Source organism: Ruditapes philippinarum, unplaced genomic scaffold, assembly GCF_026571515.1.
Source record: "Ruditapes philippinarum isolate M1 unplaced genomic scaffold, ASM2657151v2 ctg6533_1_1_1_1, whole genome shotgun sequence".
NCBI classification, from domain to species: Eukaryota; Metazoa; Mollusca; class Bivalvia; order Venerida; family Veneridae; genus Ruditapes; species Ruditapes philippinarum.
The window spans coordinates 1-50,792 of NW_026862088.1; the positions used below are offsets into that span (position 1 = coordinate 1).

Sequence of the window (50,792 nt, forward strand, 5' to 3'; positions counted from 1 at the left end):
TAAGTGCCACAATAGGAAAAAAAGCATTACAACCAAAGACTCATCGTCATAAAGGTGTATTATTACCCAATTCTGTTATTAATACCAATTTGTGTCTCTTCCCTATTTATAAATTCTCATGTTTATTCACTTCCAATACACAGACGAAACGATATATTAAAGAGGTATATTTGATCCAGTGGTAAAAGGTTTTGAAAAGCTGTCATATCTTGAAAAGAGAAATGTTTATATTTTTTCAAAAGACTTGTTATATCCCACTAAACAAAATTTAATTCCCAGTCTTTTTTTTTAACCATAAATACATTTCTAACAGTATTGAAAACTTTACATCAACGCATATTTTTTGTTAGTTTATTATCTGTACGAATAGAAGTAAAACAATAATATACAAATCATTTAAATATAATTTGCCAGCCCAACTATTAGTGAACGCTTATGTCTGCTAACGGGTTCGTCCGCAGGTTGAAATCTGGAACAGTCATCAGGCGGATTCATTTCATAAAAAGATGACACAGATGTCTGTCAGTATTTTGGTTGCAGCACATGTAGAAATATTGCATAATATTGTAAGAGTCTGGCTCGAAAGTTGCAAAACCACCTCCTATAAAATCCTTCTTCAAAGCGCCATAACTAAAAACAAAAATAAATAAAACTTCAAAAATCTTGAATACTAGTATCACATAATTTTAGTGGCCTCCTTGAATTCAGTACCTTTCGGCACAATAGGCTGACATAATGAAAAAGATATTTGCTATTTTTTTTATAGAACAAACGCTGAAAGCAATGGTGTTCCGGTCGGGCCAGTACATTTTTTTTTGAGAAAAAAAGGAAAGTACGATGGTGACAATACGATAATTCGATGGCGAAGCACGATGATACGATTGTGACTATGGAAGGGGGTATCCGCCATTATGGAACTTTACTTATTCTTGCTTGCGAATTAAAATCTATCTATGTAAATAACTTTTTCTTAAATTTATAAGTGAAATCCATTCATGTAAATGACTCATTTTTGCTTTTGCATGTACATATCTGTCATTGCATGGATACTATGACAATTTTAATTCTAATGTTCTTTGACCTAGTTTCCAATTTCTATGTGACATTTTCTTATATGTTTGTTTGGAATTTTAGATAATCAATAGTGTGAAACATATCATTTTGTCACACAAATCCTGAAGGCAAAATGTATTATAAATATTTTGTAAGTGCTGAACCCTTAAGTAAGGGGAGCCGTGTAATCTATTTATGTCAAATGATTGTAAAGTCCCATAACAGGCTAAATTTAAAATTTTCATCTATTAATTTCGAAAAGTTAACTTTGAAGTTTTGAAAAACATTATATTCTTTGTTTACGTAAACATTGAATTATAAACAATAAAATTTCATACAAAAAAAACCATCTACGACTTGCCACATAAATATAAGAAATGGTAAAAATAAATGTAACAAAGTCTTGCTTTTCCATAAAAGGAATTAGAAATTTGTACACAGACTATCGGAAGTTAAAACAAGTACATTTCGAGTTGTAAAATACATTTTGACAATTATTACGTTTTATACAACAAGAGTGATTTAAAAAACGTCAAAAATTTAGTTAAGAAATTGGCACATAGTATAATTCATATCGGAATTGCACAACATGATTAACAATTAAGTGTGATTTTTTTATAAACACAAATTATAAAAAGTGGCACAGAAATTAGAAATAGGGAATTTAAAATTATATCGTAAGGGTTAGTAATTTACATAGATGGACCTTTTACTTTAATACCCTTCTGAATAATAGCATGAAGTAAACTTTAGCAATGTAGAACGCTCATCACGAAATCCAAACTAGCTTTTGTTATATATATTTTTGTTCACACTATATATTTTTACGATTTCTTGTGACGTGGTTCCAGTATTCCTCACTGTGAATCACCCTTGGGATATGTGGCCTGCTTTTAAACTTGTCTTTTGGCGTCTTATCTGTGATATGCAGGCTTCATAACCGCTGATCCCTTTTCTAAATTCCATTTTATTTAGTTTCACCAATTGTTTCCTTGTTTTGGGCACACGCAGTTTTTTATTTGGGGGCCATAATACGCTTTTCTTGGAATGGCACTTACGTGTCACATTGACGGTTCCATGATGACCGCCGTATGAACACAACTGAGGATGTTTCAAAATTCTAAATTGTACCAGTTCTTGTTAAATGTTGAATTCTGCTTAAGCCGTTGCTAGGTGGCGTAGACAGTAGTTTGCACTTCAGAGTACCGTCCATGAACAGACTCAATCAAACCGAGCCTGCAACATATTCAATTTTGCCGTGTTGGGCTTTCTTTGGGATTCTTCCATGTATTTTCTCTATTTTGATACCACCAAGAACATTCACTACAATTTTTTTTTTGAAAATTTTGATGTAAAGTATTTGTCTCCTTTTTATAAGTAGAACAATCACCCCTTTACCACATGCTTCTGGGTAGATACATATTTTACAATTATTGACTAGTTAGCCATTTAATCTGATGTGATATTCACCGGCAAAATGTCATATTGGTCGAGGCAATCACTGAGTTCAATTTGACATATTGTCGGTAAATATTTCATCATATTAAATGGCCCACTAGTCAGTTACTGTTTTATTGTAAGAATAGTGTCATATTCAAAAGTTGACTTGTCAGTAATTGTTTTAATATTATGTCTAAGATTATTAAAAACACAAAACTCCTGTAAAACTGTAAATTTAATATTTGTTAAACAACATGATACAAATTACAAAAAATAAACAAAAAATAAATAAATAAAAAAACATGTAATACAATAGCCAAATGTCACAGTGATTACTAACATAAATGTACTATTACTAAAAATTAGAAATTGGATTGTGCTATTTTGCAATTTAACTATTATTTAACAAAACGGTAGCTGCATAATGTCACTTTTGATACATATCAATATTGATGTTAATAGTTGCATTTTTTCCAGCGATTGTGTGCATTATTAGCTGAAACCCTATACTATAAATACCGTGGGTGAGAAAATCTTGAATTATGTGTCATTGTTGTATTAATAATTTGCTGCAGAGGCTGCTGGATAGGGGATTGTCTGGTATGCATAAATCGTGGGTAAATAACCGTTGGAACTGATAACTGCAGTGTTTGCACAGTACTGGTGAAGCAGGGTTGTTGTTACAGTCTAAACTCCTGAGAAAGTAATCAAAATCATCATCATTAGACATTGTGTCAGATGAATCATTTTGATAACGTTACTCATCAAACAGACATTTTCTTTTTCCAAAGAAGGGATTTTCTTTGGGAACAATTGATTTATTCTTAATGGGTGGATCTTTGCATGCATCATCAATTGTGTTTGACATTCTTTTATTGTGCTGTAATCATTATATCCTGAATATGTCTTCAAGCTTGTTTCAGCTTCATGGCCAGTCACACTCATTATATGGCGAGATGGCACATGTGCCTCATCAAGCAAGTGTACTCAAGTGGCTCTTAGAGTGTGGTTAGAATATGTCACCGATAAATCCACCTTCTTACTCAAAGTCTGCATCATAGTTCCTGAAAGATTCAAAAATATATGTTAAGATATGCAAATTTATTTTGCTAAATACTAGTGATTTTGACAATTATTATAATTGAGATTTATAAATAAAACACATCAAAATTATCTAGTTAATTTAACTTTAATAAACCGAGAAAACTACTAAAATGTCATCTTGTTTTGTGGAAATATTCCATAGTTTTCTGAAATATATTATATATCCGAGTTTGTTATTGTTGAACTTCTTTACACTATTCCCACTTGTGTATACTCTCTGGAACTGGTATTGGTACCCTGAATTCAGCTGACGCTTGTACTCAACAAATGACCGTACTTGACACAGGATGCTGTCTGATATATTAACACCAGTATTTTACATAATTATTCATACATTAAACCCAAATGTAAAGTTCATGTAAATGCAAATCATAAGGACAGATAGGAGATAAAATGAAATTTGCATTGTGTAGGAAGTGTTTATCAATATAAAAATTGCATATCCATTATATCCATAATATCCATTCATGCTTTATTTTTTTATTTTTTCATATTCACATATGACCTACACAAGTACTGTTCAGTATGAGATTAGTATAATATGGTTAAAATACATGTATGCAGAGTTAAGATCATAATATCAAAAAAAATTATACTCCTATCATTACCTGTAATCTTTCTGGATTTTCCAATACGAGTACAGTTTGCTAAGGGCTGTTTCAAACGGTTGATGATGATCCGTACCCATTTTGCCTTCATCTTTCAGCTTTGCAAGCATGGATTTTAACGTCAATTATGATTTCTTGAAGTGAACGTCATTCACGATGCCCTTATGTGTATCAATGTTCTCTAAAAATCGGTTAACTCCATGTTTATTCTTTATATAGTATAAATCCCCTCTAGTTGTTCGAACTTCAAAAAAGAATTTTTAACAAATTTCCAGGATTTGCCTGGGGAATTTTTTATTGAAATTGGACTATTTACCTTTTTTTCTTTGAAATAAAACGTACAAATTAATCCATCATACCTTAAAAAATCTGCCATTTTGTCAAGACAGCATCACGTGACTTTAATCTTAATAAATTATTGGTTTAGAAGTTACGATATTATGGACGTTATTTTTATTGCAATTTTTGGACATACAGCATTGTGACCCGTTCAATATATCGCTACAGTGATGTTGTTTATACCATTAGATATAGCTAAAAATAAGGAAAACTTAATCTGGAACTATAATGTTCTGAAGCTTTTAAGGTTTTAACAAATTTCCAGGAAATGAGTGGGGAATATTTACTGAAATATGACAATTTGCTTTTTTTTCTTGGCTAAAATAATCAAATTTAACAGAACTTTTGGCTTCAATAGAGTCATTTCTACAGTTAAACATAGATGATTTATTTTCCTCTGAAGTTTAAAAAAAATTGCTAATCATAGAAATCGCTTTTACCTTTTTTTACAATAATTTTTTAACCAAAACGTTTTTCTTTCTTTTTTCTTCTTCCGTATAGAACGATTATGAAAGGTTTTACCAAAACATTGAAATGACATGTCATAAACAGTATCAGAAAAAGCTGTCATACGCTGATCAACCGTAGAATTTTGTCATTTATTTCCTTAGATTTATTAAATTCTCTATGTAGTGGGGTTTAAAACGTTTTAATTTTGAATATGCACAATGTAACGTTAATCAATTAATCATATTATCAATTATGTATCAAGTTACAGTTGATACTTGTGAATATTGAAAGTTTGTATTGAATTATCCGATTTTCATGCTATACGAATTTCATAACACAATATGGTGCTCTGAATTTAGCACAAGGATAAATAGAGAGTTATTCCTTTTTAAGGTTTGAAACAGTTCAATAAAATATAAATCTGAAGATATGAAGACACCATGCAAAGCAAAGAACTTACATGCTATCAGACAAATTAAACGTACAAAATAATTCCTCATATCTTTGATAATCTGCCATTTTGTCAAGACAGCATCATGACTGTGACTACAATTTAAATAAACTGTTGGTTTAGAACTTACGATATCATGATCGTTATCTTTTTCGCAATTTTCAGACATACAGCATTCTGTCTGTTCAATATATTGCTACAGTGATGCTGTTTATACCATAAGATAGGCTAAAAATAAGGAACATTTTGATACCACACACTCATCTTTACCAAAATTGGAGTTAAGACACTGTGGAATTAGAGCGACGATTTAGTACGCTTCAAAGTTGATATTGCGTTTTATTTTCCTTTAAGTTATTGTCATTTTTATCTAGCAATTCAAAATTAATATCTTTGTCCCGCTCGGTATATGGAAATTCACATATGAATTGAAAATCAAAAAAACATAAGATAGTTTTTTTAAAGTCATCTAAACTTGAACTGGAACTATAATTTTCTGAAGCTTTTAAGGTTTTAACAAATTTCCAGAAAATGAGTAGGGAATATTTACTGAAATAGGACAAATTGCTTTTTATTTTGCTAAAATAATCAAATTTAGCCGAACTTTTGGCTTTAATAAAGTTATTTCTAAACACAACACATATCTATATCAAAATTGAAATGAAAAACGTTTTCAATTTGTGCGATTTGTAGAGATTCTGTGTTTCTCTTTATTTTGAAGCCTGTTCCAGGGGATTGTAACTTGCTATTCCCACAACCGTCCATGAACAGGCGTAATCAAACCGAGTCGGCAACATTTTGAATTATGCCGTTTTGGCCTTTTTTAGGGATTCTATCTTTCTGTATTTTTTGCTATTCAAATATTAAACTAACTGTTGCACCTAGTGATATTATATGCATAATAAATGATCAATTTTATCTATCCATTGACAATTGGTCAACTTTTGAATGATATAAAAGGACATTTTCATTTGTCTCGTGGATAAATGATTATTATTTCGTACCAAAAATCAAATTGGGCGCACTAATGGCAAAGGTCAAGTTATTATATCTTTAACCCGCTCACGTTTTCAGCAGTTTTACTTGGATGGGAATAGTATCACTTTACAATCAAGTAAGGGGATGATCCATAGGAAGCAATAAAAACAACATAATAATATGACAAAAGAGACGGTGTGTCATGCGCAAGACCAAGACCTTTGCAACCTAGGTAAATGTTACACTTAAGGGTCAAATGTTAGCATTTGGAGAATACTTTCCGGCCCATAACGTTGACGTGCATCAAGGGATTTTGAAACAACTTCGCACAAATGTGTAGCATGGTGAGACAGTGTGTCATGCACAAGACCCAAACCCGTAGCTCCTACGTCAATGTCTTACTTCAAAGTAAAAAGTCAGCAGTTAAAATAACTCATTTATGTGTCTAAGGATTTTTTAAAAAATGGCACAAATATGGTTTATGATGAGACGGTAAGCAATACCTAGACCTGTACGATTTATATAGGAACGATATCACTTCCTTACTAATATCCATTTCCTAATGTTGAGTAAGGAGATATGCTGTCACTCTGTGTAAGAAAGCAGCACAAAATTCAAAAAGTTATCATTCATATTGATAACAGGTTTTTATTGTTTTCTTTTGTTGTTAGTTGGGATTATAACAAATACATCTTTAAATGCTGTGCAACAAAAAGAGAATCAAACAGAATCAAAAATGTTCTTTAATTGTAGACAAATCATGTTTTTAATTGTAGACAGATGAATCAAATTTACACATTTACTATAATAATTTTATTATTGATTGTATGCCCTATTTATAATTGGTTAACTAGCTAATCATCAAACAATCATTTTATTGGAGAAAACAAATTGCCAGAAATACATCGTTTACTACATGTTTCGTGTTTTGAAATATAATAAACAGATTATATGCTAATAATTATTTCTTGCATGTGTGATTTTTGCAATTATTCAAAGCTCTGAGTGGCTGAAAATTTAGATTTATCTTCTTTTTTGCTGTTTTAGTTGTCTGGTTGAGAATTACATGTCCATTTTGCAGTTTTGCATTTGTCCTTGTCAAAGTCCATTCGATACCATTGGTTAGACAACTGTAAAAATAACAAGACAAGTCAAGTTATGAAAATTTAACAAACAGTTGTTATTGATTTGATATCTGGTAATTTGCAAAAAGGAAATAGCAACAATAACAAAAGTACACAAACGCAATTACACAGACAAAACAAATGATTACAAGACATTAATTAGTAAATTTACGTACATATGGGCGGGCGTTCACAGACGTACATTCTCGACAGCGAGCAAGGTACATCGAACCATTGTCCTGCAGCGGCCATTTCAACACAGTCTTCCCCACCATCGACGTTATCTGGCTGTCCGCTTTTCCAGTTTGTAAACGTTCCTGACGCGTTATTTCCTGACGAAATCCAGACATGCACGCCTTCAGTATCTATATCATTTAATCCAATGAAAGCTGTCAGAAAAAATAAAACAATATAAGTCATTATAAGAGCATATGACTTTATTTAATATTAAATGCCCTAGCATAATTGAGATTCATGAAAAATATACAATACACAGAACATTGATAAATTGTCTCATAAAACAGACCTCATACTTTGTATTTCCCTTTTAAACAACGATACTCTTGCTTTACAAATGATAGTCAGAGACACGCGCATTGAAAATATTATTTGCAAAAATGATAAATATTTACATGCTCCTGCTCCTGCGCCAAGTGATTGTACGGTGTCTTCTTCTGAAATACTTGTTATCTCGACAAGATGTCCTCCCAAAGCGACACAATCATCCTGTCAATATTATTAAAGATCCTGTATGTTGTAATTAGGCATGTAACATACACTTAAGTGAAGTTTTATATATGTATATAATTATTCTTCTAAAACAATTTCAAAACACACAGGAACATGTTAAATACATATAATCACAATACACAATTTACAATATTTCAATTACAAATTGTAAAACAAAAAATCATAAAAGTGCCTGTTCTGATAGTGACAGGGGAGACAACTCCTCAGCCCATATTGCAAATACTTCCAATATGTACTGAAGAGTTACCTCTCTTCTCGTGGTTATATAACTTGTAACTTAAACATAATCTAAATATCAACAGTTAAAAGCTAAAATACCCTTGCTAATCTGGTAATCTACATAAAAGTCTTATAAAATCTTGACAACTCAATACTATGACAAAATTTCCTGTTATCTGCAATATAGTAAAAAATATGGGTCTAACTTTAATCAGAGTAAACTAAAATTAATTTACAAAGGTACTTTGGTCTGCCATAAAAGTTAGTTAACTGAACCATAAAAAATGTTATTGTAAGTTTCACATACAATAACACCAAGAAAGTAAAAGATGTATTACTAAGATTACAAATAATATTGCAAGATAAAAGTTATTTATATAACAATTTATTTATTTCTTTTAAAATAGCACAACAGGTTTTGGCAGTTTCCCTTACAATATCCTTGTTGGAGACAACCTGGTTATTGAGATTAACAAAGTTATAATCTATTTTCATGGATTTAGAAATTAACATCCGTATAAGATCATGGTAGGCAAAGCATTCGAACAGAACACGAATCTCATTTTCAATTGAGAGTTTACATATCGGACATAATCTAAAGTTCTCTTGGATGTTTTCATATCTCCCGGTCTCCAGTCTAATTGAAGCTACACCACATCTGAATTTAGCTAATGCTGATTTCTGACTTTTAGACATAAGTTCTTAACTTATTTCTACCTTGCCTCGAAGGGCCAACCTCACTGTAAATATGTGTGTGCCAAGAACCAATAAAAAAACTTTTATAGAAGCATTCATTACCCTATCACAGAAATTCCTTTGTAAAAATGTATCATATCTATCTGTCACTTGCATTAAGTTTAAATTTGACAAATGACACTTAAATTGGTATTGCCAATATTTACATTTGTTATTGCTTCTGCTATTACAAAACATAAAAATCTTATAGTATTCTAAAAGCATCAATTGTCGTAAGTCTATACCATTGCTGAGAAACAGACTTCCACATCCTAAAATGTGGGGGTTGTCGGGCTAATTCCCTATACACAGCATTGTTCAATGATTGTTGGGTGTATACTTTCCAGTCCCAAGATAAAAACGCATCGCTCGAGCTTGTACGGCATTGATACAAGAGAACGACTTGGTTCCCCAAACTGACGCACCGTAGGCTATTACAGGCCATACCAGGCTATCAAAAAGTTTCTTGAAAGCATCATATAGAACTCCTCCAATAGCTTTAGATTTCGCAATTAGCAACCCAAAGGCACTTTGAGCAACGCATTTTGCTGTTACATTAAAATCCAAATGTACATCCAATAATAAAAATAGATAGATACAATACTACTCTTAGTTGAATTAATAATCATAGAGTTACTTTTACACTAATCACTTAAAATATTGAGCATAAATTGAAGATCAATTTCATTTTCAGATATCAATACTATGTCATCAGCAAAGAGTAAAACACAAAGTTTCTCATTATCAATAATTATTGCTTTGTCTGCTGACTTTATAGTAATAGGTAAATCATTGATAAACAGATTAAAGAGGAGAGGTGACAAGCTACACCCCTGTCTAAGACCAAATTGAACATTAAACCAGTCAGTTTATAAACCATTTATCCTCACACTAGATGACACATTATTGTAAACAGGTTTCATCGCTAGCATTATTTTACCATTTATACCAACTTTAGATTCAATTTTTTTTGTCCATAATAAGCTTCTTTCAATTTAGTCTTTTTTAAAATCTATAAATGACAGTATGTTAACTGCCTTAATTTCTTCCTTGTATCAATGATATTTGTAAGTGACGACAAGTGGTCTACAGTACTCCTAAATCCATTCTGCTCATTGACTAGAATGTTATTTCTCTCAGACCATGAGGATAAGCTATCATGTCAGTAATTTGACTTCCATACAAAATACTAGGTCACTTTAAATGTAATACAAATGTCAACAAAGCAAAAGAAGCAAAATCTAGTCCATCTGTATGTCAAACTACTATAATAGGATACAAAAATGAAATAAAACTGATAGCATTTCGGATGCAATGTGTCTTTTCATAAAAATATTTTCGCTGTTATTTGTTCGAATCCGCTTTTAGGAAATTTTATTACGTTTTGTTCTCCAATTGATGCATAGAGGGAAACAAGATGTTTTACACGGCAAGTTTTCCTGGAATTTAAAGTCTTCTCACGACTTTTATAGCGTCAGTTTTACTCCAGGCTTAAGCCGGTGCTAGGGTGTGTGGACGGTAGCTGGTACTTTCCAGAACCGTCCATGATCAGACTCAATCAAACCGAGTTTACAACATTTCCGATCTTGTGGTTTTGTGCTTGTTTTTTCCCCTCCTATTTAAAACCAAACCCCCTCGAATAGCAACATCAACAACGTGTTGTTATGGCTTATTGTACTTATATAAATACCAGTTTTGAACATTCAAATTTAATTCGTCTTCAGGTATATATAATTCTGTATGACAGACTCAAAACAGCCAAGTTGCTTTGCATAAAGTCGCTTAAACAGCTTAATTAGTGATGTAAAGGTTATTATATCAATTAGAATGCTAAAGGATTGTGAGGATTTAAGTCAATGATCATTAACATATTCTGCTTTGGAACAAATTCATTAATGAAAAAACAATAAGTGGTAAATTAGATAGAAAGTTAGACAAATGAATAAATGAATGAATAAATAAATAAAATTAATAAATAAAATAAGTGAAGGATAAATGAATATATAAAAAAAATAAAAAATGAACAATGAATGAATAAATAATGAATAAATAAATGAAATAAATTGGATAAATGACATAATAAATATTACAAGTATAAATTGATAGATAAATAAATAAATAAAATAGATAAGATGAAAAAAGAAATAAGTTTCAAAAATAAAAAATATATTTTCTCCAGTCATCTCATACAATTCAATTATATTTTGAAATTAGTAATGTTATGGAGATGAGGTCCAATATAACTCTTACCTCCGCCGCAGTCCAATTAAGAGCACTTGAACTGCGCCAATAACAGCTACTTTTAAACAACTGCCAATCGCCTTCGCATGTCTCCACTAACACACTTTCACAGTCACGACCAGAGTATCCTTCTGGACACGTGCATGTGTAGTTATTGATGGCATCTGTACACGTGCCATCATTTTGGCATGGATTTGGCTGACAGTCGTCAATGTCTGTTAAGGGCAAGTAATGTGCGATAAAAGTGTGTTTTGTTTTTAATAACAATAATGATAAATTACTGCTTAAAAGGAAAGTTATAATGAAGAAAGAAAGATATTAACACAAGCTGATGCTTTCAAATTTTTGTTTAATTTGGATTTATATCGATTAATATGGAATGTTTGTAACCTTCTGAGGTGCATTAGATAATAAGATAATAACCAACGTCAAACTGATATTTGATACTTACTTCTTTGGCAGTGACATCCTGTGAACCCGGAATTTGTACAATTACAGGCAACAAACCTCCTACTTTTGAAGTAACACTGTTCTTGTTCCATGCAAAAGCCTATAATTATTAAGGGTTTGAATGCCTTTGAATATAATAAAAATAAAAATGCACAAATACAACATTTATTTGAGTACGGTATCAATGGTAGTTTAAAGTAAATGTAACTCTAAACACAAAAAATATTGACTAAACTTATAAAGATTCTTTGTAGACGAATCAAGTGTAATAAAAATTCAGGAATTATTACAACAATCAAATAGAACCATGTGTTCTCTCATGCGGTTCTCTTGTTCTCATATTTGCCTGCAATGTTCTTTTCAATGATTAAACTTATCTAATTGCTTAGTGGCGGCGTGGCCGAGTGGTTAACGCGTCGGACTTGTAATCTAAGGATTGCACCGGTAATCTATGGATTGCTGACCGCGTGGGTTCAAACCCTGTCATCAGGGGCAAGCCGTTGTTTTCTTGAGCAAGAAACTTTACATTTATTGCCTAGTACTGGTTAGTTCCAAGAACGAATTTGAGAGTGTTTCAATAAGTTTATTGCTTCCAACACAATCGAACTAAAATAAATTTGTATAAACTAAACTATTAATACTTATTATCATTTGATGTAATAAATAAACGTAGTTCACACACATCGGTAACATTTCTTCTGTGCCGAAGTATCAGCGCTGCCAAAGCCTGGCCTCAAACAGGCAGTATCATTAGGGCACTGTTTAAATAACAAGATTCATAAATCTAAATTGTTTCAAAATTAAATTACATTGACCCGTTAGCATTTTGTTATAATGTTTTCAACACAATCTAAGTACAAAAGTAACAAAACGACATATATCTCAAAACAGTTGAATAATTTAATTTATTTACAGCACTTAAGATCTGTCACTTAACTGTGTGTGCTCTCGAGCAAGTTTAAGCTACATCGAATGTTATCAAACTATCTTTATCATTCTAGCTGCAAAGTATTGAATTTACCTCGGCATGCGAATCACAATTTCCATAATACGGTGTTCCGTTGGCCCACCATATACCATATGCTAATGGTAAAATAGTCTAAAAAGAACATAACAATAGACTGCATCGGGTAAGTGTACAAAGTCCTTTTGAGAGATTTTTTTTCATTTAATTTATTTTTTTTATTTCATTATTTTCTTTTTTAATTTTTGTGAGTAATATCTGGTCAAGCTTTTAGCATTTGTGAATAATCTTGTAAAATCGGTGTCAATTCTTTTATGGTTATCTGTATATCAAGATTACTTAATGACTGTTCTCTCATAAATGAATGTTTTAAATACGTTAAAAGTATGTCACTTTAAATCATTAAATCTTCATGATAAATACATTTAGTATGACCTTTGCAGAGCGGCCATCTGAGGAGTAATTCCCTCTAAAACAACAATTTCTCCTCAAATTAAAGGTTTCCACTACATGTTACCTCTTAGAGCAACCCCTCTAAGCAACAACCGAAATATTTATCTCTCAAAGGGTTTTGCTCAGCAGAGTTTATACTGCATAATGTTGGTAAGCAGTAACGGTACTTGACCTTAAAGGCTCATTATGACCCAGAAATACTTTTGTTTTCATTTCTCAAAAGCTTTTTGTGCACTATTATATATTCCAAAAAAAATACTCATTGGTCAAATACCTGAACCGTCTTGTGCATCTGTTACATTTCGGCAAATAAGTAAAGGTTAATGTTTTAATACTTTAAATGGAAGTCAAAATACTACTATGTTTACCTTTTGCTAGTTTATTTCACATTCAGCGCTACTCTGTTAAGGAGATATGCCTCTAAAATGATCTAAAACCATATTTTAACATTATAAAACTCATGTTAATCTATTTTAAAGAATGAAAAAGTATTTATTTCTGAGGCATAATGTGCCTTTTACGGTTAAACTTAATTACATGAAAACTTACCGTAAATAATATAAATCCTTTGAACATGTTTTGACTCTCAGCAATAACCAAATGTTATTTGAATGCTAAAAAAATGAAAAGATTATCCATAATTACAATCGAATATTGTCACATAACAATTGTTGGTTCACAGATTAAAGGGAGACGCCTTCAATAGGTCGATTATAATAAATTGAAAAAAAAACAACAATAAATATATACAATAATGTAGAAGACATTTAAAAGTATTCACGGTCCAAACCTCGAGGTTATAAACCATTTATGAGATTTGTCTTAAATCCAAAACTTTTCATTGGTTAGTGCACAATCTGTAGTTGTTCTGACAAATCAAATACCTGAGATCTAAGTTTGAGATAAGAATATTTATCTATAACCTCGGTGCCAAGTCTTATGCAAAATACAATGTATATTTAAAAAATATATACACTACTTTTATCATAAGAATTTTATCACGCCATTGCTTAAAGGATAAGACGGGAGAACTGCATGCTTTCAACCAGTTTCATCTACCACATTAGTTTTTACATGTAGTTTCTTTATATAGTAAATGCTCTAGTCTGCAATATCAAATCTTGACAAGTTTTGTTCTTATTAAATCAATGTTCATGTTTTAATAAAAAAATGAATATTTTACAAGCTATTACCAATCTGTGTTGCACTTAATAATATACTATTTTATAGCAATTTTAATACTCTATCCGACAATGTTTGTATTATTGAAGCATTTCTTTTTTACTAAATATCCTAGGCATTTTTTTGAAACTTCATATATCAAAGTTGAATTAATTTTACAATACATGTACTTCATTTTGTATAGTCGACAATGTTTTGCAAAATCATTTAATATTCCTTAAACTAAGGTTTAGGTTTATAATATAAGTATTGCTCTGAAACTGTGTTTTTATTTCTTTAAATATATCTCTTTTTTATATATCTTTATTATAAACTTGTATCCTAATCTGCTTATTGATATAATGAAAATATGAACAATATTTTGAAATTTTAACATTATTTGAATATAAAGATGTCTTTAAGTAATGACGTTAATAAAATATGATTATATTTTAGCTTAAATTTTAATAATCGCAATGCTATGTCGCGTTTCCTCTTGTATGTACAAAATAAGTACAGTGTTCAAAAATAATCTTCCAAAAAATACAAAGTATCCAATTGCTCGATATCATTATGATTACAGCACAATACACCTGTCAGTAAATCTGAACAAAAAGATTATATAAACAAAATTACTGTAAATAAAGTATTTTCCTCAATACATCTTAGGCATTTTTTTGACATTTCATTAATTTTACAATACTTCATTTTGTACATTCGACAATGTTTGCAAAATCATTTAATTTTCTTTAAACTAAGGTTTAAGTTAATAATAGAAGTATTGTCTTGAAACTGTGTTTTCATTTCTTTTAATATATATCTTTTTTATATATTTTAAATTGTCAAAAATGACAGATCAATGTTGCTTGATGCTTTGGATACATTAGTTGAAGATTAAACCATCTGTTAACTTTATTATAAACTTGTATCCTAAATTTGCTTATTGATAAAATGAAAATATGAACAATATTTTGAGATTTTAACATTATTTGAATATAAAAATGTCTTAAGGTGATGACAGTAATAAAATATGATTATATTTTAGCTTCAATCTTAATAATCGCAATGCTATGTCGCGTTTCCTCTTGCATGTACAAAATAAGTACGATGTTCATACTCGACACAAAATAGTTCCATGTAACCGTTTAAAAGGTAAATAAGAGCAAAATATATTTCAAATATTTCAAAATAATGAAAATATCCAATTGCTCGATATCATTATGATAACAGCACAATATACCAGTCAGTAAATCTGAAAACAAAATTACTGTTGAATAATATCAAAGTACTTACATTCACTGATGCAGGTTATCCTCTATCCTAATCTTAATCCAACGTGTAATGATAAGAAGCATCGTTTAACATGGAGAATTTATACAAAAAAAACGAATAAAGAACGTAGAAACTTAATAACGAAACAAATGTTTCAAAACGCTATCATAAAACTAATGAATTTTATAAGCAAATTGAAGTAACACATGTTGTTATTGTCGGATGAATGATATAAGTATTTTGCGTTTAATGTCATGTCAACTTTTCTGAATATATAAAAAATTAATAGACACAACTATCCCCGTTCATCCGCACTTGATTGAATTCATGATTTTTGTACAATTCTTGTCATGTTGCAAGTATGAAGGATCTTAATACAAAGAAAGCTTTCATTTTATTTGCTTATGTGTGTGCGTGCGTGCGAGTGTGCGTGCGAGTGTGTGTGTGTGTGTGTGCGTGCGTGCGTGCGTGCGTGCGTGCGTGTGTGCGTGTGTGTGTGTGTGTGTGTGACAAAATCAAGAGGAATCTTAGAATTAACTTTTGAATTAATTGGTGTTTGGAAAAAAATATATTTGATTTAATACATGTAGTCATTATATATAGTAAGTTTGGAATAGCTTTTTGCTAAGCATGCATGATGCACTATATAATATTAACATTGATGCTTTTAAATGGTAAGTTTCGATGTGACTTTTATTGACGACTTTTAAAAGCTTCCTGTTCATGTGAAAATTTGAAATTTCATTAAAGGAAAAGTAGGAAAAATTCGTTCTACAATAGCCAAGGCGAGAAATACTATCTATACTAAAGTCTATTGCGAATTTTACCGTTACTATGGCTATAATTAATATCCAAAAGAAGACGCTAAACAGGCCGATTTCGCACACCTTGGGCAATTTCTTTCGCAAGTATTAATGGCTGCGCTCAAATGGTCATCAGTATTTTACTGTAATGAAGCAAATCTCTTTACATTCTTCCGTACCACTTCAAGTGCAGTACAACTCAAATGTTGGTTATGCCAGACTAATGCTAGCTTTAGGTTTCCGTTTCATTAAATAGGTCCATTAACTATTTTACTATATTTGTATCACTTATTCAAAATTTCTCAACTTACAAGTCAAGTGTTTGTCAAAGTTCTCATTAATTTTCATCAATAATTTAACATTAAATAAAAACGCTTGAACAAAATGTGTCAGAATTATTAATACCATTGATATTTAACGTAAGTCAATCAATTCGTAAAGTCTTGGGATTGCAGGTAATAAACGATTAGTTTTTGTATTTTACTCTAAAAAGTCTTTCATTTTCAGGAACAAAATATATATTTATATATACGGTTTTGTTATGTTTAACAAAGCTGTAAAATATGCATTGTCTTTCTATCTAATCGTCAAAAGAAGCTCCCTGATTGCTATTTTGATTAGTTCAGTAGTTGAGCGTAGTTTAAAAGGCATTCTGGTTGAACAAATGTTAAATCTTAATCACGGCATTTCCTGCTTCTATCTTTTGCAAAATTGTCTAGCTTCTATTGCAGGATGCTTTTAGATTCAATCGGGCCTCCTTTTTATTTCAACTGCATGATACGATTAAATAACAACTTTTCCCTGTAAAATCAATTTTTATTTTGTCATTAAACAATGCATGAAGGTAAAAAAGCTCATGAAACTCGGGGCTATTTTTTAATATGAGCAGTAGATTTTAACCTTGACACCAGGAAAAAAATTCTCATTTCATTGCAAATCTATAAAATTGTTATTTTTAAAGTAAAAACTGATAATATAATGTAGTCAGAGTTAGTTTTTAGTATTTTTTTATTGATTTAACAAAACATTATCTTATAATTTGATTTTTGAATGCCATATCATGTTCGGTAGATAACCCTTTCACGTAACTCAACCGAGACAGCATTTTTCGTAAAATTGGTCTGTCTCCAGACCATTCTATTTGAAAGACCCTGGTGGCAGGAAAAAGTATTTCAATTCATTTCAGCCTGGGATTCACTTTTTTAAGAATCCAAGATGGCTGCCAAAATCCAAGATGGCCGCCAAAATGTACAATGTACATAGGACATGACAAAATGGGGCTACATATGCATTAAAATGATATAAATTGACATTGTAGGCCAATAAAAGTAATAACTTGGAAAATGCTGTAGTAGCATGGGAAATAAAATTCAATATGGCTTCAAAATCCAAGATGGCCGCCACTTAATGTCAATTTGTGGACAAATTTCTATAAGAAAGATGATTCATATGATTAACACTCTTCATAACACAATAATAAACTGGCATTTCTTGCATAAATCTGCACATACAGGTTTCATTCACACAGAAAAATACTTGCACTTATGGATAAAACCATGCGGGTACATCATTTATCTGATGTTTTGAAGAATTGGGACGATATTATACACAAATGGCGTCAGCTTTACAGTTTGGCTAAGGTTTTGCATGCAAGTGTGTTTTGTAAAAATTACATAATGGAATAGGTTGAAAACTAATTCACTCATTTGTGAACATAAAAGGTCACTGTCATAGACCAAAAACTCTATCACCGACTTGACAGAATTATGGCCCTTTTAGATATACAGAATTTTTAGATATCAAGCGCTGAGAACAGTCGAGCACTCTATGATGTCCTACCAATAGCTGTGATATGCCTGATTTTGACACCATGCAAAACTGCTGATTGCAAAGACGGCCCCAGTTGTCTTAATATCAAAAAATACAACACAAGTGCGTCAAAATCAAAACGAAACCGTTTCGTTATGCGAAAAACATTACATTTAGTATTACATTTATATAAACATTTAAAGCACCAATTGGAATATGCGCAGTACTTGAGTATTTTATGTATAAAAAAATATAGATCTATTGTTACCACGTTTAGGATATCTGCACATTGCTTAATGATTGGAACTAGACGATATGGTCAGAATAGAATAGAAAGGTAGAAAAGCACTTTTAATATATGTCAATCTAGAGACATTGAGCACGAGTTCCATATGATATGTATGTCCCTACTACCAACCTTCTTTTGTTATATATACAACAGTTACTGTTATTGTCAATATTATATAATATCATTATATCATTGACTTTGACACAATAATGAACAATCATGTTATGGAAGAGGGGTGAATTGCTCAAATCTTATAAATAAAATTCATGCTCTGTTCTGTTCTGAAAATATTGAAATATCAATATTTCTTACATTTTCTGCACATTACTCGCTTAGTACCCAGAAACAATTTTCTAAGAACTGGCTCCTTTTGACTCAGAACATAAACTAGTTCCAGTAGTTTTTGGTAACGTTATACTTTTCATTCTAATCAAAATACAAATTAATAGCTTTGAATCTTTGAAATTATTAAGTTTTTTTAGGGAAAATTGATTATCTGTTGGTAAGAATATGCAAAAGGTCCTATACTATTCCTTTATATTTTGCAGAATGACCCAAAATGAGGTCAGCTACATATTAAACGAATGAAATAGCTACCTATTAAATAATTGGAATAAGGCACTGCTTAGTTTGATTGCAAGTTACTTGCTGTTGTTGCAAAGAAAGTCTTATTCAGGGGCAGGTAGTAAAATAATAAGATGGTTTAACCACAAATTTATGGTTTTAAGCGTTCTTTTGTTTCTTTTATTTTGTTCTAAAACCAAGTAAATAAATAAACCTTAGACAATTTAATTATGGGCATGCTTCAATATGAAAAATAAAACGGATGCTTTTCAACCGTTTCATAATTATACGATTAGGTTTTGCGGGCATATTTAACTTTGGCAGCCATGTTGATATTTTAAATAGGTTATCCTCGTGGTGATATATTCAACAGGCATTTAATATAATGTTTTTTATGTTATTTCATACTAATCTGAAAATGATTACATCTTACAACTTATATAATCTGAAAATTTTAATGCGGCGGCCATGTTGGATTTTTGCGACCATGTTGGATTAGTAAAACCTAGATCAGAGGCTTGAATACAAATACAGGTGTGATAAAATAATCATAAATCGGTTTTATTTCATTCTGTTGTTAAATGGCGACAACAGCTGAAAAAACTATAGCATTCTAACAATTTTGATATGGTTGCCTGAATATAAATAAATATGCGATATAATAAAGTGGTGTTATTTCATACTGATCTGTTTTGACTACAGCTGAGAAACTTAAATATTCCAAAAAAAATTATATATGACGGCCATCTTGGATTTTTGGTGGCAATTTCGGATTTGCACTGCCGGCATCCGAGGCGTGAATATTATTTAATGTGAAATACATACAAGGATTGGTACTATTTCATACTGTTCTAGTTATGACTACAGCTTAATCACTAAAATATTCTGAAAATTTTAACATAAGGCGGCCATCTTGGATTTTGGGGGCCATATTGGATTCTCACAATCCGGATCCCAGGCTTCATTCAAAAGGATTGTATCAAACAACAACTGTGCAAAGTTTCATTCTTTTCACAAGAGGTGCACAATTCACCCTATTTTATGCACGAATTTCTTAGACTTTAATGGCATACTCATTTTTCATATCAATATATGGTATATTCAAAGTCGACATGCATGATACGTTTTAGAGATGGATTTGACTGAATGTTAAGACACACTCTTATAGATGTGTGGAGTTGGCGGCCTAGCGGCCACGCGGCATAAAGTTGGCGACAGCGGCCCAGCGGCTGGCGGCGTGAAGTTGGCGGCCGGGCGGCCCGCGGTGTGAAGTTAGCTGCCGGGCAGCCCAGCGGCCAGTGGCCTCAAATTTTAATGTTGCAGAAATGTTATTTAAACAATGATACGGCATTTAATGAAGTTCTAAAGACATTTCTTATTATTTAAAGGATATATAAAAAGAAAATAATGACTTTGAGAATTTTTTTTATTTTAGATTTTTTTGTGAAGTCAGCGGCCAGAGGCCAAAACTTTTAATGTTAATGAAATGTTATTCAAACAATAAAAAGGCATTTAATGCGACATTAAATGTTTTGACCGCTGACCGCTGACTTCACAAAAAAATGATTAAATAAAAAAAATCTAAAAGTGATTTTATTCTTTTTATTTATTCTTTAAAATAATAAAAAATGTCTTAAGAACGTCATTAAATGACCTTTTTATTGTTTGAATAACATTTTGCAACATTAAATTTTTTAACCGCTGGCCGCTGACTTCACAAAAAATGATTAAATAAAAAAATATCTCAAAAGTGATTATTTTCTTTTTATATATCTTTTTTATAATAAGAAAAGTCTTTAAAACTTCATTAAATGCGTTTTATTGTTTGAATATCATTTCTGCAACATCAAATTTTTTTACCGCTGGCCGCTGACTTCACAAAAAATGATAAAATAAAAAAATCTCAAAGTAATTTTTTTCTTTTTATATATCATTTTAATAAAAGAAATGTCTTAAGAACTTTATTAAAGCCGTTTTATTGTTTAAATAACATTTCTGCAAAATTAAATTTTTGGCCGCTGGCCGCTGGGCCCATATGCCATTAACTTCACGCCGCCAGCCGCTGGGCCACCAACTAAACGCCACCATCCGCTGGGCCACTGGCCGCCAACTTCACACCGCTATTCCACTGGGCGCCAATTTCACACATCTCACTCTTACTTGGCGTTCAGTATGCATTTTTTCATACATTTTAAGTGATCAAGTTGCAAGTATATTCTTGTCAAAGTGTATAATTTTCTTGCCAACCATTCTTTTAGAAATTGCACATGGATTAATTGTCAGCTATAGGCTATATCAAAATAAGAATTAGGGCGTTAATCACGAAATCAAGATGACGAAACACAGCCGGCCGAAATACGCCAGTTATGAAATGTAAAAATCCGTTACAACCAAAACATTCCAGATAACAAATAAGAGATATCGCTAAGACAGGACTGCATTGATATTTGAACTAACACGAACAGAAAAGAGCCTTGTTAAATGCATCAATGTTAGATCTATATCAATACATTTACAATGTCGTATAAGGGCGATAAATGGTCGTTTACTTATGAAGAGGCGGGGGGGGTACCGTTACTTTAGCAGTGTGCAAATGTGGTTTATTCAAATTATGAACAAATTATGAAACAGGCATATCTTTTCAACCCATATAAGCATTGCAAGCCTGTGTGACCATTAAAATACTCCATATGTTTTGTGTAAAAATACTTTCTTTAACAATAGACATGTTTCAACAAGGCAAGCATGAACTTAGCAGGACTTACAATGGACTTGTCGGAAGAAAAATACACCACTTAATGTATAACTTTAGTCTCGGGTCAATCATTAAAAACCGACATTAATTAGATTGATAAGACAATTATAGACCAATGCAATGTAGTAGTTATAGTTATAAAATACTTAGGCACAAAACTAAGTCAAAAACAAGGAAAGTCTGTTGTTAAGTTATTCAAGGATATTTCAGAAATCGTATGATCTATTGATATACATGTATAACTGATCAGTTCATTTTGTTTCATATGCTTGTCTAGTGATTGGTAACAGATGCTGTTGTGAACGGGAACTCGTTATAATGTGTTAAGCAAATATACGTTTATTTACCTTGTACATTTTCTGTGCCATTTTACAATCATATTATTTGTTAAAGTTAATTTACCGATAATATATTGTCAAAACGGTCTTAAATCAAGCAGAAATTATTTGAACTGACTGTACCCAGTGTATCCTGTTGTCTTAAATCAGGAACAAGCTATTTAAAATAATTGTTTTCAGTGAATATAGTGGTCTTAATCTAAGTACAATCTATTTAAAAATGACTGTACCGAGCGTAAACAGTTGTCTTAAACCAGGAATACACTATTTGGAATATACTTATTTCATACCACAAATTTATCATAACAATTTACAATAACAATCTATCATAACAAATTGTGATATATTTTGTACAAAGCAAAGGAGCAAAAAGCATTTGTTTGGCTAGAATTCGTAACCATCTTGATAGGTAAAAACAAATAAAAGAAGGCAACTAGTATGTGAATTACTGTAAATCATATGAATGCAAACAATTACAAGAACTGCATACAATTGTTACTCTTTTACTTTTGAGAGTAAAAGAAGAAATCACTACGAGACACCACATGTTGTGAAAATGTTTACCATAAAACACATACCGACGATTATATTACCATTATTTGGATCAAGCATCGGCAGCAGTACCATGCAGTTTATTGTACGTTTCATAAAATACCTGGTACAATTCTAGATCAACAATTGAGCGAGTGCTTAAAGTTATCCACGTGCTTGGTAGCAACAGTTGTTGTTTTGATGTAAATTTGAAATTATATAAATGAAAAACAAGAACATATGACCTCTGATTACTATGGTTGAACGTACTGTAAAATATTTTAGACAAATAATTGTCTCAGTATGCATTAATTTTCTAATAATCTGACATTTCAATCTCTTTAGTTCGATCAATGCTTGTCAAACACATATTTTATATTTGTTATATTGCTAATAATTAATGTGAATTAATATTATCACACATTGTTTAATTTAGGAGGATTCATGTGAAGGGTTTTCAAGTAAATTATAAAACGGTAGGGAGCTAAAAGATTCAAAATTATTATCTTACCTAAAACTTTCAGAATGTGTGATGGCCGTGAAGTACGCAGGCTAACGGGCTAGCAGTGTAGCGGGCTAACAGTGTGAACTGAGCGGGCTAGCAGTCTAGCGGGCTAACAGTGTGAGCTAAACGGGCTAGCAGTCTAGCGGGCTAACAGTGTGAACTGGGTGGGCTATCAGTCTAGCGGTTTAGCAGTGTGAACTGGGCGAGTTGGCGGTCCAGTGGGCTAGCGGGCTAAACTCTAAATCTTAACTGATTAAATATGAAAACGTTATGATACATATCCTAGTAGTGTGATGTTGGCAGCCTAACAGTGTAGCGGTCTAGCAGTGTGAACTGAGCGGGCCAGCAGGCTAGCGGGCCAAACTTTAATACTTAATTGAATAAACATTAAAACCTCATGATACATTTCCTAGCATTGTGAAGTGGGCGGGCTAACAGTGTAGCGGGTTAGCAGTGTGAACTGAGCGGTCTGAAGGGCCAGCGGGCCAAACTTTAATACCTATTTGAATCAACATTAAACCCTCATGAAACATTTCCTAGCAGTGTGAAGTGGGCGGGCTTACAGTGTAGCGGGCTAGCAGTGTGATCTGAGCGGGCTGGCGGGCCAGCGGAATAAACTTTAATCCTTAATTAAATCAACATGAAAACGTTATGAAACATTTCCTAGCAGTGTAGTTGGCTAGCAGAGTGAACTGCGCGGGCTAGCTGGCCAGCGGGCTAAACTCTTAAACTTACTGAATCAACATGAAAACGTTATGATACATTACCTGGCAGTGTGAAATGGGCGGGCTAACAGTGTAGCGGGCTAGCAGTGTGAACTTGGCGGGCTGGAGGGCCAGCGGGCTAAACTTAAATACTTAATTGAATCCATATTAAAACATCATGATACATTTTCTAGCATTGTGAAGTGGGTGGGCTGACAGTTTAACGGGCTCGCAGTGTGGACTGGGTGGGCTGGCGGGCCAGCGGGCTTAACTGTAAAATCAATTGATTCAACATTGAAACTTTATGATACATTTCCTAGAAGTGTGAAGTGGTCGGGCTAACAGTGTAGCGGGCTAGCATTCTGAACTGGACGGGCTGGCGGGTAAAAGGGATCAACGTCAAAAGTTATACTTAACTGAAATTATGAAACAGACATGTCTTTTCTACCTATATAAAGCATTTCAAGCCTGTGTGACCATTAAGATACTCCATATGTTTTGTGTAATAATACTTTCTTTAACAAAAAACATGTTTCAACAAGGCAAGCATGAACTTAGCAGGACTTACAATGGTTGTCGGAAGAAAAATACACCACTTAATGGATAACTTTTTCTCGGGTCAATCATTAAAAACCGACATTAATTGAATTGATAAGACAATTATAGACCAAAGCAATGTAGTAGTTATAGTTATAAAATACTTAGGCACAAAACTAAGTCAAAAACAAGGAAAGTCTGTTAAGTTATTCAAGGATATTTCAGAAATCGTTACAATAACAATCTATCATACCAAATTGTGATATATTTTGTACAAAGCAAAGGAGCTAAAAGCATTTGTTCGGCTAGAATTCGTAACCATCTTGATAGGAAAAAACAAATAAAAGAAGGCAACTAGTATGTGAATTACTGTAAATCATATGAATGCAAACGACTGCAAGAACTGCATACAATAGTTTTTCCTTACTTTTGATAGTAAAAGAAGAAATCAATACGAGACACCACACTGGGAAGAAAATACTGCAACAATATTGAGCTCTTTAGCAAAACTTTTATCTTTGCGGTACGGAAAAAAGCATTGAATTAGATTAACTTGTTCTTCTTTCAAAACAAGTCTGAAAGTTTTTTGTTTGAGCGGTGAGTATGTTGTGAAAATGTTTACCATAAAACACATACCGACGATTATATTACCATTATTTGGATCAAGCATCGGCAGCAGTACCATGCAGTTTATTGTACGTTTCATAAAATACCTGGTACAATTCTAGATCAACAATTGAGCGAGTGCTTAAAGTTATCCACGTGCTTGGTAGCAACAGTTGTTGTTTTGATGTAAATTTGAAATTATATAAATGAAAAACAAGAACATATGACCTCTGATTAATATGGTTGAACGTACTGTAAAATATTTTAGACAAATAATTGTCTCAGTATGCATTAATTTTCTAATAATCTGACATTTCAATCTCTTTAGTTCGATCAATGCTTGTCAAACACATATTTTATATTTGTTATATTGCTAATAATTAATGTGAATTAATATTATCACACATTGTTTAATTTAGGAGGATTCATGTGAAGGGTTTTCAAGTAAATTATAAAACGGTAGGGAGCTAAAAGATTCAAAATTATTATCTTACCTAAAACTTTCAGAATGTGTGATGGCCGTGAAGTACGCAGGCTAACGGGCTAGCAGTGTAGCGGGCTAACAGTGTGAACTGAGCGGGCTAGCAGTCTAGCAGGCTAACAGTGTGAGCTAAACGGGCTAGCAGTCTAGCGGGTTAACAGTGTGAACTGGGTGGGCTAACAGTCTAGCGGTTTAGCAGTGTGAACTGGGCGAGTTGGCGGTCCAGTGGGCTAGCGGGCTAAACTCTAAATCTTAACTGATTAAATATGAAAACGTTATGATACATATCCTAGTAGTGTGATGTTGGCGGCCTAACAGTGTAGCGGTCTAGCAGTGTGAACTGAGCGGGCCAGCAGGCTAGCGGGCCAAACTTTAATACTTAATTGAATAAACATTAAAACCTCATGATACATTTCCTAGCATTGTGAAGTGGGCGGGCTAACAGTGTAGTGGGTTAGCAGTGTGAACTGAGCGCGCTGGCGGGCCAGCGTGATAAACTTTAATACTTAATTAAATCAACATGAAAACGTTATGAAACATTTCCTAGCAGTGTGAAGTGGGCGGGCTTACAGTGTAGCGGGCTAGCAGTGTGATCTGAGCGGGCTGGCGGGCCAGCGGGATAAACTTTAATACTTAATTAAATCAACATGAAAACGTTATGAAACATTTCCTAGCAGTGTGAAGTTGGCGGGCTGACAGTGTAGTTGGCTAGCAGAGTGAACTGGGCGGGCTGGCTGGCAAGCGGGCTAAACTCTTAAACTTACTGAATCAACATGAAAACGTTATGATACATTACCTGGCAGTGTGAAATGGGCGGGCTAACAGTGTAGCGGGCTAGCAGTGTGAACTTGGCGGGCTGGAGGGCCAGCGGGCTAAACTTAAATACTTAATTGAATCCATATTAAAACATCATGATACATTTTCTAGCATTGTGAAGTGGGTGGGCTGACAGTTTAACGGGCTAGCAGTGTGGACTGGGTGGGCTGGCGGGCCAGCGGGCTTAACTGTAAAATCAATTGATTCAACATTGAAACTTTATGATACATTTCCTAGAAGTGTGAAGTGGGCGGGCTAACAGTGTAACGGGCTAGCATTGTGAACTGGACGGGCTGGCGGGTAAAAGGGATCAACGTCAAAAGTTATACTTAACTGAAATTATGAAACAGACATGTCTTTTCTACCTATATAAAGCATTTCAAGCCTGTGTGACCATTAAGATTCTCAATATGTTTTGTGTAATAATACTTTCTTTAACAAAAGACATGTTTCAACAAGGCAGGCATGAACTTAGCAGGACTTACAATGGTTGTCGGAAGAAAAATACACCACTTAATGGATAACTTTTTCTCGGGTCAATCATTAAAAACCGACATTAATTGAACTGATAAGACAATTATAGACTAACGCATTGTAGTAGTTATAGTTATAAAATACTTAAGCACAAAACTAAGTCAAAAACAAGGAAAGTCTGTTAAGTTATTCAAGGATATTTCAGAAATCGTATGATCTATTGATATACATGTATAACTGATCAGTTCATTTTGTTTCATATGCTTGTCTAGTGATTGTTAACAGATGCTGTTGTGAACGGGAACTCGTTATAATGTTAAGCAAATATACGTTTATTTACCTTGTACATTTTCTGTGCCATTTTACAATCATATTATTTGTTAAAGTTAATTTACCGATAATATATTGTCAAAACGGTCTTAAATCAAGCAGAAATTATTTGAACTGACTGTACCCAGTGTATCCTGTTGTCTTAAATCAGGAACAAGCTATTTAAAATAATTGTTTTCAGTGAATATAGTGGTCATAATCTAAGTACAATCTATTTAAAAATGACTGTACCGAGCGTAAACAGTTGTCTTAAACCAGGAATACACTATTTGGAATATACTTATTTCATACCACAAATTTATCATAACAATTTACAATATCAATCTATCATAACAAATTGTGATATATTTTGTACAAAGCAAAGGAGTTAAAAGCATTTGTTTGGCTAGAATTCGTAACCATCTTGATAGGAAAAAAACAAATAAAAGAAGGCAACTAGTATGTGAATGTATCTTAAACTAGATCAACAAGGAAAGGCGGCGTTCAATGAACGCAAAAACACATACCGACGATTATATTACCATTATTTGGATCAAGCATCGGCAGCAGTACCATGCAGTTTATTTTACTTTTATCATAAAATACCTGGTACAATTCTAGATCAACAATTAAGCGAGTGCTTAAAGTTATCCACGTGCTTGGTAGCAACAGTTGTTGTTTTGATATAAATTTGAATTTATATAAATGAAAAACAAGAAAATATGACAAATGATTAATATGTTTAAACGAACTGTAAAATATTGTAACAGTTGTCTAGACAAATAATTGTCTCAGTATACATTAATTTTCAATACTTTTCAATTTTCAATTTTTAATACTATCAATCTATCATAACAAATTGTGATATATTTTGTACAAAGCAAAGGAGCAAAAAGCATTTGTTCGGCTAGAATTCGTAACCATCTTGATAAGTAAAAACAAATAAAAGAAGGCAACTAGTATGTGAATTACTGTAAATCATATGAATGCAAACGACTGCAAGAACTGCATACAATTGTTTTTCCTTACTTTTGATAGTAAAAGAAGAGATCACTACGAGACACCACACTGGGAAGAAAATACTGCAACAATATTGAGCTCTTTAGCAAAACTTTTATCTTTGCGGTACGGAAAAAAGCATTGAATTAGATTAACTTGTTCTTCTTTCAAAACAAGTCTGAAAGTTTTTTGTTTGAGCGGTGAGTATGTTGTGAAAATGTTTACCATAAAACACATACCGACGATTATATTACCATTATTTGGATCAAGCATCGGCAGCAGTACCATGCAGTTTATTGTACGTTTCATAAAATACCTGGTACAATTCTAGATCAACAATTGAGCGAGTGCTTAAAGTTATCCACGTGCTTGGTAGCAACAGTTGTTGTTTTGATGTAAATTTGAAATTATATCAATGAAAAACAAGAACATATGACCTCTGATTAATATGGTTGAACGTACTGTAAAATATTTTAGACAAATAATTGTCTCAGTATGCATTAATTTTCTAATAATCTGACATTTCAATCTCTTTAGTTCGATCAATGCTTGTCAAACACATATTGTATATTTGTTATATTGCTTATAATTAATGTGAATTAATATCATTATCACACATTGTTTAATTTAGGAGGATTCATGTGAAGGGTTTTCAAGTAAATTATAAAACGGTAGGGAGCTAACAGATTCAAAATTATTATCTTCCCTAAAACTTTCAGAATGTGTGATGGCCGTGAAGTACGCGGGCTAACGGGCTAGCAGTCCAGCGGGCTAACAGTGTGAATTGAGCGGGATAGCAGTCTAGCGGGCTAACAGTGTGAGCTAAACGGGCTAGCAGTCTAGCAGGCTAACAGTGTGGACTTGGCGGGCTAGCAGTCTAGCGGGCTAACAGTGTGAACTGGGTGGGCTAACAGTCTAGCTGTTTAGCAGTGTGAACTGGGCGAGCTGGCGGGCCAGCATGCTAGCGGGCTAAACTCTAAAACTTAACTGATTAAATATGAAAACGTTATGATACATATCCTAGTAGTGTGACGTTGGCGGCCTAACAGTGTAGCGTCTAGCAGTCTAACAGTGTGGACTTGGCGGGCTAGCAGTCTAGCGGGCTAACAGTGTGAACTGGGCGGGCTAGCAGTCTAGCGGTCTAGCAGTGTGAACTGGGCGGGCTGGCGGGCCAGCGGGCTAAACTCTAAAACTTAACTGATTAAACATGAAAACGTTATGATACATATCCTAGCAGTGTGAAGTGGGCGGGCTAACAGTGTAGCGGGCTAGCAGTGTGAACTGAGCGGGCTGGCGGGCCAGCGGGCTAAACTTTAATACTTAATTGAATCCACATTAAAACCTCATGATACATTTCCTAGCAGTGTGAAGTGGGCGGGCTAACAGTGTAGCGGGCTAGCAGTGTGAACTGAGCGGGCTGGCGGGCCAGCGGGCTAAACTTTAATACTTAATTGAATCAACATGAAAACGTTATGAAACATTTCCTAGCAGAGTGAACCGGGCGGGCAGGCTGGCCAACGGGCTTAACTCTTAAACTTACTGAATCAACATGAAAACGTTATGATACATTACCTGGCAGTGTGAAATGGGTGGGCTTACAGTGTAGCGGGCTTGCAGTGTGAACTTGGCGGGCTGGCGGGCCAGCGGGCTAAACTTTAATACTAAATTGAATCCATATCAAAACATTATGATACATTTCCTAGCAGTGTGAAGTGGGTGGGCTGACAGTGTAGCGGGCTAGCAGTGTGGACTGGGTGGGCTAGCGGGCCAGCGGGATTAACTGTAAAATCAATTGATTCAACATTGAAATTTTATGATACATTTCTTAGAAGTGTGAAGTGGGCGGGCTAACAGTGTAGCGGGCTTGCATTGTGAACTGGACGGGCTGGCGGGCAACCGGTATAAACGTCAAAAGTAATACTTAACTGAATAAACATTAAAATATTATGATACATTTCCTAGCAATGTATGCTCGGTGAGCTAACAGTGTAGCGGGTTAGCGGTAAAAATTCAGCATGCTAGCAGTCTAGTGGTCTTAATTCCATACTTAATTATTTTAACACAAAAACTTTTTGATGCATTTGCTAGCAGTGTGAATTCGGCGGGCTAACTATGCTTGTTTCATATGGTATACACGATTCTTGAGAATTGTCACAAATATGAACACTAAATGTTTTTAAATCAGTATTGATATTCAAATGATGTATTATATACAGAAAAAAACGACAATCGTAACTGAAACAGACACAACAACACTGCATCAGAAGATTTTAGTAGGGCAATCAAAAGCTTCAGTCACACTACATCGCATAGCGTTAACGGACGCCAAACGCAAAGAAAAATGCGGTATCCGGTGATGAAAAGCATTTTCCGCTGCTGCTCGGTGCTCTCATGATCGCTGTACGGGGCGCATAAAACGTACAATATGCACAATGACCGAACGATCAACGCACATATACTGGATGAACGACGTAGAGTTAACGGACTTCACCGTACTAGTAACGGATTTGTACCGCACAAAACGTACACGCAGCGCATGAAGAACTGACAAAACGTTCTTTGAACGTTCGACGAGCGTATTTCTACAGGTCACGTGACGGACAAAACTGGTTTATATAGTCCGATATTTTTTTTCTTTCTTCATAATAGTTTCCACGCTCTCAAAGATCACACACGTGCTCCAAAATGCCAAAAGCCTAGGCTACCAATGCTGGGAAGGGTAAATCCAGGGGACGGAGGAATACTCCAAGGTCACCCTCTCTTCCCCCTGATAATGATGCTGTTCAAGAACAAGAAACCATTAAAGTTACTGAAGAAGAAACTCCCTCTCGGTTGGCTATGTTTGGCCCTTGGACAAACTGACATTCGCGCATGTGGCGACCATGTCTCCATGCCCCAGGTATCAATTTCTGGTTTCTGTCCTCACAGTCCATTAGGCGGTTATGCATCCGATGGTGCCTTATCCTAATTAGGTTGTGTAGGACCAAACAGGTGGTGCCAATGAGGCGAATGGTCGATGGGTGATGCTGCATGGTACTCACCAGGACTTTGAACCGATAAGCGAGGATGCCGAAAGCATTTTCAACCACTCTTCTAGCCCTTGATAGCCTGTAGTTAAAAATCCTTTCATCGTGTTACAAGGCTCTGTGACTGTATGGCTTCTGCATATAGGTCTTCAGGCCAAAGGCATCGTCGCCCGAAAATAGAAAAGTAATATATTACATGCATTTACGAGTATAGTACTAGTAGTCTATAACAGTATGTTCATTTATTTTATATTATTTCATTTTTTTCTTACCAATTTAGAAAAATGGCACATACTGCGTGTCGTGTGGCAGGGGTTCGGGGTCCGGCAGGTCAAGTTCCCTGTCCGCAGTTGCAGCTTTAAGGTCGGACTCGTTCCACAACTGAGCATCAGATGCAGCACCGCGGCCTCCGATGTCGCCCAAATGAACTTGTAGTCATAGTCAGCGAGGGCCAGCAGGACAATGGAGTAGTACTTCTTATAGTCGAAATATGTGGACCCGGAACTAGGTGGACACTTACATGCAATATGCTTGTCATCCAACGCACCCAAAGTGTGAGGAAAGTTCCATTTTTACAAGAAGCCATCTGAAATGCGTTTCCAGTCAGCAGCTGTTGTTGGCAAAGGCATGACCTCGTCCACGTACTCGTCTATAATTGCTCTGCACACCTGAAAATGTAAATAAAAATGCGATTTTAAAAGTAGAAATAATCATGTAAGCAAATTATTGATTTTTTAAAAGAATGTAATTGTTCGAGTTATCATTCACAATCATGGGAAAATAAAAACATTTACTTCTCACACGATGACAGAGATGGTGTAGTGAGGTATCCTCCAGGCAAACCGCATGTTGGAATACTTTGACCCTGATGCAAGATGTCTGAGTGTAACGGCTAACTTCACTCCAGGGTCAAGAGGCGTTCTGTATGTGGTATATTGTTTTGTTATTCTGGGACCCACTCGTTCCAGAATCTCGTCAAACATCTCAGGAGGCATCCTCATGAAGTTCGTAAATGACCGCTGGTCTTCTCTCTGCAGCTCCATCATGAGTTGATCGTAGAGACCAAACATTCGACGTCTCTCAGGACCCAGCCAAGCCTTTGACCACCACCTCCGCAATCGTCTCCTTCTACTCCTATTTGCAGAAGCGACAATATCTACATTCGCATCCAACAGGTCAATACGTGCCTGGATCACGGTCGTTTGATACTGCAGGCGGGCTCTTACGCGACACTCCATGATATGTGGATCATTAACTGAAACTATCAAAGTTTCAGAAGGTCCTTACACTTGATATGCAGGAAAATATATGACAGTTATAACCAGGGAAACCTCGTTTTATTCATCATCAGTTTTGTGCGGTGGACCATCGATTTATGTCTGTTATTTATCAGTTCTTATACGTCCCTTGTTCGTTATCGTCTGTTTAACATACGTTACATCCGCTGCATGTCCGTTAGTAGTCCGGCCGTGAATCAGGTCCACCGGAAAAGAACGGACTCGAACCGGACAAGTGCCCGGTGTAAAGCACCGATACACGGGACCTCGGTTTAAAGTCCCATCCGAAAGACTGTTGGTAATGTTAGGGAGGAGCGGGGGATCGAACTCAAGACCCCTGGATTATATATATGTATTAACCACCAGACCACAAATCCGCTCCTAAAAAAATCGCTAGATCCCTAGATGTCCTTATATTTATGGACACGCTTCTGTCATTGTACGAAATATACAGCTATGTGTGTACCTCTGGTGCATCTTCTGCTTCACTACATCAGGTTTAACACTTGATTGCCCGACTAAAATCTTATGTTGCAGTGTTATTTAGTTTTGTTCCAGTATATAATACATCATTTGAATATCAATACTGATTTTAAAACATTTAGTGTACATATTTGTTACAATTCTCAAGGATCGTGTATACCATATGAAAAAAGCAGTGTTATCCCGCCGAGTTTATAATGCTAGCACATGCATCATAAAGTTTTATTGTTAAAATAATTAAGTATGGAATTTAGACCACTACACTGCTAGCACGCTAAATTTGTACCGCTAACTAGCTTCACTCTTATCTCGCCGAGCTTACACTACTAGAAAATGTATCATAAGGTTTAAATGTTTATTCAGTTAAGTATTAACGTTTATCCCGGTTGCCCGCCAGCCCGTCCAGTTCACAATGCTAGCCCGCTTCACTGTTAGCCCGCCCACTTCACACTGCTAGGAAATGTATCATAACATTTTCATGTTGAATCAGTTAAGTTTTTCAGTTAAGCCCGCTGGCCAGCCAGCCCGCCTAGTTCAAACTGCTAGCCCGCTACACTGTAAGCCCGCCCACTCCACACTGCTAGGAATTGTATCATGGGGTTTTAATATGGATTCAATTAAGTATTAACGTTTTGCCCCCAGGCCCGCCAGTCCGCCCAGTCCACACTATTAGCCCGCTACACTGTTAGCTCGCCCACTCCACACTGCTTGGAAATGTATCATGAGGTTATAATTTTGATTCAATTAAGTATTGAAGGTTATCCCGTTGGCCCGCAAGCCCTCTTAGTTCACACTGCTAGCCCGGTACACTGTTAGCCCGCCCACTTCACACTGCTAGGAATTGTATCATGAGGTTTTTATGTTGATGCAATTTAGTTTTAAAGTTTAGCCCGCTGGCCCTCCAGCCCACCAGTTCACACTGCTAGCCCGCTTCACTGTCAGCCCGCCCACGTCACACTGCTAGGAAATGTATCATGAGGGTTTAATATTGATTCATTTAAGCATTAAAGTGAAAGTTCACAGAGTCTTTTAAATCCGTATAACGATAGCCTGGCAAACGCATTTATGTCAGAAGTCGAAAAAGTTATTAAACATTCAGGAGATTTAAGATGTAGTAGAAACTCGGGTACGTTAACTGTAGACAAGCATGTTGTTTCTACAGTTAACGTGCCCTACGTGAGCATTTATACCAACATTTATTTGGGAATCAAAGCATAATAGAAAAATGACGATTGATATAGATATGACTTTAGCAATAGAAGTGAATATGTCACGACACGGTAATGTGATAGCAGAGAATGAAACATTTCATTCACAAGTGTGGGAAAAGCTCATCAGGCATGGAAAATATATGCTTATTCCATGTAATGAGTCTACATCATGTATTGCGGGTTTTTGTTTTCGTCTAACATTTACGGAGACAGAGGTCGAGCTTGTCCGAAACTTAAGCAATCATCACAAAGAATGCTACAAGCTTTTGAAATACATTTTCAACAGTGGGGGAGGATACTCTTATCTTCCGTCTTATGCATTCAAGATGCTTGTGATAAAGCATGACTTTAACTGTCGAGAAAATGCAAATCTGGCAGTTTGCTTTAAAGTCATATTGGCATCATTGCTGTACGAAATTACCAAGGTAAAAAGAATGGAACAAATAGAACCAAGCAGGTTGTTAAGATTGTTTATGCCGGGAGAGAAATTCAAAATAAACATCTCCAGTATATTCATCAGAAACCACAACATTCTTGATGGCAAAGATTACAAATTTCCATGCGAACAATTTTTATCGTCAATAGAGAGAATGCTAGAATCCTTAGAAGAGATCAATGAACAGGACAGACCCAATGATTTGGTTCTGAATATTGTCAACGGCCATAAAACAAGGGCTCGAGCATATGCAAATCTAATGGTACCATTCATGAGAAGAGACTTCAGACTGTGTCAAAACTGCCTTGACAATTATTTCAGGTCATATGGAAGAAAACGGTAAAGCTTTAAGCATTGACTCTATATTGATCGGGAAATAATAAATCATATTGGTGCATTACACTTGGAAACTTAAGGTCAAAAATTCAGAAATTACAGTTTATAGATTGCTTATAACATTCGTCAGTAAGAGAAATTCATTTGTGTACATGTTGCAGGCATCTATTGTATTTTGTTTAACTATTCTAATGTCAACAATATATCACACCAACACTATTTGTCAATAAAATATCATACCTATACATTTAATTCTTACTTAATAAATGCTTTTAATTCTTGTGCAGAACATCTTACTCTTACTATTTACTTACTTAATACATTTTTTGTTGTTGTTTGTGTTTTTTTGTTTGTTTTTTTTTTTTGACAAGCATGTTGTTTGTTTTTTGTTGTTACATTGAATTATACAACGGATATATGTCTGGACACTCTGAAACCGTATACATAGACAAAAACTTCCAGAATAACTCAGTTTCAACTTGAGTTTCGTAAAAACACACGTACCAAAGAGAAAAGACAACGCAATATAAAACATAGTAAAAATCAAAATTTTAGAATATTATAAGTTCATTCTTTTATTGATTGACTTTTAATTGTATTGAAAATATATTGAAAAATAAACGTTGCAAATGCGGTGCAATATACGCACGAATGTAAGAGTAATATAAAATGAGTAATTAAAAATAATGTTTCAATTAGGGAGAGACCCAATCAAGAAACTTTTCTTAAAAAACGTTTTATCTTAATTATCCCAATGATAATATATGACTTCTAAGGTGGGGTTATATATTTACCCTTGGTGCATGATTAATAAGTAAACACTTTCGAAGAGGTCTACTAGGCAATGCCATATGCCAAATATAAGGGCATAGTAGTTATCCACAAAAAGTGAGATGTGTTTTCCTTTACCTTAACATATAAAACATATATTTTGTTAGATTTGAAAGTTATCCGTGAATCAAATATTATTATTCTTCGTAACATTTAGGTATATATTACTTCTTATAGTAAAACTGAAATATGTGAATGAATTCCTTCGTTACTAACTAAGCAAATCGACAGAGATATAAAACATGGAGGATTTAAACTGTGATTATATTGAGCCGCGTCACGACAAAACCAGCATAGTGCGTTTGCGACCAGCATGGACCCAGACCAGCCTGCGCATTTGGCAGTCTAATCAGGATCCATGCTGCTCACTATCAGTTTCTCTACTTGTTATAGGGTCTGTAAGGGAACAGCATGGATCCTGATCAAACTGCGCGGATGCGCAGTCTGGTCTGGATGCCTACCCATTATGTTGGTTTTGTCGTGACGCGGCTCTATTTGTTTTCAATCGGGTAATTGGCGTCCGCGCCGAAGCGCGGCGCCCCTTTATGGAATGAAATCAGATTTTGTGAAAGGGCAACAGCAACTTCTCGAGCCTTATAGTCGGTCATAATAAAAGCCGATCATTCCGATCGGTATGAGGGTGCTTGATTATTATTAATTAAAAATGAAATGTCGCGATATGTACAATGAATAGCGAACTGGAGGATTTCGCAATGCAAACATTTTCAAATGCAATAACCTTTTCCGTCTCCTCGGTTTTTTTATTTATCATTTTGTAGTACACAGTGGGTTATCATGGTATGTTAAAATAGAATGATGAGTTGATGACCTAAATATTCCGAAAATCTATTTATAGAGGGATGTACTCCTATCGGTAATTCCGGTCTCTCCCGGTCTATTTTGACAGGGATACTAGTGACCACACGTTTATTGTCCGGTCTCTCCCGGTTTTGGAGTAGAATTTTGATATCGTTACAGAACAGAACAAATATTTTACAGATAAATAAGCTTTTTTCCAAAATGAATGTTTGTCACTTAGTTTGGTTACAATAATTAATAAACATAGATCAACTCTCAAATTTATTGATTATTATTATACATAAACATACAATTAAAAAAAAACAACAGCAACAATAGCATGTTTCATTTTATCTATATGAGATAAAAACAATAAATATGTACAATAATTGAGAAAAAAAGGTACATTTTTATGGTTTTAATATGACACTATCAACTTTGAAACATTTTATTTAATTTGTTATTCGTGTTTAGTAAAGATGCCGAGGAATTATTCAAAGTTACAAATTAGATTTTATTAATTATTTAATTGATTGATAATTTAAAAAATGATAAAGAAAAATACAAATGTACATGTACATGGTTTAAGAATAACAATATTATATATTGAAAGATTAACCATAATTTACTGACTATTTCCAGTTAAGTTTTGACTTATAATCGTCGGTCAATATGACAATTGAATTCTTAAAATTTATTTTACAATTTTAATAAAAACAGAGTAGTAAACGTAAAAAACTCAGTATCAAAATAGCACATAAAAACAAACAAAAAAGAGAGGAAAACAATATTCATAAAATCTGTATTTTTGTTATTAAAATAGATATTACAATTATTGTATAATAAACAATAATGCTCAACATGACATGGTTATATAACCAGTGTCATATTTTTACTAAGTGTGAACAGATACCTTAAGAGGGGGTCTTCGCTAATAGCGATTACATAATAAGGGACAATTCAACAAGTGTGGTGTTGATCATGCGTTACACATATGGATTATAAATGATTGTTTACATGTATATCCGTTGCTATTAATAATCACGATCATAAAGAAGTAACAAGTAATATTCTAATCTCTAGCATGCCAATCAAAGTTCATAATGAACAATGTCTTCCGTCCGTTCATTCTGGTAAGAACCAATTAACCATTGAAAAGTTTTTAAGAATATCTTGACATCATATGTCTACTAGTTCATCTTCACTTTCTGCATTTCTTGCTTGGACGCCCTTTGATGCTTTGCATCAATGCTTTTCTTGTATTTGATTTATTTGAGAACTCGCTATGACAGTCTGATTAGGGAAGTGTTCATTTGATGTCGCCTACCCTTGTTCATCTTACTTTTCATATTACTTATTATGACATTATGCTCTTTATTTTCGCTATCAAGTTGAGCTCAATTGGCTACTATAAAAATCGTTGACCAATAATAGATAATGAAAAATGTTTAGGATAAAATTAAACAACTGTCGTTTTTAACATAAAAAGACTGTTCAACTATTTTTATGGATTGACCATTAACGATACATTCCAAATGATATTTATAAACATTTCTGTGAGTCAACATGGGAGCTGGTATCAGGCATTTCTCTATATATGTCACATTAAAACAATACACTTGAATAAGATGTCTTGAAATCTAAAATTATCTGAGGCTAATAAATCAGGCACAATAAAACTGTCAAATATAATTATATTACCTTGGTGTAAGGTGTTATTAGTATTTCTTAGTCTGTAAACGGCTTTGTTTACCGTTCAAAGTTCTATCCAGACACTGACCGCCGGAACGCACGCGCCGGGGTATTTACAGTATCAGGGGTCAGATCTACGTCATATAGCCGATGACGTCAGTGCATAAATTTACCCCGAGTCGGCTCTGTGAACGAATAAGTCTGCTATATTCGCAATAGCTTCAGCCGGCGCTGTTCGGACATCATGCACGAACAATAAAGTCCGTTATGTAGCCTACATTTGGAATCGCTGCAGCCGGGAAACTAACTGATAAATTCAACGTTTTTCTCACGTAGAATATTAAATATCTTATGGATATAAAATGACATTGGTCTGTAAAATTTTACGCATCAAGTACAGTGACATAATTACATATTATGTAAAAGGTATTGATTCATGTTGCCATTAATACGGAGACCGGTGTTCATAGTGTTGTAGTAGTCGGATAAAATTTCTTATTCGAAAATTATCAATGAGCTTGGCGCTTGGTCGTTACAATGTGAATAAAATTAAACAATATTATCGATAATGCGGCACTAGCTTCAAAGGGAAGGATATGGCCTTTAATTTAGTACAAGTGCAGATAAGCATGGTCATTTCATGTAATCATAAGGTTAACACAAACAATGTATGTAACGTTATGACAAATTATTTTAACTTTGACCTGTGCACTTACCATTTGCATTTGAATGGGCATATTGTCATTTTAATAGAAATATAGATAAATGAAAGAATTTTTATGACATAACTTAAAATTTTGGAAATATTTATTCCATCGAGGTAATGTGAAAATGATATATAAACTATAGCACTAATATACGACTAACATCAACACCAAACACGTTTGTAAACGTTAATTTGTAAATGGGAATAAAATAAAACAATTATTGACAATGCGGGATTAGCTTCAAGTAAATTGTATTTTACTTCAAATTATGAAGGATTTGGCAAGTGCAGATAACCATGGCCATTTTCATGTTATCATAAGTTAAACAAACAATGTACGTAACATTCCTTTACACTGATGTTAGGGACAACGCAGGGGGTATGATATGTACGTAACATTCCTTGACAACTTAGGCGATATGATAATTGGGATTCCTACTCTTACGTTATCTGCTTTTTTTTGAAATATCAATATGTGACTAAAACTTTGTTTGAAACTTTTTATCATTAAAATACTTCTGTTGTTTTGTTGTTTTTTTTTTGTTTTTTTTGTTTTTTTTTTTGTAATTCAGCAATTTATATTAAGTAAACAAGACAATCACTCTTATCATAAAATGTAGAAATATTTTCGGATAATTATGATATATGGTAAAAAAGTCGAAAAACGTGTAATAATTTCCTTGAAATGTATTCATGAAAAAAATGATTAATATAACTAAAATATCATAGTACAATGATAAAGGTGATGTTTGTACTATTTTTGTACTATTTAAACTATGAGATTTAAAGTAATTATTTGTAAATTCTATGTTGTGAATATACTTGATGACTTGTATGGCTCTTATCTTATCCTGTAAATCTAAAAATATATTTTACTATATTTAGAAAGTGATTTAATCATAAGCAAAACTTAGATCATCGCAAACCTTACTAACATTATGTTTTGACATATTTGTTAAAATCTGCGGAAATATTTGCTGTCTTCAGGTAATATTTGTTTAATTCTGAATCGTTGTTATTAGTACATATGTTAGTAAATGCGAATATGATTAGTTTAAGGGGTATTTTTAAAACAATATAATTCAGAATAAACAAATTTTGAATATGTATACTGTATATATTGCACATCAAAATAACTTTTTATCGGCAAAGATTTTACTTGTAAATTTCATTCTTACGTTTGTCCTTCGGGAATTATAAACATTACAGTACTTTAGTGAAACTAAAACTAGTAAATATGTGTCAATAATCAAGTTACTGTTATAGACAGGATTCATTACAAATTCAAGCCAATGTCAGAGTTCTAAGCATTCCATTATAAATGTGCTTACATGTGACTATAAAAGAATAACTTTCTAACCAGTTAAAATGATTACCTGCGGGAACATTTTTAATGATTTAAAGACATTTTATTAACTCTTTTCTAAATTGTTGGAAAAAAACGTTGTATCGAGACTATATTTGACAAGAACCGATCAATAGAAGGTCTTTTGAGACTAGTGACTATTGAAGACTGGAGCCTGGAGAAGGCCAATTAGAAGGTCACCCGTCTGTATCATTCATAAATGGCGAATATGGCCGATATGCATGTTTTTGGGGTTTTTGTTGTTATAAATGAAATAAAACAATTATTTCTTTTTAAGTAAATGATTAAATGATTGTATGAATAAAACAGAGCTACCGCTATCATAAACTACACAAATGTTTTACAAAATGTTGTAATAGTAATTTCGAGTCAATAGCGACTTGAGAATACTTTTACGGCTATTGATGAGCAAGTCTGATTTCTTTGGAGACATGATATACAAATTTCGTGAAATCTTGGAACCTGGTTATTTTCTTTTTCTTCCTTTTTTATATTTTTTATTGTGTTTGTGTGGAGGTGGTGGTTGCTGTCTTTTCTAAAACTACTGAACGTTTTATTACAAGCTAGGACCAAGGCATTCCAAATGCTTAGTGAGAACTACGGTGGCACAGATATGACATGTGTGGGCGTATATTTATATATATGTCGTGGTCACGAGTTACTAAGTCACATTAAACTTGATACATGTCTTAAGGATCATGTTAAGTGATCTCCAGCCAAGGCCAATAGATCAGACTTTAATTTTGACTAAGATATGGCCTTTTGTTGATAGGATTGATCAGTATGTACATACTAACGGCCTGTTAACCTTGTTCATACGATAACTTGAGAGGGAATAAGCCCTGGTTTATTTTATTTGGTAGAGACATTGCCCATGGCCAGTAGATGACCTTCTGAGGTGTTTGAGGTAATAGGTCAAAGGTCAAGGTTACCATGACACTTCATGTAAAATCCATGTCTGATAAACTAGAGAGGAAAATAGCCATAGTTTAAATAACCTAGTATGTACATTGCACATGATCAGTAGCTGGCACTTGATAATTTTGAGGGCATTGATTCAAAAATAAGGGTTACAATGATGCTAAATGTAAAATCATTGTCCAGTCAATAATTTTTATACATGGCACTGTGACAGGCAGGTGAAGTATGGGCAGAATTGGCACATTTCTAGTTAACTAAAACAATTCAAATATAAAGTGTTATTTATCTCGTGTGCACGACTAAGTAACTCGTGTTTACGACATGGTAACTCGTGCAAACCACTTAATTATCTCGTTCCCACGACTAAATAACTCGTGGCCACGACATAGTATCTCATGCGCACAACTGAGTTACTCTTGTCCACGACTTATATCTCATGCACATGACTTAGTAACTCTTTGCCATGACATAGTAGCTAATAAAAGACTTAATTGTCTCGTGCGCACGACTTAGTTACTCGTGGCCACGAAATAGTATGTCTGCGCACCACTTAATATCTCGTGCTCACGACTTAGTAACTCATGGCCACGAGATAAATAAAAATGCACAAATGTCACCTCTGTGCCACGTAGAGAACCTAGTAAGGTATATGGTACCTTTGTTATGTTTCTTTTTACATGATCACTTTTGTGTTTTACATATTTCACCTTTTGTAACCTTAACAACAGTTACTGCTAGAATTTCCAAATTTCCCTTGGTGGGTATTCGTTTTAAAGTTTATATTATTTACACAAATTTCTCGTTTATTGAACCTGTTGGGGCATTTAATGAGGTTTAGCGACCATAAGCCGATTTAAACTAAAGATAAACTTATACTGCGGCCAAGCCTTGCCTGACCAATTTCATTTCGTAAATACGTACTAATAAACTTTTACCTATACTAATAAACTAATTTGGTTATCTAGTATTGTAGTACCTAAGATATTATTCTTAAAACAAAAAGAAAATGGAACAATAAGGCATCTAAATTGTGCACAATACAAAACCCTTTCAAAAACGAACGTGCTTAATAAACTAAAATAAGTTAAGATTACCTAGTTAATTCAATGGGGATTTTACATACATGAACTGTACAGAATTTAAAAGAAAAACAATTAGAATCAATTGGATCGTTGCTCTACTGCATTTGAGTTCCGAAATAGAAATTTGTCAAAATAAGATGTTGTTATGTTTTAATATTTTAATGCAATGTGCTATATAAATACTCGAAACTTTGAATTACGAACATACTTTAGAAAGTATGCAACAAAATATTTTAGCCAAAATTTATACCTTTAGACTGTAAGGACAGCTATTAATCGTAGAAACGTCAATATTTAATCTACAATAAAAATAGATAACCCGTCTTATCTAAACATTTTTATGTATTACCAAATTAAAGTTTTTTTAACAATGCATACTTGACTAGTGTGCTTGTATATTATTTTGGTAAGTATAGAGATAGGAATAATTGAATTTGACAAGTTATAAAAATAACTTGAATTTCAAATCAAATCTTTCACGCTCATGTCTCAGTTTTCGTTTCTGTTATAGATTTTTTTCTTTCAAAAGCCTAATAGATCTAGTGTCAAATAAAAAAAAAATCAAAGGTGTTATAACGCGAATAAAGGCGTTATTACGCGAATCAAAAGGCGTAGCAACGCAAATAAATAGAGGATATCTGTTTAGTTCAGTGAAAGATCGAAATATATTTCACCGAGTGAGCACCAAAAGGTATATTTCCCGAGTGGCGCAGCCACGAGTGAAATATGAACTTTTGGTGTTCACAAGGTGAAATATATTTCGATCTTACACTAAACTAAACAAATTTTCTTTTTATTATATGCAAAGGAACGTTTTAAAAAGACATTTAACCTAATACTGAATGTAAAGCGCGCCAAATAATAATACAACGTGACGTCATTTACGACGTCACGTCATTAAGTTGGTACCCAGTACTGTGCACGCTGGTGTTTCACTGAAACAACGTAAGGGGCTTAAATTCAAAACAGTGAAATTATCAAAGTGGTAATTTCACTGTTTCAAACAGTGAAATTACCAGTTTTATTTCACTGATATATTTATATAAACCACCGAAAAGCATGTAATAAAGGCAAGTAACGCAAACAGAGGTGTTATAACGCGAATTGAAAGGCATAATTACGCAAATCAAAAGACGTAATAACGCGAAAAAAGGCGTTATAACAACAATCAAAGGTGTAATAAAAAGGCGAAATAAGATAATATAAGATAACAAAATAAAGAAAATAAATTGATTTACTATAGTGACATATGTAAAATCAATGATGTGATGCATGTGAATTCAGAGTAACTGTTTTGACATACAGCCCAATGGACCTATAAGTCTCCAAGCCACATTAAATTGACAAATATCAAATAGTTAGTTTATGACAAAAAAGTTTGCATTATTACTGCGTAAATGGAATGATAGTTATTGTAAATGTATATTATATTATTCCATACGAGTTTATATCTTGAGCAATAAATTCCGATCAATATTGTTCTTCCTTCCTAAAGTAACTAGGTCATTTGATTAGTAATGATATTATATAACATTTGCATTATATGGCGTTTTAATTTGCGTTATAAAGCCTTTTGGTTAGCGTCACTACGCCTTTATTCGCGTCACTACTCCTTTTGATTCGCGTTATTACGCCTTTGTTTCGCGTTATAACGCGAATACAGGCGTTATTACGCCTTTTGATTCGCGTTATATTGCCTAGATTCGCGTTATTAAGAGGTTAATACACGGCAGGAGAGGGCCGGAAGGTGATAATCGGCCCGCAAAATGAATAATGGACCCGAGGGCTTTAGCCCGAGGGCCATTATTCATTCAGGGCCGATTATCACCTTCCGGCCCTACTCTGACGTGTATTAATGTCTTTAATACACTTGGTAGATCTAATAGTAGCATTTAAAAAAAACAACAAAAAAACCAACAAAAAAAACAACAAATACTTTGAAGTTCTTTCGTTGAAATTCTTGTCTACAGTACTCTTCTACTGTTCTGTACAGAGATGTTTAGAGTCTACTGTTTGTGTGTTCAAAGCAGTAGAATCTAGAAGCAAGTTTTATTTTCATTTTTTTTTCGGAATGAATTTGTCGTATTATTTCTTCAAATTTCAATAGTAACAAAAATATGTTTGTACTAAATACGGTTAAGCTCTCATAATAAAAATAAAGCGATTCGTGCTGACAACCTACTTTCACTTTTACAGTAAACTGTTTGATGACGTAAAATATGACGTCATTTTTTCAGTTTGTGAACGTGCACTTGTTCTGCGGGCTGATAACTAGTTCTCGGCCCCGGGCCGCAAACTCATAATAGGTCACGTGACACTCATAGTCAGTTGAAATCACAGGCAATTTTGTTACTATATATAGTAACAAGTGTATTAATACGCATTTGATTCGTTTTATAACTCCTTTATTCGCGATATTAATTACGCCTTTTGATTCGCGTAATTATGCCTTTCAAATCGCGTTATAACGCCTATATTCGCGTTACTTCGCCTTTATTTGCGTTGCTTCACTTTTTTCACGTTATTACGCCTTTGTTCCACGTAATTACGCCTTTTGTTTCGCGTAATACATTGATTCTCCACTAAACATTCAAGTTAGGGTGTAAGTAATAGTGAATAATTGGCATTTGCGAATAGTGACCAAGACACATTTTTTTGTTAGTTTAACTCATGTATAACATTGAACACATACTGGTTCTTTTAACATTTCACCAAAAAAACTTGTAATATTTCCTGAAAAAAAGTTACCAAGAACTCGAGATTTGTGCAAAAACAGATACGTTACCATGTTTCCAACTGCTTTCAGAGACTAGATAAAAATAATTAGCATGAATATACACTATTTAGAAATTTATTATTCTTTCAACAATATAGGACCAGTATATATTACATAGAGGATATTGAATGAGTGTAAGTTCAATACTGAATTTATTGCACGAGTTGAATAAAATTATATTATGCGAGCCTCTGGCGAGCATAATATTATTTTATTCAACGAGTGCAATAAATTCAGTATTGAAATTACACGAATTTAATATTCTATTTATCGCATAACCCAAAACAAAGACCGTTTAAAGTGAAATAAGAGTCATTTTTCATTGTCGCGACTATAGTATAACGCTAACATTTAGCGCGTCTTTACACTATGTTTGTATAACGCTAATGACGTCACGTCAAAATATATGCACGGCCGTGCAATACCATATTTACGGAGTCGCAAAATCGGCACGGGTGTGTGATAAAAAATATTATGCATCAATATTATTATAAAAAATCTACGTCTATGAATAGCTTGTGAACTGAAGCTGATGAAAATGTTACTTATAAATCAGACTTGTTTATTCCAAATACATGATTTACTTATAAAACCATTTTAGGCCAATAAAAATACTGATGATCCATACTTATCTATTGACACAATGTAGCTCGGATTTACTTAACAATATAAATTCATTCCACTAAGTGGAAACGAATATTAAATCATAGATACGTATCTGTTTCACCGTTATACTATGAACAAAGTTATGAAAAACCCTGAACACGTAGATAGATATTCGTAAAGTTTTTTTAAACAACTTAATATTAAAAAGAACACACAATATCATTTACAGTTTTCTTTTAGGTTTTATTGTTTTATTTTTAGCTTCAAATAGTAAAATAACATTGTGACTTAAAGAAACATATTGAACTTAACAAGAACATTTAAATAAAGACACTCATCTATTAGAATATGTAACAGCTAGATTAATGAGTGTTTCATAGTGTGAATTGACATTCTGTATTTCGTTTGTCTTTTTGGTTCATCTGCTGTTCAATTATCTTTATTTTTTCTATATACTTTTTCTTTATATACTGGTACAATCTCGATCCTTTATTTTGCCATACTTGGTAATATGAGTGAGCCTACATGTATATGCTTATCTACATTTAACAAAATTATATCAGAAACAATGGTACCGCTGAATTAAAGAAAACCAACTTATTAATAATCAATCCATATATATGTGCACCTCCAAGATTTTGAGCTATATACAATTAGTCCATCCCTACTATAGACAGAAAATCTTGATACAACCCTGACTAAAATTTAGAAACTAATGGGAATTCATTTAAAAATACTTTAATATGTTTTTTTTTTCCATTAAGTTACAGTGATGTTATATATTGCCTAACCATATATTACTTATTTAAACCAAAGTCTTGTTGAAGATTTAGTTATATAATATTATATTAAACAGTACTCAAATCTCTTTCAAAACAGATACGTTACTATGATAAACAGATACGTTACCAGACGTTATACAGTCATCTACATTTTATTTTTAATACAAAGTTTGCAAACCAAAAAGATATCAACATATTTTTATTCCAGGAAATAAATCGGTAAATCTTTATATGTTTCTTTCCTGTTTTTCAAAATTTTATTGTCTAGAAAACTCAACTTATCCTTGAATTTCAAATTCCTGATTCACATTTTCAGTTTTCCAATAAAATCGAGATCAAAGCATCATTTATCGGCTACACGAACGTTGTGCTGTGATTTTTTACATGAAGCCATTTCAAAACTTAGCAAAATCATCAATTAAGATTCAAACAATAAATATTGGTGACGTATCTGTTGGTAACGTATCTGTTGGTAAAAAACCTAAAATATATCAGATGTACACACATGTTTGCCAAATATATTAAAATATTAAGTTTTCTAAAGCATATATTTGAATAATGCATAAATGCGATCCTACTTTTAAGTGCTGGTAATAGTAAATGTTTCTCAGTGGGATATCATGGTAACGTATCTGTTTAACTTTAAAGTATAATCTAAATTGTCTCAGCATTGCGAGGTCATTGTGGTTCTAGCATGTATATTGTAGTCAAAATTATTTTTGAATAATGAAATATGATAAAACTTGAGTTCAATAGCACACTATTAATATGTTACGAGCTCATATTACTCTTACTCAGGTTTACCTGAAGTGTGGTAACGTATCTGTTAAATATATGAGGTAAATGCATTTCAGCTTGTAACTTTTTTCCAAATTCACTGTAGAAAACAATAAAAATATCTCACTTAGACATTTAAACTAAAACTTAATACTTAAGAGGTTTTTCTTCAACATATGTTTCATGTGAAATTATGTAAAACCGACAGTAATATGGGACCCAAGCCTGGAGACATTACATAATGGGTTATACAGCACCTCTGCATGATAATATTTTCGTATAAATCCGACAGACAAAGTCATTCATTTGAATGCTTTACATACATGACTATGTAATGAAGCAAAAGAATGTCCAAAATGTGTTTTTCTGCAGTGCAACAAAATATACTCGAGGGGCAGAATATTTTCTAATTTGCGTGGAGAATCAATGAATAACGCTTTTATTCTCGTTATAACGCCTTTTTTAAATTTTATTTGACACTATTAGGCTTTCGTAATTTCTAATAGCTTGTATCTTAATTAAGTTTTTTTCTTATCTTAATTAAGTTAATTATTCTTTTTCATATCAAGTATCAACGTCTTGAAAGAAAAAGATCATATCTTCTGTAAGGCACCTGCTACTAAAATATCCACTTCCGAAATGGCGTGTTCGTCTGTCGTTGAAGAAGAGAAGAACTGTAAACTAACGTACTTCTTCCGAGATTTACTGAACAATAAGATTAAGTTTCAAATACCCCCGGATGAAACAAAAGACATTGTTCTTGCTGTAGAGACACTTGTACATGACATTGTTTTGCGAGTGGCAAATAATGTAAAATGGTTAGGTCCATATGACAAACTCCGAATACTTAAAGTTGGAAGCATGGCAGAAAGAACGAGCATAGTTAACCCCGATGAGTTTGATTTTCTTATTGTAACTCATCAGGATGGGGTGAAAGTTAAACGCGATTGCAGCGGAAAAGAAAGAGAAGGATATGCACATGTTAAAGTTTTGGATCAGCGCCTTCGATCTCTTTGGGAACCTTTTCTTCTCGGGGACTACCTGAAGGGATCTTTCAGTCATGATTTTTTCGGAAAGATCACTGAATTAGTTGGTTTTATTAGATCAGTTGGAAGGAAAGTGCGGAGAAAAGATCATCGTTTTCAGAGCCTTTTTGATCCTTGTAACGACAGTCTGTCAAACGCATTTATGTCAGAGGTCGTAAAAGTCATTCAAAGTTCAGGAGATATAAGATGCAGCAGAAACACGGGTGCACTACGGGTCGATAAGGATGTTGTTAATCACGGTCCAGCGTTCATGCATACATTTATATGGGAATCAAAAACCCGGAGAAGGCCCGAGACGATAACTATTGATATGACTTTGGCAATAGAAGTAAACATGTCACGACACGGAAATGTGATTGCAGAGAATGAAACATTTCATTCAGGAGTATGGAAAAGGCTCGAAAGACACGGTAGATATATGCTAATTCCGTGTAATGAGTCAACGGCATGTGATGATGGCCTTTGCTTTCGTATAACATTTACGGAGACAGAGGTCGAGCTTGTCCGAAACCTAAGCGATCATCACAAAGAATGCTACAAGCTTTTGAAATACATCTTCAACAGCGGAGGAGGATATTCATATATACCGTCTTATGCATTCAAAATGCTTGTGATAAAGCATGACTTTAACTGTCGGGAAAACGCAAATCTGGCAGTTTGCTTTAAAATCATCGTAGCGTCTTTGCTGTATGAAATTAGCAAGGCTGAAAGGAAAGAACAAATAGAACCAAGTAGATTGGTAAGAATGTTTATGCCGGGATGGAAATTCGGAATTAACGTATCCAGTATTTTCATTAAAACACATAACGTTCTTGTTGGCAAAGATTTCAAATTTACACGTGAACAGTTTGTTTCTTCAATAGAGAGAATGTTAGAATCTTTAGAAGAGATCAATAAACAGGAGAAACCTGATTACTCGGTTCTGAATATTGTAAACGGCCATAAAACAGGAGCTCAAGCATATGCAAATCTAATGGTACCATTTATGAACAAACATTTCAGACTTGTTCAAAATTGCCTTGAAAATTACTTCAGGCAATACAGAGGAAGACATTATATGAAAAATCATCGAACTGGTTTCGATCAAAACATGTATAGCATTTAACTGCCCAGCCATATGGTTTCACATTATATATTATGTAGGCAATACTAGCTTGCATTATCTTTTTAACATGTTTTTTTCTTGTTGTGGATAACCTGAAAGGTTGTAATTTATTGACATTTTTAGTCATTCAAAGGGCGTAGTAATACATGCATAATTGCACTTTGTTCAGAAAATTTGATTATTTTTCTATATTAAGAATAAGTCACAAGATGCATTGTTCATTTTATTTGATGAAAATATCAGTCACTGTGTCTGTTTTAGCACTTTAATTTGAAACCTTGATAAAGTGTGATTCTTCGGAAGCATTAAACACAACAAAATTACATGAAAATTGCAGACTCGGGTTGTTTAGTCTGTACATAAAGGATAATGAAAACATGCAACATCCCTCATTTATAGACCTATCATAGTTTATCTTAACAAAATTATCTACTTTATTGAGTTTGTAAAGCCCGGTACCTAATATAGATCTGTGTTAGCCTCAAATTGATATGGATGCAAATTTATTTATTATACATAATCACAGCAATGATAATATTTTAGTCGTGCATTTTTACCGTACATTAAACCTTTAAAGCAGCACAAATTCAGATTTCTGTTATTTGTATGAAAACACGAAGCTGATTTAATGTGTAAAAACTAAAAATACAGTAAAGTGTAACATTTTACCCATTTCACCATTGGAATGATCGAATCTGTTTAACAAAAAACACATAAACCATAAATCATTGATTTGTATTAGTGTTAATATGAAATAGTATAATAACTAGATCTAAATCTGATGCGGCGATATTGTCATACAAAAACGGTTTGGCAGAAAATAACCGAGCGTTCAAAAATATAACACTTAATACATGTTATATATCAGATAACAATTGGAGACGCAAGGGTTCCGCATGATATACTAATTGAACGTTTATCTTCACATTTCATATAATATGTCGATAAACAGATTATTATGTTTTATATAATTGGTAGATGTTGACGGTTTTGTGCATTTTTACTGTTTCTAGAAGATAAATGAGCCGCGCCATGACAAAACCAACGTAATGCGTTTGCGACCAGCATGGATCCAGACCAGCCTGCGCATCCGCGCAGTCTGCTCAGGATCCATGTTGTTCGCTATCAGTTTCTCAACTTGATTGTAAGCGAACAGCATGGATCCTGATCAGACTGTAAGCGATAACAGCATGGATCCTGATCAGACTGCGCGATGCGCAGGC

At 33.6% G+C, this 50,792-nt stretch overlaps 2 protein-coding genes and 1 long non-coding RNA gene across 3 annotated transcripts; 1 reads left to right on the plus strand and 2 right to left on the minus strand.

Moving 5' to 3' along the window:
* Window positions 1–7,075: 7,075 nt before the first annotated feature.
* LOC132717870 (neurocan core protein-like) lies at window positions 7,076–12,036 on the minus strand. Its single transcript, XM_060701448.1, has 5 exons — window positions 11,944–12,036; window positions 11,502–11,707; window positions 8,180–8,273; window positions 7,724–7,936; window positions 7,076–7,553 (listed from the first exon to the last, which is right to left on the minus strand). The coding sequence occupies exons 1-5, from the start codon at window positions 12,032–12,034 to the stop codon at window positions 7,546–7,548; spliced, it is 612 nt and encodes a 203-aa protein (XP_060557431.1). The 5' UTR covers window positions 12,035–12,036; the 3' UTR covers window positions 7,076–7,545.
* Window positions 12,037–12,623: 587 nt separating this feature from the next.
* Window positions 12,624–16,002, minus strand: LOC132717871 (uncharacterized). The gene is made up of 4 exons (XR_009624000.1): window positions 15,814–16,002; window positions 13,909–13,973; window positions 12,964–13,041; window positions 12,624–12,700 (listed from the first exon to the last, which is right to left on the minus strand). It is a non-coding gene; the product is annotated as an uncharacterized LOC132717871 (long non-coding RNA).
* Window positions 16,003–39,974: 23,972 nt separating this feature from the next.
* Window positions 39,975–50,746, plus strand: LOC132717872 (uncharacterized). Its single transcript, XM_060701449.1, has 2 exons — window positions 39,975–40,095; window positions 47,988–50,746. Exon 2 carries the CDS (start codon window positions 48,058–48,060, stop codon window positions 49,567–49,569), a length of 1,512 nt encoding a protein of 503 aa, XP_060557432.1. The 5' UTR covers window positions 39,975–40,095; window positions 47,988–48,057; the 3' UTR covers window positions 49,570–50,746.
* The last annotated feature ends 46 nt before the right edge of the window (window positions 50,747–50,792 follow it).

Excerpts from the sequence above, each read along its gene's own strand:
- LOC132717872 (XM_060701449.1), top strand. The coding sequence starts at position 48,058 with ATGGCGTGTTCGTCTGTCGTTGAAGAAGAGAAGAACTGTAAACTAACG.
- LOC132717870 (XM_060701448.1), bottom strand. The coding sequence starts at position 12,034 with ATGGAACAAGAACAGTGTTACTTCAAAAGTAGGAGGTTTGTTGCCTGT. Across the intron at positions 8,274-11,501 it reads TTAATTGGACTGCGGCGGAG|GATGATTGTGTCGCTTTGGG; the intron begins GTAAGAGTTATA and ends TAATATTGACAG. Across the intron at positions 7,937-8,179 it reads TGGCGCAGGAGCAGGAGCAT|CTTTCATTGGATTAAATGAT; the intron begins GTAAATATTTAT and ends TTTTTCTGACAG.